Source organism: Bos taurus, chromosome 10 (assembly GCF_002263795.3).
Source record: "Bos taurus isolate L1 Dominette 01449 registration number 42190680 breed Hereford chromosome 10, ARS-UCD2.0, whole genome shotgun sequence".
Taxonomy (NCBI): domain Eukaryota; kingdom Metazoa; phylum Chordata; class Mammalia; order Artiodactyla; family Bovidae; genus Bos; species Bos taurus.
Window position 1 is genome coordinate 52,087,472 of NC_037337.1, and position 72,089 is coordinate 52,159,560.

The following is a 72,089-nucleotide window of genomic DNA, read 5'->3' on the forward strand; positions in this document are numbered from 1 at the left end:
TGGGTATGAATGGGTACTGCAGAGGAGGGCTATCCTGTGTGTGGCAGGAAGTTCAGCAGCATCTCCAACTTCTACCGACTAGATGCCAATAACACTCCTACCCCAGCTGTGACAACCAAAACTGTCCCCAGACATGGCCAAATGTCCCCTTGCATGGGGTGATAGGTGAGAGTGAGAAGGAGTAAACTGTCCCCTTCTGAGAGCCACTTCCCTCTAACCCTTGAGGACCCCAAGTCTGAGAATCCTACCGGGAATTGCTTGGTCACCACCAGACATGTTTCTCAAGGAAACCCATGTACTTTAACCAAGCCAAAGTTCTCAACACTGGCTACACCCATTTAGAATCAACAAGATGTTTACCAAGTTGTTTTTTTAGAAGTTCCCCAGAGATCTTTATTTGTAGATAGGACAGACAACCTCTGAACTAAGTGTACTTAGCAATCTTATTACTCATAAAAACAAACATGTCACTTATTACTCCAAACAAACATGTCACTCCAAATTTATTTCAAATAGGAAATGCCAGTAGTTTCAGAGCAAGAAGAAATGCCATATGTCAGTCTATTACTGTCTATTAAAGGCCCCTGGAGACTTTTCACATGTGCTTTTTGTTGTTCTGTTACCATTACACAACACTTGAGAAACTGGATGGTTTGGGAATTCTGAGCTTTATGACAGTTTGACCAAAGTGTATCACTTGACGTAGACCAATTTCTCATGCTTGTAATTCACAGACACTTTTTTTCACACTTTTAATTTTATATTGGAGTATGGTCGATTGACAGTGCAGTGACAGTTTCATTTCAGGTGGACAGAAAAGGGACTCAGCCATACATACACATGTATCCATTCTCCCCCAAACTCCCCTCTCATCCAGACTGCCTCATAACATTGAGCAGAGTTCCCTAATTCACTGACTCTTGACTAAAGTGACAGGGAGGTACCTGACCAAGAGGAAATTCCCAGAATGTACAATGCTGGGATGGTCAGGAAGATCAAGACTTAGCAAGACTAAGGGTGGCCTAGGAAGGGTCACCCTTAGTCACCTCTGATAATGTGCTTCAGCAGATGAAAAATATGGGCTACCTCTTCCCTTTGCAGTGTTTCTGGGAATAAAATCAGACAATGGCAGTCTTTATAACTTAGGATCCAGAAGAATGTTGCCCAGGCTGTGTGCAAATTCTGGCGGCTGCCAGTCCCGCTTCTGATGAGCCAGGAGGAGCTGGTCAAACTTTTTGTGCAGTTATTAATCTAATATGTATAGGATGCATTCAATGATGTTCAACTTTCCATGGGACCTTAGGCAACTCAACTTCCGTAAGATTTTGTTTTCTTATTTGAAAGATGAGCAGCTTGATATTTACCCCAAATGGTCACTAGGAGGATTCAATTAGATAACGTGTGTGAAGATGCTTTGTGAAAGGTAAAGCCCAGTAGGTAGCCAACTGTAAACCCAGACCTGAGCACGCTATTACATGATTGCATTCAGTTCATATTTCTCTGGTTTGTCCTCTGGTTGTTCTGCCTCCAAGTCTGGGTTCAGATCTGGGTGGTGGATTTCAATGAGAAGAAAATAGACGAAGCCTCCAGCAGCAGCACCAACCAAAGGTCCCACTACAGGAATCCACCAGAAGTTATTCCCAGCTCTGAAAGCAAACAAAGAAATCAGTGATACATCGCTTGGTCTTCCTTCTAGTATCACTGCTAGTTACTCACTAACCAGCTAGTTGTTCTCCTACTCATGGCTCTTTTTAAATCAGCAAGAGCTAAGTAGAATGGCACTCATGGTAGCTTGGTAGCCAGTATCCTTTCATTGGCTGGACCCTCTTGAGTTGGATGTGCTGGGCTTAAAGGGAGGAGTAGGTTCCCTGCATGGCCTTACTGGTAAGCAAGGTCATCTGCATCCTATGATTGAGGGGATGCTGGAAAAATGTCTGTGTTAATTGCTTAAAGGTACTGTTTTGTAGGATACTGATTTCAGTTGACCAATTCCATTGTTCTGTTAATACCTGTGAGAGAAATGTCCCATTTATTTCCCTTTCAGAAAACATAGCCCCTGAACCCATGGCAGCAGTTGAGGGCATCTAGGGCAAGTTCAGGTCAATTATTTAGGAGTTGCCTTTCCCTCATACTGAAGTGGTGAGTCCTGGGGATTGTGAACGGAAGGGAGATGTGGAGAGATTCCTGGACATGATTGGTGGATGAGGGCAATCATGAGATAAACAATCAGGAAGCATTTGTCAATGAATGAATTAAAAACTCAAAGGTAGATATATGAATTAAATACTAAATATAATTTAATCCCATACTTATATTTTGAGGTCACAGCTTACTCAAATGTATTTTCTGATAAGGATTCCCTCTCCCCTCCAGAAGTTCTCAGTGTCAGTACATTATATTGGAGGTCTAGTTCTGGGAGAAATCAGGTGTCTCTGTGAATTGTCACCATTTCTTTTCGGGACAGAAAGTCCATTTAGATAATTCAGTAGAAAGGACCATGAGTGCTCTGAAGCAAGTAAAACTATACAGTATAGTTGTGTAGTTGTTTAAGGATATGTGCATTTGAGATAAAACTTTTTAAAAAAAGGATAATTATGAACAAAAAGTTCAGGGTAATGCAGAGGAGGCAGAGGAAACAAAAGGAACACAACTCTGCATAGGAATTTCACAGTGTTTTATTTGGGGAACATATTCATGGCTGCTATTTACAATTTTATTTTTAATAACTATACATATTTCCATGGAACTGTTTGTATCAAACTTTTATTAGAAAGAATAATAAAGGAAATGTTATATTATTTAATATAATATTTTTAATAAAACTATTTTTAAAATAATAAAAGGGGGCCTATTCTAGAATCCATGAGACCTAGTTCTAATCTCAGGAGTGTCCTGGGTTCAGAGCACTTAGCACATTGCTGTGTGTGTGTGTGCACACGCTCAGTGGTGTCTGACTCTTTATGACTCTACAGACTGTAGTCGCCAGGCTCCTCTGTCCATGGGATTCTCTACTCCAATAGAGTGGGCTGCCATTTCCTCCTCCAGAGGATCTTCCCAACCCAAGCATTGAAACCAAGTCTCCCATGTTTCCCGCATTGGCAGACAGGTTCTTTACCACTGAGCCACCTGGGATCTCAGGACTACAGAAGGTCTTAAATCTCCCCATCTCTGAGCTTCATACTTCCATCTATACCGCGGTCCTTTCCACCTGTATCATGCAAGCACTCTCTTAGATCCTGAATCTTAGATCATAAATGCAGGCTCCAGGGAAGAGCACTGAGATTGAGCACAGTGGCCACCAGATGGCACTCTTACTGTGCAGGAAAGAGGACGTTGCACTCCACTCTTCACACAGAACTTATCCCATGCCTCCAAATTTTCTATGAAAAGAATTTTCTGTGAGAAGCACCTTCTCTTCAGCACATGCTGCTACTGTTTAATCAGTTGTGTCCAACTCTGCGACCCCCCTAGGCTGTAGCCCACCAGCCTCCTCTGTCCATGGGATTTCCCAGGCAAGAATATTGGAGTGGGTTGCAATTACCTTCTCCAAGGGATCTGCCTGACCCAGGGATCGAACTCACATCTCCTGCTTGGCAGGTGAAGTCTTTACCACTGAGCCACTGGGGAAGCTGTCTTCAGCACATGAAGTGAGTCTGACCACCTCATTTGGTCCATCACTTCCTTTTTTTCCAGCGCTGTTTTGTGGTGAGTCTCTCACTGTCATTTAACAGGTTAGGGGCCAAGATACCTGCCAGCATGCATGTCCTGCTTTCACTGTCTGGACCCTCTTGAACAGGATATTTTGTGCTAAGGTCACAAGGCTTAAATGGACGAGATTTGACGTGGCTTCCTGCCTGGCCTTTCAGGTAAACAAGGTCATGGAAAACCCTGAAAGGATGGAACTCTAGGGACCCTTTGGAATCCTGTTACCTCTCAAAGGTTTTCTTTTGAACTTTTGGTAGAGGATTATCAGTCAGCCTAGCTATTTCATAACTGGTATCTGCCCCTTCTACTCCCTTTTAATTTCTTTTATATAATGATGTCAGATGAATTTTTGGTAAATTGAAGTTCTAAACACATCAAACTTTTGCCCTAAATCCTTTGCTACTCCCTATACTCTATAGAAAAGACAGCAACAAAAATCCCAGAGTCTTGTTCTAGAAATCTAGTCCTCTGTGATCTGAAACAATTGCCCTTCCAAGTTTCTTCATACAGCCTTCCAACTAGACTAGATTGTGTATCATTTTAATATGCTGTCTTTAGATACAGATGCCTCTCTGCTTGAAACAGCCTCTCTGTCCCTGATTGAACATGTCCAAATACTATACAATGCCCCTACTTCCACTCCCATAGTTCCTAAATTTGGAGCTGCAAGTCTTCTCTCAACTCCTGGGGTTAGTCATTTGACAGCTTCAACCTATGTTCACGCTCTGAAACAGAACATAAACAAAGCAGTGAAGGGCAGCAATAGTAAAGGGCATCTTTAGCACTAGGCCTTAAACAAGGGATTAGGAAGCCGCATGGATGAATGAATGCGTGCATGAGGGGGAAAATCCTGATCCTGAGGGATGCGGTGCTCAGAGTTTGGCATTAGGTGATTTCAACATCACAGATGTGGGCTCCTGCCATATACTCAACAAAGCAAAGAGAACAGGCAAGACCTGTTTTAGAACCACCATCACACTTAGAGCTTTGGGTGAATCACCAAGCAAGGCTCAAAGCGAGGCCAGCTCACTCTGGCGCGTCTTTGTTTTAGGCGTCTGTGTGAAGCTCACAGAGGTGTCTTGGTGGCGAGGTGAGGACAGTGGTCTCCTGGAGTGAACCTCAGGAAATTGGAATTAAAGGAAACTCATGGGTTCATTCTGGGCTTTGGAAATAAGGAGACCTTTAACATGTTCTCAATGGTCCACTGGAAGAATACACAGGATCTATCCTAGCTGTGAACGTTGTGTTCCACCTTTTCATGGTCTAGTATGGTCATTCTGGAACAGAGCTCCTCAGCTGTGGCACTCTGAGCATTTTTGTTTGTGGGGATCTGTCCTGGGTACTGTAAGATGCTTAGCAGTATCCCCCGTTGGACTCTACCCACTAGATACTGGTGACAGGTTCTGCCCCCACCATGCCCAGCTGTGACAACCCGAAGTGTCAACATGCATTGCCAAACATCCTTGGGGGCAAAATTACCACTGGCTGAGAACCACTGCTCTAGAAGATTCATTGTGGTGTTTGTTCCTTAAAGATAGGGTATGCTGGGGACTTTCCTGGTGGTCCAAATGGTTAAAAATCTGCCTGGTGATGCAGGGGACATGTGTTCAATCCCTGGTCAGGGAACTAAGATCCCAAATGCCACAGAGCAACTAAGCCTGCGTACCACAACTGGAGAGCTTGTGCACTGCAACAAAAGATTCTGCATGACGTGGTGAAAATCCCGTGTGCCACACTAAGACACGACACAACAAAAGAAAGAAACAAAAAAGACAGGGGATGATGCTTGATTCTTTTTGTATCCTTCATCTCCTAGAACATATGCGGCACAGAGCGTTTATCCATTCTTTTGTTCAATAGCTTTCATTGAATAGCTTTCTATGTGCTGGATCCTATTTCAGTCACTGCAGACAAAGCAGTGAAAACGCGGTTAAGGCCCCTGTCCTCACAATGCTTTCTCTGTAGTGGCTCCAGTGCTGCCAGTGGTGGTGATTAGAATAGCGTCGGTGATTGCTCTCTGTCTCTTTGTCTCCCTCCCCCTTCTCTTTCCCTGTCTTACACACACACACCACATCATAAATCACCAGTGATAATGTTTCACACTTCTGACGAGGGTGCTCTTACCCTCACCCTCCCATCTGCGCTCTCTTGGATCTCTAGGTCGAAGCCCAGCCCTCCCCATTGAGGCGCAGCGTGAATCTTCCTCCCTCTTCCCCGATCATTTTGTTACTTACGTGAACACCTCAAAGCCCCAACCTGCCAAAGCAGTGAAAAGTCTGGGACTCAGGTCTCGAGCCGGGTTCATGGCACAGCCACTGTTCATTCCCAGAGAGGAGGCGATGGTAACAATCAGGAAGCCAATGACAACAGGCTCTAGGCCTCTGGGGACTCCCAAGTTTCTCGAGTCAAAAATGGCAAAGATGACAATGAGGAGGAACATGGTGGCCACTACCTGGGTGAGGAGAAAATGTACGAGGGGTTCAGCTTATATTCTTCCCACTGGCCCACCTCAAAATGTACCCCCTATTGTTAAAAACAAACCTAATAATAAGCAACATACACTGGCTGAGCACTGTGTCAGAGCCTTTTCTTCTTCTTAGCAGTCCTAGACATGAGTGCTAATCTCTCTCTCCTTTACAGACGAGTTACCTGACCGAGGTGACGCAGTCAGTGGCAATCAGGTGTGGATACAGAGAGTTTAACTCTAGACACTCTATCTCAACTACTCTGACCTGTTAAGCTGCTACCAGGTAAATCGAGGGCAAGCTGCAGGCTGGAGAAATGAACAAAGGGGCTCATTCAAATTGGTGAGAAAAACGACGTGAGACATCAATAGATACACAGGCAAAGGAAATGAAACGACAGTTCATAAAAGAAAAATAGATTTGAAAAACAAGTAAGTGGGGAAAACTGATTTGTAATGAAAAAAAAATGCAAGCAATACCAAATATTAGGGAAATGATATCAGTTCTCTCAGGCTTTCCTGGTTGAACTAACCAAGTTATTACTTTTGAAAGCCAATTTAACAATGATTTAGCAATATGTATTTTAAAAAGCCCATAAATGTGTGTACTCAGTTGGACCCAGTTGGATATTTGAGAACTACACCTTGGAAATAATCTAAAATATGGAAAAATAATACAATGAATATGCAGATACATAATTAAGCATTATTTATAGTACTGGAAACCTGGATTCCACATCACCAGGGCAAAAGCAATTGTGTAGTGCCCATTCTATAGTCTATTATACAGCCACTAAAAACAATAAATATGAACTCTGTGTGTACAATGTGATGATTGAATATTTACCTCGATTAACATGAAATATTTTTCTAGGTTAACATGAAAATGAACAGGTATGTTTTAAGAAAAAAAATTAGAAAACAAAAACTATGTGGTAACATTTAAAAAAAAATCGGAGGCCTTCCTTGTGGCTCAGTTGGTAAAGAATCTGCCTGCAATGCAGGAGACTCGGGTTTGATTCGTGGGTCATGAAGATCTGCTGGAGAAGGAAATAACAACCCACTCCAGTATCCTTGCCTGGAGAACCCCCATGGACAGAGGAGTCTGTCGGGCTACAGTCTGTGGGGTCACAAAAGTCAGACACGACTGAGCGACTAAGCACACACATGTGGTAAAATTTAAAAATACTTATGACGTTAGGTAAAAAATTATATGTGTATTACATTTTATACTTGAAAATAACATAAAAGACAAGTTGTAAGGGATTATACAAACAATAATAGCAGGTATCTTGAAGTGATGTGGTATAGTGGGTGTTTCCTCCAGTCTCTACTTTCTAAAATTTCTAAACTATTATTTGGAAATTGTATTACTGTTTTACTGTAACAACTAAATGACAGCCACTCTTTACCAGATACTTATTATGTGCCAGGTACTTCATTGTTTTTTCTCATTAGAACCTCACACAGATTACTGTGAGATAAATCCTATTTATTCACAATTTACAGATGAGGAAAGGAGGATTGAAAGAGGTTAAGAAACTTGCCCAAGGGCACAGAGCTCCTAAGCAGAAGAATCAGGATGAGACCCAGACAAGTGATTTAAGACCAGAACAGTTGTGCTATTGGCTACATGACAAATGCTTGGATGCCCCTTGTTTAAATGTCAAAAAGGAGAGACACTTCTAGCTTCCTGGAGAGTCTAGATAAACCTATACATCTGGGGAGACACCGAGGACCCTCAGCTCGCCTACCACACTTCACAGGTCTTGAACTGAGAACAAAACGTCTTTTCTCCAGATCTCTACATTTACATGATGTGAACAAATGAGACAGTTTCTCAAAGCAAACCCCATTTGCCCGTACGGGGTTGAAAGGTCCACTCCTCCACTTTTCTCTGAACTTTCACATCTGAACTGATGTGAAACAAGGGTACTTTTTAAAGAGGAAGCAGGAAACTCAGTGGTTCAACTTTGGCAAGCACAAGAATTTGTCAGCAAAGCTTGGGTTATACTTAGGGACCTCCAACTTTGGAAACACAGACTTTCCTTTCTGATAGACCTGTAATGTTCCTATGCATCCTCCTTATTAGATTATGTCTTCACTGAACTTGGGTCTTTGTTGCATATACACTTACTTGTTCTGCAAATGCATTCACCAGAGACAGATACGGAGCTGGGTATGTTGCGAAAATGTGTGCTGTTGCATTTTCTCCCACGATGAGCAGTTTTCCACCAGCAAAAGACATAAACGCATCTATGGAAGACAGAGCTCTGGCACATTAGTGTCCTCTGGGCAGAAGAGAGGGAGACTTATGCCAGGTCTTGTGCTGAGCAAGTACAGACAAATAGCCAGGTTCAGTTTGGCAGATCCATATCATTTGCCTCTCTTCGTCTCATAGTATGGTAGTTTTAGAGATGCCCAGAGAGCTCCCACGGAGAAAGCAATGGCGCCCCACTCCAGTACTCTTGCCTGGAATATCCCATGGATGGAGGAGCCTTGTAGGCTGCAGTCCTTGAGGTCACTAAGAGTCGGACACGACTGAGCAACTTCACTTTCACTTTTCACTTTCATGCATTGGAGAAGGAAATGGCAACCCACTCCAGTGTTCTTGCCTGGAGAATCCCAGGGACGGGGAAGCCTAGTGGGCTGCCATCTATGGGGTTGCACAGAGTCAAACACGACTGAAGCGACTTAGCAGCAGCAGCAGCAGAGAGCTCCCAGGGTGACGGGTCAGAGAAAGAAAGCCCTGGCTGCCCTGGATGGTTCTCTCCACACTTGAGCCAAATCCTTATTCAGTGGGTCGTGGGAACCAGTTTTCTCTGAGGGGAATTGTTGGAATTTGCAAGATTGACTAAAGGCCAAAGTGAAGCTTAGACCTGCTCTAGGCAGAATCCATGATACCCAGAGGGTTCTCAGTAACCCTTAATACCAGTCCAGCATTTGAGGGCATCAAGTACAGTGAAGATGCCCTTAGAACAAGAGACACAGCAGACCCTGACATACCCAGTGTGGTCTAGGTTGTCCCAGACCCCCAGGCCTCTCCTGACCCAGCCTCTGACTCTCCAGGTTTCTGGTCTGATCTTGAGTTCTCCTTTTGTTTTCTTACACTCCATTTCTTAGGATAGTCTGCGGGAAGAGGTGCCTTTCCACAGGTACCTCTATTAGGCTTGGCTCATAAACTCTAGTTTCCTGAGTGTTCCAGCTTGAGAGTTATAAGGTATTGAGATTTACTTTGGGTTAGATAGAAGGAGATACTTTAACAGTTGATTTTATGGAACCCCAAGATGGGACCCCACTCCAGTGTTCTTGCCTGGAGAATCCCACTGACGGGGGAGCCTGGTGAGCTGCCGTCTATGGGGTCGCACAGAGATGGACACGACTGAAGGGACTTAGCAGCAGCAAGATTTTTTAGTTTGAAAGGGTTCTGAAGTCATCTAGTTCATTCCCTCATTTTCCAGAGGAGGAAACTGAGACCAATAAGGTCAGATGACTTATTGAAGCCACACAGCTACTTACTTAGTTCATATGGAACTAAAGTCTGGGTCTTCCATTGTCAGAACTTTGATTCCCCCAGGACTGCTGCCAAATGGAAGCCCTGGCTATTGGGCAAAAGGGAGATGGGGTTCCCTACCCACCCCATTTCTCTACTGTGTTCCTTCCCTCAAAGGCTTTGCTCCAAATTCCTTCTCTAAATATTTACTCATCATTCCTTTGAGAGAAGTCAATGGTTTCTCTCCCAGCCAATTCAGAGAAAGGTATGGAGAAGCCAGGGCCCTGTTGCTTCTTTGGCATTGTTTACACTGTAGTACTGGTTGGGTCTAAAGATAGAATTCCTTTATGTTCTCCCCTTCATTTAAGTTGTGATCGTTTTCATTAAGAGGCTTCATGAATGCACCCTGAGAATAATGTTGGCCCCATTAACTAGAACTTAGGACCCTTAGAAGGGCTTCCTTGGTAGCTCAGATGGCAGAGAATCCACCTGCAATACAGGAAACCCAGGTTTAATCCCTGGGCTGGGAAGATCCCCTGGAGAAAGGAATGGCAACCCACTCCAGTATTCTTGCCTAGAGAATTCCATGGACAGAGGAGCCTGGCGGGCTGCAGTCCATGGGGTTGCAAAGAGTTAGACACAACTGAGCAGCCAACACTTTCACTTTCATTCAGGACACTTAGAACTGCCTGTCAAGTGTGTGATAGACTGTGTCCTGTTCTTCCTATCTCACCTCTTCCTGCCAAGTAATCCTGAATTTCAGCTTACACTCAGCTGTCCCTAATCTCTGGACTTAGGGCCCTACTCACCATAGTAAATGCCGAAGAGGGTCGCAGCCCCTGCAAAGGCTCCCAAGAACTGGGCCCCCACATAAAAGGGGAATTTGAACCACTTCATCCGTCCAAAAAGACACAATGCAAAAGAAACAGCTGGGTTGATGTGGCCACCTGCAAAGAAGACAAGGTGGTTAAGAAAGCCAGAGGGCAGGCCAGGGAGAACTATTGTGAAGAAAAGCTTATCTAGGGACTGCAGGCAGAACTCAGTCTTCTAGGCAAGGAACCATATGTGAGGACACAGAGGGGTGTGTGTGTGTGAGAGTGGGGAGGAAGAGAGGACTATTAATCCTCATGGCATCATTAGATACTTTTCAGGAAGTTTAGCTTTCTCAAAGTCAAATTTACAAACAAACTTGTACTCAAATGGCTTATTTTCCATCTTTGTCTATTTATGTCTATCATTCTATCATCTCTCTCTACTGGGCTTTCAGTTCAGTTTAGTCGCTCAGTCGTATCCAACTCTTTGCAACCCCATGGACTGCAGCACACCAGGCCTCCCTGTCCATCACTAACTCCCAGAGCTTGCTCAAACTCATGTCCATCGAGTCAGTGATGCCATCCAACCATCTCATCCTCTGTCATCCCCTTCTCCTCCTGCCTTCAATCTTTCCCAGCATCAGTGTCTTTTCAAATGACTCAGTTCTTTGCATCAGGTGGCCAAAGTATTGGAGTTTCAGCTTCAGCATTAGTCCTTCCAATGAATATTCAGGACTGATTTCCTTTAGGATGGACTGGTTGGATCTCCAGGCTGTCACTCTCAAGAGTCTTCTCCAACACCACATCTCAAAAGCATCAATTCTTCAGTGTTCAGCTTTCTTTATAGTCCAACTCTCACATCCATACATGACTACTGGGAAAACCATAGCTTTGACTAGATGGACCTTTGTTGTCAAAGTAATGTCTCTGCTTTTTAATATATGTCTAGGTTAGTCATAGCTTTTCTTCCAAGCGTCTTTTAATTTCATGGCTTCAGTCACCATCTGCAGTGATTTTGGAGCCCAGAAAATGAAGTCTGTCCTTGTTTCCATTGTTTCCCCATCTATTGCCATGAAGTGATGGGACCAGAGGGGCCATGGTCTTTGTTTTTTGAATGTTGAGTTTTAAGCCAACTTTTTTACTCTCCTCTTTCACTTTCATCAAGAGGCTCTTTAGTTCTCCTTTGCTTTCTGCCATAAAGGTGGTGCGTCATCTGCATATCTGAGGTTATTGATATTTCTCCTGGCAATCTTGATTCCAGCTTGTGCTTCTTCCAGCCCAGCGTTTCTCATGATGTACTCTGTATAGAAGTTAAATAAGCAGGGTGACAATATACAGCCTTGACATATTCCTTTCTCAATTTGGAACCAGTCTGCTTTTCCATGTCTGGTTCTAACTGTTGCTTCTTAACCTGCATACAGATTTCTCAGGATGCAGGTAAGGGGGTCTGGTACTCCCATCTCTTTAAGAAGTTTCCACAGTTTGTTCTACTGGGCTTTGCCTATCTATAAATCAATAACCCCAAGATCAGATCAGATCAGTCGCTCAGTTGTGTCTGACTCTTTGCGACCCCATGAATCACAGCATGCCAGGCCTCCCTGTCCATCACCAACTCCCAGAGTTCACCGAGACTCATGTCCATCGAGTCAGTGATGCCATCCAGCCATCTCATCCTCTGTTGTCCCCTTCTTCTCCTGCCCTCAATCCCTCCCAGCATCAGAGTCTTTTCCAATGAGTCAACTCTTCGCATGAGGTAGCCAAAGTACTGGAGTTTCAGCTTTAGCATCAGTCCTTCCAAAGAAATCCCAGGGCTGATCTCCTTTAGAATGGACTGGTTGGATCTCCTTGCAGTCCAAGGGACTCTCAAGAGTCTTCTCCAACACCACAGTTCAAAAGCATCAATTCTTTGGCACTCAGCCTTCTTCACAGTCCAACTCTTACATCCATACCTGACCACAGGAAAAACCATAGCCTTGACTAGACGAACCTTTGTTGGCAAAGTAATGTCTCTGTTTTTGAATATGCTATCTAGGTTGGTCATAACTTTCCTTCCAAGGAGTAAGCGTCTTTTAATTTCATGGCTGCAGTCACCATCTGCGGTGAATAACCCCAAAGAGATTGATATAAACTGTTAGCTTCAGTATATTTTAAAATCAATATATTTATATAATATACTTAGTGGATTTAATTCTATATCTAGTAATTCCTAAGTCCCTGTCCAGAGGATATAGAAATAATATTAGGACTGAAAAAGAAACATGTCTTTAATGTCCCTCCCTTGGTGGGCTGTACCTCTCACTGAGGTAAGGGGCTCAGTTTATTTTGAGGTGGTCACAACATCTGAATGGATTCTCCGTAGTTTCTCTACATAGACAATGTATATCTCACACACAGAAATGGAATAACATTTCCTTCACTCCAACCTAAACTCTGACTCAAGAAATCATCCTCTTTGATTCTTATCCATTCGCAAGTTCAGGCAGAGGGCTTGTTCTGGGGGTAGGCTGATGCTATCCCCAGCTGACTTTCCTGTAGCAGCAACAACCACACATATTGAACACTTGTCAGATGCTATCATATGGATAATTACACGCACTTGATCCTCCTAAGAAACCGGTGAGATGGGTCCTACTCCAGTTAACTGGTGGGGAAACTGAGAAGTCAAGTAACAGTTTATGGTCACATGGTTAATAAGTGGTAGGTCTCAGATTCAAATCCAAGCTTATTTGAACTCTAGGGCCTATGTTCTATGTTTTTACTTTTCTAGGTTTTCTTTACCAAGTTTATAAAGGTTTTCTCTGCCTTAGACAGCAGGTGAAAATATTTCAAAAGTCGTCTTTGAACATATGGGCTTGATTCCTAGGGATGAAGGACACACGTGTGAAGAGTACAGATGACATTTAGTGTGTGTGTTAGGGGGATTAGAGTGACTGTCAGTGTAACCACACTGAAATGTGGACCTCTGGGTTATGGGAATAGCTATAAACAAAGCAGTGATAATGATGATGGTGATGATGACACTTTGCCATTTGACTCCACACACAACCTATTGATAAGCTTTGTTTTTGGAAGCCTCCCTCCTCTCATTGCCTCCAGGAAGAAAGTTGTGCTTTTCCTGAATCTCTAAGCCAAGGTGGGCTTGCAGTGGGGAGGGATTCTGACTGCTGGCTAAACTATGAGGGCCCTGTCTTCACCTGACTCTGCCCCTCAGGGGCTCATATGAACAAGAAAATGTCAATGCATCAAAGCACAGGTGACTTCCTGAAGACTTACACATGCATCACATCTTTTGTTTTGCTTTTAAATCTAAGAGAGTCATAATTCTGGAGACTGGCAAGAGTACCGCTTACTAGGAAGCTGGAAACAGGGCTTAGAAGAGGGGGCCACACAGGGCAGGGGAAAAGGTCCTGGAGCCAGCCCTGTTTCTCTTTTCCAGAGGCTAGTTGGAGGATCACCGCCACCCAGCCAGCCTGGAGGGAGCCAGTGTGAAAGGACCCGGGGACATAAGAAATCACCTCCAATCAAAAATATCTCCCCTCAGATGAGTCCGCCAATGGGAGAGTTATTATTTACCAAGCTCCTCTTCCAAAATAAAACTTGCTGTAGGTTTAAAGCATAAAAGATTTATGCTTTTAGTCTCTCAAAAGCACTCTGAGGCCAGAACTATTATTCACCTTGAGCTTCCCATACCAAAAGGCACTTAGTAGGTGTTCAAGATATGAACGTTGGGGATATAAATAGCCAGAGGTCTTTATTGAGATAGCTCAGGCTACAAAGATCTACAGAGGGAAAGCTGTTTGGGGGTCAGAGAGGGTGTGTCTGGGAGGGCGCTTTGCAAAGCATTGAGGAGAGTTTCTCTTTGCAGAGATGTGTGATCACTCGGCTCACCCCTACCTGAAAGACAAAAAAAACAGAGCAGCACTGCGGAAGAAACAGGAGTGTTACAGTTGGAGAGGGCCACGCTCATATCTTGGCCCTGTCGAAGTGGCTGTGATGATCAGATTATCCACATAAAGACCCGGATGGATGGAGCTGAAGCCCAGGAGGAGGCCTGAGATGAAAACCTTACATGAGCAAGGTGATCAGGTTCAGGGTTCTGTCCTAGACGAGTCCCCTTCTCCCTGCCACCCGCAGACAACTCTATGATGGAGATAATCCTACTATTTTAGCTCTCATTAAGCAATCTTGCTTTTTTCTGGAGATTTTTATTGCCTATAAAATGCTGCATCAGAAACAGCTGCCCTGATCTAGGTACAAGTCAGCAGAGCAAATGCTGAGTGTGGGGTGGTGCATAATCAAGGCATTGCGAGTTCTGATTGGCCAGACTGGATTGCCAGACTCCTGGCAAGCTCACAAGGGAGCAGGGTAGGTGACTCCTGTGCAGAGAAGTAACGCTTTATGTTCCAAAACCAGAGGTCAGCTGACCTTCCCAGTCTGGACCACAAAGTGGGGTCCCATTTATGTTTATGCCTAATATACATTGGTTATTTTGGGAATTCCCAAAGAGGGCCTCACAAGTGTCCACAAATCAGTATGTTGGTTGCAGCCACTATGAGAGAATCACCACCGCACCCCCCCCCCCCCCCATCTTCCTCTCCTATTCCCGGGCTGTTAAAGCCAATACTGAGTCTGCACTGATGTCATCACTGGGCCAGGGTGTTATCTGTGCCTGTTTCCCCCATTTCCCTGGGAGCCTGAATAGTGCTTAGTTCCAAACAGAGATGGGAAATAAGCTCCCTTTCCCCAGCTCAACACTGCCATCCCAGGTGGCTCAATGGCAAAGAATCTGCCTGCCAATGCAGAAGACATGGGTTCAATCCCTGGGTCAGGAAGATCCCCTGGAGAAGGAAAGAGCAACCCACTCAATATTCTTGCCTGGAGAATTCCATGGACAGAGGAGCCTGGCGGGCTATAGTCCATCGAGTTGCAAAGAGTTGGACACGACCTGGTGACTAAACAACAGCAATAGCTGCCTTCTATTAGCCAGGCTCAGAAACTGTTCTTGCATTTGGGGATCTCACAGTCTCTGAAATCTCTGAAATCACAAATCTCTGAAATCTCTGATCTCACAAATCTCTGAAACAATTTGGACAGCTCCCAAGCCTTGCTCAGGAACAGCCCTTCATGAAAACAGTCCGCTTACTCCTCTGAGTGCAGGGGCTTAACCAACCCCAGGCTAAAGGCCAGATGGGAAGACCTCACACCATCTTTCACTCCCTCTTCTCCTTCCTGCTGGTCTCTGCCCCTTTTCCTCCCATGATAACTCCAAATATATCAGTGTATGCAAACAGACATTGACAGCGGTGGTGGTGAAGTGTCAGCTACATTGGTAAGGTCTGGGACCAGTTTATCCTAAGTAAATATTTGATGATATTCAATTCAAGGAGTTATGTAGGTGAAATATGGCAAAACCACATCTCCACCTTTAAAAAGTAGCTGAGAATATGCCTACATTTATATTGCATGGTTTGTGGAAACCACACTTGTCTGAATGCAGTTGGGAGGGTGTGGGGAGAGGCAATGGAGCATTCTGCATGCTTGTTTGAAGGCAAGAAGGTATTCTGTCTCTGGTGTCAAGGCCTGCACTGTCATCTAGCCTTGGCCCATTCAGGGTGGCCCCTTGGTTATTTTTGCATCTTGGGTAGGCAGTAGAGTGTGGGGATCACAGCAAAGGCTCAGCATGAGTTTGAACAGAAACACTGCTCCTACTTAACAAACCACATACATGGGAATCTGTAACCTGGACTGCCTTAGGATCTGAGTGCCCCTATGATACGGAAAGGCTGCCAGCCAGCAAACGACTGTTCCGAGTACCCAGTCCCCGGAGGCTCTGAGGGGGTCTGGGCAGTCATTCTTCAGTGCTACAGTGGCAGTGCTTGTCACCAGTCCAGCCAACTCACCTGCAGGATCCTCCCCTGGACCGTCCTGCCCTGTACTGGACCTGTACAGCCCTGTCTAAACTGCCTTTCCCATGATAGATCATTGGAAGTGTTGTTTAGTAATTGGGACCTATGCTTTGCTGTCTCATGGACCTGGGCCAAATCTTTGATTTGCCTTTTTACCAGCTGTGGGATGTCTGGAAATTAATTTAACCCCTTGGGGGCTTCCCAGATGACACAGTGGTAAAGAATCTGCCTGCCATTGCAGGACACACAAGAGACACAGGTTCAATCCCTGGGTCAAGAAGATCCCCTGGAGTAGGAAATGGCAACCTGTTCCAGTATTCTTGTCTGGGGAATCCCATGAACAGAGGAGCCTGGTGGGCTATATATAGTCCATGGGGTTGCAAAGACATGACTGAGCACAAACCCAAAGCAAAAAGCAAAAATCTTCAGGCCTCCAGTTTTCTCTGTAGAATGGACAGTAATACCTGCCTCAGAGTGCTGCTGCAGAAGAGAGAGGAGGTGTTACAGAAGAGAGAGGAGATAAATAGTATACAGCACCCCATACAGTGCCCAGCACACCGGGGTCCCCATCTTCCCTTATCACCAACAGTCTTACCTTAGTGTTCTGAGTCCCCAAGACAAGGCTGCTAAAGATTCCACAATCTTTGGGAAGTGGATCATTTTCACACTTCCTTCCTAAGGTCCCAGGCTGCATTGAGTATCATTTCATTTTGCTTCTCAGAACCTCAAGAATTGCTTTTAATTAGTCTACCACTCAGGGCAGGTTGGACCAAGACCTCTTAATTAGCCCTGCACCTCCATGAAAGTACCAGCTACTTTGCAAATGGCCCAGGGCTCTCTGTGATTGCTCGGATAAAGGTCTGGGGAACTGCCTCTGTTGGAGTGATCTTCACGGGCCATTCACAGAATATCTGGGAAGTGGTTTTCAAGCGTAAGATGGAGCTTATAAAAGAATGTATTGACAGGCGAAGAATACGATTCAGTGGCTGGATTTAGGAATCAGTCAGTTCTGAGTTCCAGCCCTCATCTCTGTCTCTTGCTGCAGGTTGACAAAGCGGCAGGTCACTTAGCATTTATTTGCTGGCCGTTTAAAATTGGTCATTTATAAAAATAGAATCAAAGATATTCTTGCAGGACTGCTGAGGTCTAAAACAGTTAAGGTATGTAAAGCACCCAGAACAGTGATAGTACACTGGGATGGCTGGGTTAGTAGTGGTTGTCATTGTTTCTGGTACTTACCAGAGACACCTGCACTCACATAAATGGCCATTGCAACTGCCATTGAAAATCCAGTATTGATAGTGATGATTCCTCCAAAGTGTCCTCGACTGAGAACAGCTTGGGCAACAGAACCACATCCAAGGACCTGGAATGAGAGGAAACTCAACAAGTGAGTGAAGATGGCCACCATCAAAGACAATGGGAAGTCACAGTAACAAGAAGCATTTTTCAAGCACATTCACAAACCAGGCTGCCACAGGCCTCATATAAATCAGCTTATAATCTTCCAACTGTGCGCAGGTAGCAAAATGCTGGTCCCGAGGCTGCATCTGGATTATGGATGAGTTTTGTTAGGCCTTCATAGTGTTAAACTTTTTAATGAATCTATAAATTGGGTAATTTGGTAATCATTTCATTATACATAAATATCTAATCATTATAAAACTGAAACTATGGACTTCCCTGGTGGCTCAGATGGTAAAGCATCTGCCTACAATGCGGGATACCTGGGTTCAGTCCCTGGGTCAGGAAGATCTCCTGGAGAAGGAAATGGTAACCCACTCCAGTATTCTTGCCTGGAAAATCCCATGGACCAAGAAGCCTGGTAGGCTACAGGCCATGGGGTCGCAAAGAGTCAGACATGACTGAGCAACTTCACTTTTACTTTCTTTCACTTTTGTATGTCAATTATACTTCAAAAAGAAAGGGCGAGAGGAAGGGAGGGTAGAAGTTGTGGAAAGAAAGGAATGTTTGATGAGGGAGGTTTATTGGGAAAGATGAAACAGTTGCATAAATTTCAACAGGACAACACACAACCATTGGCCATCCTCATGCTGTGGTTTAAAGAGCCAGTGTGGTCCTGAAGGAATGTCTGGGGCTGTAGGATCATTAGATCATTGCTCCTAGATGTCAAATAGACAAATTTTTTTTGGAATACAGATCCCAGTTTGGGTTTCTTAACTAAAGAATAGCACCAACTGGAGGGAGGACTCAGCATCAAGTAATGGATATGATTTGAGGGTATGTGAAGCAAGATGAGAAAACCAGACCACCTGACCTGCCTCTTGAAAAACTTATATGCAGGTCAGGAAGCAACAGTTAGAACTGGACATGGAACAACAGACTGGTTCCAAATAGGAAAAGGAGTACGTCAAGGCTGTATATTGTCACCCTGCTTATTTAACTTATATGCAGAGTATATCATGAGAAACGCTGGACTGGAAGAAACCCAAGCTGGAACCAAGATTGCTGGGAGAAATATCAGTAACCTCAGATATGCAGATGACACCACCCTTATGGCAGAAAGTAAAGAAGAACTAAAAAGCCTCTTGATGAAAGTGAAAGTGGAGAGTGAAAAAGTTGGCCTAAAGCTCAACATTCAGAAAATGAAGATCATGGCATCTGGTCCCATCACTTCATGGGAAATAGATGGGGAAACTGTGGAAACAGTGTCAGACTTTATTTTTGGGGGCTCTAAAATCACTGCAGATGGTGACTGCAGCCATGAAATTAAAAGATGCTTACTCCTTGGAAGGAAAGTTATGACCAACCTAGATAGCATATTCAAAAGCAGCAACATTACTTTGCCAACAAAGGTCTGTCTAGTCAAGGCTATGGTTTTTCCAGTGGTCATCTATGGATGTGAGAGTTGGACTGTGAAGAAAGCTGAGCGCCGAAGAATTGATGCTTTTGAACTGTGGTGTTGGAGAAGACTCTTGAGAGTCCCTTGGACTGCAAGGAGATCCCACCAGTCCATTCTGAAGGAGATCAGCCCTGGGATTTCTTTGGAAGGAATGATGCTAAAGCTGAAACTGCAATACTTTGGCCACCTCATGCGAAGAGTTGACTCATTGGAAAAGACTGATGCTGGGAGGGATTGGGGGCAGGAGGAGAAGGGGACGACAGAGGATGAGATGACTGGATGGCATCACTGACTCGATGGACGTGAGTCTGAGTGGACTCCGGGAGTTGGTGATGGACAGGGAGGCCTGGCGTGCTGTGATTCATGGGGTCCCAAAGAGTCAGACACGACTGAGCGACTGAACTGAAACTGAAGCAAGTTTTCAGAAACAAATGTATTCAAGGAACAAGAGACGAAGAATAGGAAGGCTTCTTATCAGGATGATAATAACCAACTTCGGTGTCTCTTCACAAAAGGATGAGAAGGGAACTCTGAACCTGAAATAAGAGAGGATGCACATCAACCATTTCCTGATAGTGATGAATTAATTCTAAATAGCTCCCTTGGGGCTCATTTGTGAAGTCCTTTAAAGAAATATGATTTACAAACAAGGGATGTTTAACACATATAGAATGGTTTTGTTTTACTCCTCCCTGAAGGCAGAGAAATTACCTAGATGATCTTTTAACATCCCCTCCAGTCCCTGATTCTAAGATATATCAACTTAACTCTAACTGGTGGACAGTAGGGAGAAGGAGGACCTGCCATCTGGAGGGATGCACCAGGGCTGCACATCACAGGCACGGGGCTGTCTCTGATGTTAATCACAGATCTGGCTCCAGACCCTGTACTGAGAGCCAAGTTAAGTTGTAGCAGGAACATGGTTCCCTTTCCCTATTTTAAGAAATGAAATATTCCCCTGAGTCCATCTCACAGCCTACCAATTCCACCTAGACTTGACATTCGTTTTTCTAGAATCCTTATCTGTTATAATAAATGTCAGAATTAAAACCACACTGCTGTCTTTCTTTTTAATTTAAGATCAATTAAATGCCCTAAGTACAACTTCCAAGCTAACTATCATTTAGGCAGCCTTTCCTGAAAAGAGGCAAAAAACAAAACAAAACATTCCTGATAGCTTAGAAGACCTGATTTAGACAACCCGGGTAAGGAGAGACACACTCAAACACGGGCCAGTCCTGAGCTATTAACACTTTCCAAATAAACTTCTTCCTTCTTTTATAGTGTGATATTCATAGACTTGTGATATTCTACAGGGGGTGTAAAAGCTTTAAAAGGTCTGAGTGGACCTGGAGAGGCTTCTGTTCTGTCAAACTTCATTGTGATTAATACTGTCCTCTTCCAACCTAGATGCTGAAATTGCTTTTTTGTTCTTTTCTAGGGAGGATAACTGATGGCATCACCGACTCAATGGACATGAGTTTGAGCAAGCTCCAGGAGTGTGTGATAGACAGGGAAGCCTGGCGTGCTGCAGTCCATGGGGGTCACAAAGAGTCAGACACTACTGAGCACTGAACAAAACTGAACTGATGCTGTGCACTGCAGGAAATGAGCAGGAGGAGAAATAAACAAGGTAAGCACTTCAGTTTGCCTAGTCTGAAATTACTATTCAGAAGATTTCAGCCCATGTTGACATCATTTCTTCCTAATTTTTAAATACTCTTACTATAGCCTGAAAATTAATAAGGCAGACCAGTAATTGCCTGCTAGGATCTTTTCTTGCCTGCTTCCTCTCTCCTGCATTCACAGCACCAGGGAAGTAGACCTTGGATATCCTGATGTTATCATACTCTGATCACTAGGGAATTGGTCACTCACCCTTGTTTCCTTCTTCTGTGTGCCCACTGTAATTTTCTTCTTTAAAAAAATGAGAGCACTGTCATTTATAGTATTACTGATAGAACTTCCAACATGATTCCATGCTCTAACCATTAAGAACTGCCTTATTGTTCCCCTTCTTAGACACAGAAAGAGACATGCTGTCTCAATTTCTTTGGTCTTCGCTATCAAGAAATCTTTTTTGGACTCATCACTCTTTCGTAGTCTTCTCACTAAACCTAATCTTTTCTCTGTGTAATTCATTTGTACTGTCCCTACTGAACAATTTGTGTTTAGCTGTTTTCCAAGTGCCTGATCCTGATTTCCTTATCTAGAAAACAATCTCTTAGATTCCTTTGCATACCAACAGGCGATAGTATGCTCAGTTCAGTTCAGTCGCTCCGTTGTGTCCGACTCTTTGTGACCCCATGAATCGCAGCATGCCAGGCCTCCCTGTCCATCACCAACTCCCGGAATTTACTCAAACTCACATCCATCGAGTCCGTGATGCCATCCAGCCATCTCATCCTCTGTCTTCCCCTTCTCCTCCTGCCCCCAATCCCTCCCAGCATCAGCATCTTTTCCAATGAGTCAACTCTTTGCATGAGGTGGCCAAAGTACTGGAGTTTTAGATTCAGCATCAGTCGTTCTAATGAACACCCAGGACTGATCTCCTTTAGAATGGACAAGTTGGATCTCCTTGCAGTCCAAGGGACTCTCAAGAGTCTTCTCCAACACCACAGTTCAAAAGCATCAATTCTTCGGCCCTCAGCTTTCTTCACAGTCCAACTCTCACATTCATACATGACCACTGGAAAAACCATAGCGTTGACTAGATGGACCTTTGTTGGAAAGTAATGTCTCTGGTTTTTAGTATGCTATCTAGGTTGGTCATAACTTTCCTTCCAAGGAGTAAGCATCCTTTAATTTCATGGGTGTGAATGAAGCCTGCAAATCACTGCACCATCTGTAGTGGTTTTGGAGCCCCAAAAAATAAAGTCTGACACTGTTTCTACTGTTTCCCCATCTATTTCCCGTGAAGTGATGGGACCAGATGCCATAATCTTAGTTTTCTGAATGTTGAGCTTTAGGCCAACTTTTTCACTCTCCTCTTTCACTTTCATCAGGAGGCTCTTTAGTTCCTCTTCACTTTCTGCCATAAGGGTGGTGTCATCTGCATATCTGAGGTTATTGATATTTCTCCCAGATATCTTGATTCCAGCTTGTGCTTCTTCCAGCCCAGTGTTTCTCATGATGTACTCTGCATAGAAGTTAAATAAGCAGGGTGGCGATATACAGCCTTGAAGTACTCCTTTTCCTATTTGGAACCAGTCTGTTGGTCCATGTCGAGTTCTAACTGTTGCTTCCTGACCTGCATACAGGTTTCTCAAGAGGCAGGTCAGGTGGTCTGGTATTCCCATCTTGTTAAGAATTTTCCACAGTTGATTGTGACCCACACAGTCAAAGGCTTTGGCATAGTCAATAAAGCAGAAATAGATGTTTTTCTGGAACTCTCTTGCTTTTTCCATGATCCAGCAGATGTTGGCAATTTGGTCTCTGGTTCCTCTGCCTTTTCTAAAACCAGCTTGAACATCTGGAAGTTTATGGTTCACGTATTGCTGAAGCCTGGCTTGGAGAATTTTGAGCATTACTTTACTAGTGTGTGAGATGAGTGCAATTGTGTGGTAGTTTGAGCATTCTTTGGCATTGCCTTTCTTTGGGATTGGAATGAAAACTGACCTTTTCTAGTCCTGTGGCCACTGCTGAGTTTTCCAAATTTTCTGGCATATTGAGTGCAGCACTTTCACAGCATCATCTTTCAGGATTTGAAATAGCTCAACTGGAATTCCATCACCTCCACTAGCTTTGTTTGTAGTGATGCTTTCTAAGGCCTGCTTGACTTCACATTCCAGGATGTCTGGCTCTAGTTGAGTGATCACACCATCGTGATTATCTGGGTCATGAAGCTCTTTTTTGTACAGTTCTTCTGTGTATTCTTTCCACCTCTTCTTAATATCTTCTGCTTCTGTTAGGTCCATACCATTTCTGACCCTTATCGAGCCCATCTTTGCATGAAATGTTCCCTTGGTATCTCTAATTTTCTTGAAGACATCTGTAGTCTTTCCCATTCTGTTGTTTTCCTCTATTTCTTTGCATTGATTGCTGAGGAAGGCTTTCTTATCTCTTCTTGCTATTCTTTGGAACTCTGCATTCAGATGCTTATATCTTTCTTTTTCTCCCTTGCTTTTCACTTCTCTTCTTTTCACAGCTATTTGTAAGGCCTCCTCAGGCAGCCATTTTGCTTTTTTGCATTTCTTTTTCTTGGGGATGGTCTTGATCCCTGTCTCCTGTACAATGTCATGAACCTCAGTCCATAGTTCATCAGGCACTCTGTCTATCAGATCTAGTCCCTTAAATCTATTTCTCACTTCCACTGTATAATCGTAAGTGATTTGATTCAGGTTATACCTGAATGGTCTAGTGGTTTTCCCTACTTTCTTCAATTTAAGTCTAAATTTGGCAATAAGGAGTTCATGATCTGAGCCACAGTCAGCTCCTGGTCTTGTTTTTGCTGACTGTATACAGCTCTCCATCTTTGGCTGCAAAGAATATAATCAATCTGATTTTTGTGTTGACCATCTGGTGATGTCCATGTGTAGAGTCTTCTCTTGTGTTGTTGGAAGAGGGTGTTTGCTATGACCAGTGCGTTCTCTTGGCCAAACTCTATTAGCCTTTGCCCTGCTTCATTCTGTACTCCAAGGCCAAATTTGCCTGTTACCCCAGGTGTTTCTTGACTTCCTACTTTTGCATTCCAGTCCCCTATAATGAAAAGGACATCTTTTTGGGGTGTTAGTTCTAAAAGGTCTTGTAGGTCTTCATAGAACAGTTTAACTTCAGCTTCTTCAGCATCACTGGCTGGGGCATAGGCTTGGATCACTGTGATATTGAATGGTTTGCCTTGGAGACGAACAGGGATCATTCTGTCGTTTTTGAGATTGCATCCAAGTACTGCATTTTGGACTCTCTTGTTGACTGTGATGGCTACTCCATTTCTTCTAAGGGATTCCTACCCACAGTAGTAGATATAATGGTCATCTGAGTTAAACTCACCCATTCCAGTCCATTTTAGTTCGCTGATTCCTAGAATGTCGATGTTCACTCTTGTCATCTCCTGTTTGACCACTTCCAATTTGCCTTGATTCATGGACCTGACATTCCAGGTTCCTATGCAAAATTGCTCTTTACAGCATCGGACCTTGTTTCTATCACCAGTCACATCCACAACTGGGTATTGTTTTTGCTTTGGCTCCATCCCTTCATTCTTTCTGGAGTTATTTCTCCACTGATCTCCAGTAGTGTATTGGGCACTTACCGACCTGGGGAGTTCCTCTTTCAGTATCCTATCATTTTGCCTTTTCATACTGTTCATGGGGTTCTCAAGGCAAGACTACTGAAGTGGTTTGCCATTCCCTTCTCCAGTGGACCACATTCTGTCAGTATGCTAATCTGTTCTGTTTCCTTGGTTGGTGTGTTTCCTAAGTCTACCACCACTCCTTCTGTGCCTGCCATCCACAGACCTCCACTGTCTCTTCTATCTTCATGCCAGGATCCAGCACCTACTTTCTCCAGAAGACTTAGAAAATCACAAAACCATGTAGGGGAGGGAGGGTATTACAAAGCCATGGATCTAGTCTTCACTGTGCTGCCCAAAATCCTCTTTCATATTCTCCCAATTCTTTCACCAAACCTTCTCTTCTCTCATTAGCCCAAGGTACCCAATTCCCTTTCTGAAAATAATACCTCCTTTTACTTGACTCAGAACCTGTTAAGTGGTCTTGAAGATCAATGGAAATTCAGAACATCACATAAACATTGCATTCCAGTTATTCAGTGATATGTAACTATTCCCAAACTTAGTGGTTTAAAATGGCAATGTTTATTTTGCTTGTGAATCTGTCATTTGGGCAAAGTTTGGTAGAGCATCTTATTTCTGCTCCAGTTGGTATCAGATGTGATGATTCAAAACTTGAAGGACTGGAATTATCTGAAAGCTCACTTAGTCACATGCCTAGAGGTTGATGTCAGCAGGCAACTGATGCCTCACCTGGGATGGTGGCCAATACACCTACACGCGGCCTCTGTGTGGCTTAGCCAGGTTCCAGGGGGTGAGCACGGTATAGCCTCCAGAGCCTGCATTCTTAATCCCTGCATTATGCCACCTCTCAGCCATGATTGTGTTGCTTCTGAATTCGATAGCACACAAACTACAACATCTTAAATAACCATTGACCTGGCCCATGTTGGTTGCCTTTAGTGACAGGGAGCTTATTACCACATCGGGTAGCTTGTTCTATGTATTTTTGGTGTTCCAGTGGCTGGGGAGCCCTTCCTTCCAGGAAGTTGTAGTCTTTTATCTGGTAACTTCTGTTCATTAGCTCCTGGCTTAGTCTTGGGACCTCAGAGAAGAAGCATCTTTTACACACCAGGCATTCCCCTAAGTGGAGAGAACGAAAAGTCCTCCATGAATTTTTTTCTGCTGAATATTTTTCCCTTCATCTTGGATCCTTAGGGCTCCTCAGATCCCAATGAGTCTCACCTGGGATAAGCTCAAGGTTGTTAGCACCTCTCTTAAAACACAGAGCCCACGAATGGGCACAATTCTCCCTTATTTTTTTGAAGCCTTTAAAAATGTTTTTTATTTAAGACTGAAATCCTGTACAGATTCTCTTAGAGAATTCTCTAATTCTCTAAATTCTCTCTTAGAAAGAATATGAAGAATATATAAAAATATAAAGAAAAAAATCACAATGCCTTTATCTATGAACAGACATTATAAAACTTTGGCTTATTTCTCCCCAGTAATTTAAAAAATATTTATTTATTTAAGTATAATTGACCATTGACTGTCAACAACAACAACTGACCTACAATGTCAGTTCCAGGTATACAACACAATGATTCATCGTTTTCATACATTACAATGATCTCTGCAAGTCTGATTGCCATCTGTCACTATACAAATTTATTATAATATTACTGACTATGTAATGTGAACTTTGTACCTCTTTAATTTCCCTCACCTATTTCACTCATCCCTCCACTGCCCTCCCCTTTGGCAACCACTTGTTTGCTCTCTATATCCTTGAGTCTGTTTCTATTTGTTATGTTTGTTCATTTATTTTTATTTTATATTCTCTATTTGACTTATTTTACCTAGCATAATACTCTTGCTGCTGCTGCTGCTAAGCCGCTTCAGTTGCGTCCAACTCTGTGCGACCCCATAGACAGCAGCCCATCAGGCTCCCCCGTCCCTGGGATTCTCCAGGCAAGAACACTGGAGTGGGTTGCCATTTCCTTCTCCAATGTATGAAAGTGAAACGTGAAAGTGAAGTCACTCAGTCGTGTCTGACTCTTAGCGACCCCATGGACTGCAGCCTACCAGGCTCCTCTGTAATGAACATAGGGGTGCATATAACTTTTCAAATTAGTGTTTATTTTCTTTGGATAAATACCCAGGAATGGAATTGCTGGATCATGTGGTAGTTCTATTTTTAATTTTTTGGGAAACCCCCATCCTGTTTTGTGGCTGTACCAATTTGCATTCCCATGAATAGTGCGTGAAGGTTCCCTTTTCTCCATATCCTTGCCAACACTTGTTATTTGCTGTCTTTTTGATGATAGCCTCTCCCAGGTGTGAGGTGACACCTCACTGTGGTTTTTTTTTTTTTTTTTTGGTTATGCCATCATAGTTTTCTTTTTTTTTTTTTTAAATTTAATTGAATTTTTTAACTTTACAATATTGTATTGGTTTTGCCAAATATCAACATGAATCCACCACAGGTATACACGTGTTCCCCATCCTGAACCCTCCTCCCTCCTCCCTCCCTGTACCATCCCTCTGGGTCGTCTCACTGTGGTTTTGACTTTCATCTCCCTGATGATTAGTGATGTTGAATATCTTTTCAGGTGTCTGCTGACCATGTCTTCTTTGGAAAAATGTCTCTTCAGGTCCTATACACATTTTAAAATTTTGATTTATTTTTTATTGAAGGATAATTGCTTTACAGAATTTTTTTGTTTTCTGTCAAACCTCAATGCACATTTGTTTTTTGATGTTGAGTTGTATGAGTTCTTTGCCTATTTGGGATATTAACCCCCTATCAGATATAGGGTTTGCAAATATTTTCTATTTTGTAGGCAATCCTCCCTTGTTTGTACATCATAGCATATTATGCCATCATATTATGCCATGGTAATTAATTACATACCTTCTGTTCATTGCTTCTGTTGCCATCTAGTGGGTCACTTAACCACAGGATGTAATTCAGCTATTCACATATTAATGCCTGGTTTTCCCAGTTTGTAAGACTCAGGATCATGTAATGAACTTCTTTGACTTTGCAATAGCATCTAGTATGTTGAAGGTAATTAAATACCCAGATCCTAGGTGTTATTTCCAATTATGACACTTGGTGTCTGTGTAAATGCACGTTACTTCTCAGTCTCAGCTTGCTGATCTATTAAAAAATAATACCTGTTTGCCTTGTTTCATAAGAATTTTCAGCAAAGGTTCAAATGGGGCAACCTTAATGAAGGCACTATTTAAACAAAAAGGACAATAATAGGTGAAGGATATTATTGCCTTTAGTATAGACTCAAAAGCAAAACCCCAATTCAAGGTGAATACATTCAGGCAAAGGGACTCATGGACTTAACCCCTAACTCACTGCCTGGCAATAAAAATGGGAGAGAAAAAACATCTATGACCGAAATTATAAATAGCTGTTATTTCATTCCAAACATGAGATTAAAATTTGTGGAAAGAAGAGAAGTGGGAAAATGACAAGAACTTGAAGGTGTTCTGCGTATTTGTGATTACTTTCCAAAGTGAGGTCATTTCATAGCTGGCAAGATTTTAGTGCTTTTGGTAGTAATGCAAGACTAGAAAAGAGGAGGGGGGTAAATACCATAGCTATCAGGATCTGTGCACGCAGGAGTGGGAGAAAGCATTTCATTGGAAAAGGAAGAAAGACATTTGAAAGGCAGAATTGCTACAAAAGATTGACTGGTGAGTGAGGTACCCTCAGTCATTCTCAGTCACCAAAGCCACATGTTCTGGAAATTTTTTTGGTACTCTTTCCTCGTCTCTCTCTTCACCCATGGTCAATTATTTCCATATCTCTTCTGTGGGCTTCTGTGGGGCCTTCTGTGTGTTCTGGCCTGTGTCCCCAGTTCCAGTATCTCCCCACTCAGCTGTCATGCTAGATGAAGTCCAACTTGCACACTGTCCCACACCCACTGCTCAGGAAGTACCAGCACCAGCCCCTCAGCCTGGCTCTCAGGGCTCTCCGGTGCCATGCCTCATGATTCTCAGCCCAGTGTTCTCCCAAGAATAAATCTCCCCATCAGTCAGGCTGGCAACCCATTCACTTTGAGTCCTTCGAACTTGACGCTCATTTCCACCTTTGCACACCTGCTCACGCCATCCCTTCCAGCCCAATATCTTTTCTGCATTTTCCCCAGCCCATATCAGTCTATTCTTCACACTGAGCTAAAATGCTACCTTTTCTGTAGGGCTTTTCTCTGGCAACTGAAGCCCCCAAAGACCTCTCCTGCTTATTTCATCATGTCTTTACAATGTCATTTTATGTTATCCCCACCTTGCCTTATGGCACTCCACCAAGACCATAATGCCCACCAGGTCACTTGTGCTTCTTTATATTCTGTGCTCAAACAGTATTTATAAAAGATATTAAAATATCTAAGCAGAAATGGGAAAAAGTCCTGCCTGAAATATCTTTTCTTTCTTTTTTAACGTAGGGTTGGGTCTTGGTTGCAGCGCGTGGGGTCTTCATTCTGTCATGTAAGATCTTCTGCTGCGGCACAAGGACTCTGGTCGCAGTGCGTGGGCACTGCAGCATGCAGGCTCTGGTCGCAGCACGTGGGCACTGCAGTGTGCAGCCTCGGCAGGTGCAGGTACACGAGCTTAGTCACTCTGCAGCACGTGGGGTCTTAGTTCCCTGACCAGGGATCAAACCCGAGTCCCCTGCATCGCAAGGTATATTCTTAACTACTGGACCACCGGAGAAGCTCCAAAATGCCTTTTCAAGAGAAAAAGTTAGTTTGGGGGCACGATGTAAAAAGTGGGAGGTGTAATTTCTGAGACATACCTCTTGAGACTGTTGGAAAGTTCCCAGCTGAGCCATGAATCCTGTGACAGGCCGACTACTGGACACAGTGTGAAACCTCCCATGATTAAGTGATTACCAGAAACTGAAACGCTGGAGGTGAGGACAAAGACTCATGAGTCCACAGATTTTGTTTCATGTGACCCTTCTCAAATCTCCTTTGTATCTACTGTTTCCTTCAAAGTGCTAACCAAGATATTCCTAGCACAGAAGACACAGTGCCTAAAAGACACCCAAAAGATTTGCTTGATATATAAAAGCTGAGCCCTTTTAGAAAAACGGTTCGTGAAGGTTGATGGTTCCTTGGTAAAATGTTGGCAAATGCGTGTACTCTGGGGCCAGGGATTACTGGGGAATTTTGTAGTTGTCACAAGTGATCTGTGATTTCCTGTGCACATCAACATTGTCCAAAGAAGGAAAAAATTAACATGTCTTATATCTTCAAGGTGTTTTGCCTATTTGTGATTACTCTCCAAAGATGGGTCATTTCACAGTTGGCAAGGCTTTAGTGTTTGGATGTCTGGTGGTTAGGACTTGGTGCTTTCTCTGCTGGGGCTCAGGTTTAATCCCTGGTCAGGGAACTAAGATCCTGCAAGCTGCATGACATGGCCAAAAGAACAAAAACAACAAAGAAAAAAAAGAAGAAGAAAAGAGAAGGGGTGAATACTATTGTTATCAGGGTCTTTGCAGGGCAGGAGTAGAAGAAAGGATCTCAGTGGAAAAGGAAGAAAGACACTTGAAAGGCAGAATTCCTACAAAAGATAGATTGGTGAGTGAAGTAACCCCAGTCATTCCCAGTCACCCAGGTCATACCTTCTAGAATCTTGTGTTTCAGTATTTTCAGAATTAATGGATACTAAAAAACAGTTTCTAGCCTATAGAGTTCCTGAAAATATTCAAAGTTGAAAGAAACTCCTTGGGAAACATTGTCATGGAATTTGTAGTAAAGGCTGAATGAGACATTGACTATCTTTGCTCATCTGGTTAGGGTTTGTGAGTAAAAGAATACAAATACTAGCTACCATCTATTTGATGTTGCTTTGTGCCAATTCTATGCTAAGTGCTGTAATACAGGTACAGTATTATTTCATCATCATCCCATTAACTTAGGATCCCTCTGAAAGGGAAGTATTATTATCTCCATTTTATTGATGAGGAAATTGAGATTGGGAAAGGCCAAGCAATTTTCCCAATGTTACATCATAGAAAGAAGGGAGACAGAAGCAGGGTTTGATGGCAGGCCTGTCTTAGTCACAGGGCTGTGCTCCTAACCATTACATACTGGACAGAGCAAAAGTCATCAGAAGCAAGCAAGGTCCCCAAGAATTCACAGAAAGCTTCAGGGAGGACACTGGGTTTTCCACAGGAGGTAAGATGGGGATACTAGTTCTCCTATCTGCATACTAAGAATAAAGACTGTTTGGGAATGTGGAAGGGTTTGGAGGCAGCAGTCATCTATTACCAAACCACCCAGTATTAAAGGCCTCCCTGTAGACCAGATACAGTCTGAGGAGAAAGTACTGAGGTTGAAGCTCATTTGGAAGCCTCCTCATAGATTCTTCTCTTTGTGACAGGACAGGTGGCTTTTCTGGTGACAACATATGTGGTCACTGTGGTTCAGAAAAACACCAACACTTGTACTTTATTGCTGAAGCTTCCCATGACCTAGAGAAAAATCCTATTCAGCCCCATTTTCCTTCCTTTCTCAGAGATCAATGAGACATGTTGGTGATTAAGTGCAGCTTTTTCAGTTCGTGCACAACCTATTTTTTTGATTCCTGTGTGCTTGATTTTTAACTCCCCATGCAGAGAGAGCTTCCACTAGATGACCAAATGCTCACCAGGGGAAATTAGACCTGAAGGCAGAGTGAAACCTTTCCTCCTCTTGTTTTCTTTTGCTTGTTTCTTTCCTCACAGCGTCTCCCTGTCTTGTAGTCATCAGCTAAAGACACACTCCTCCCCCTGATGCTGACCAAGCCTGTCCACTCCTGGCTGAGAGAACGGTGGAGTGAGCCTTTTCCACACTTACAAGCCACACTCATGAGCCACGTGGATTTCTTGTGGAGCTGGCCAACATTTAGGGCACTTATGTAGCATTCAAACCTATCGCAACGACTAGACTCAAGAAGTCAAACAATTCCACCTCTCTGTCCAGGCCCCACGTGCCCCTTTAATACTTTTTACTGAATCAGAGCCAAAGAACTAAGCCAGGTGGCCATTCCAAAGTGCTCTAGTACCTTCAAAGCATACCTGGCTAGTGCTTTAAAATACTTGTCTAGGAAGCCAATATCCTCCTTTAACCCAGTGGTGCCAGTTTGTGCCCACTGTGGGCAGCAGCAGTGTGATACAAGAACAGGAATCATGTGTGACTGTTCCCCTTATATTGCTGCAGGTCTTCCTGGAAATAGGTAAGGGATATATTTTGAATGAAAATATTCTTCCATAGGTAATTTGTCATAAAATGATATAAATATTCATAGAACAGAAGTCTGTGTTAAAAGAACATATCTGTGGCAACACATATTTTAAGTAAAGTGTTTTGTGTGTAGGTGGGTGAGTGTATGTGTTTTTATCAGATATGTATACATACACTCCTCATATATATATATATATATATATATATGACATAAATAATCTCATTTAATCCCAATAAAAACCTAAGGGGGAAAAAAACTGAAACGTGAGGCCAAAGAAATTAAGTAATTTACCCAAGGACTTACAGCGAGTGAAAATATCTTTTTGAATCCCAAATTAACATTTCCATCCAAAATTGATGTTCCTTCACTTCCATGAACAGCCCTCGACTGTGCCTGAGCCAAATAAGTCATTTGTCCAGATTTGTATTTCACAAGTCTGTCTTTCCAAAAACCAAATTGCTGTGCAGCACGGGGAGCCCAGCCTGGTGCTCTGTGATGACCTGGAGGGATGGGAGTGGGGAGGCAGGCGAGGGAGGGAGGGGTGTATGTATAATTATGGCTGATTTGCACTGCTGTATGGCAGAAATCAACACAACATTGTAAAAATTTTAAATAAATATATATATATTTAAATTAAAAAATAGAAAAAAAGAAATGCAAAAAAAAATAAATAAAATAAAACTGTAGGAAACAAAGATCTCCAAATCTACAAATACCTCTCATTGAGATTTGGTATTCACTTTTCTTCATCCATTCCTCTCTGTTCATGTACATTTAAAAATTCTAAGTGCCATGCATGCTGCCTGGTGTAGGAGGGATGCAAAAAACCAGACGCAGGGCCTCTTAAAGCTCACAGAGCAGTAGGAGATTTAGGAGCTGGGAACTGCTAAGAATCATGAAAACTGTATGAAGTTTTATGTTACAAGCTTGTTACTCATGAATGGTGTAAGTGTTTATGCCTAGGGAAAGTGCACATGGGGATGTAGTTTTGTAAACCTTACTAACAATAGAAATTTTGACATTGAAGTCTCCTCAGATTTTTGAATTACTTGATTAATACCCCCAATTATTGAGCCGCCTGACATTAAATCTGAGATATATTAATATATCATATGAGCGTATAACAGATTGATCTCATGCAGAACCTGACTGTGATAATATAAGATCAAAATTTATCTTCTGATATTGCCAGAAATAAAATGATTTTTACACTATTGCCTCAACCAATTTTGCCAGGGGGTAGGATGTGGAAGAGAAAAGGAACACAGTCTTGCATGTAGGACTTAGATTTCTATTAGCCAATCCTCTTGTAAACAAGTAATATCAGACAGCAGGCTTAGACCCTCAACAATCTCTCCATCTGTGCTTTCCTGGTGAGAATATTTTGTCTTTGTAGAATGTGGTTCAGGACACCTTCGGAGCAGAGTCACAAACTAGTGGGCCATGGTTGAAGACTGCCTTTAAATAGGATTGACTCAAAGATGTGCTTTGTTTGGCCCACATGGTGATTTTTAGAAATTGCTGCCAGTATTTAAAAATAGAAAAATTACACATAGAAATCTGGATTTCTGATCATTCTTGCAAAACTGTAATATTTGCTGAAGCTTTACCTCATTCCTGCTTAGACACAGTGGAGATGGTCTGAGTGGCAAACGAGATGCCCCCTAAGACATGGTGTACACTGCCCACTTCCTTCCTAACTCCACCAGGCCCATTTCACTCAGATATCTTACCTGTCTGGTTTCAATAAGCTCTGGGGATATTGAGTACCATCTTAAATCCTAGGAAGATAAACCCACTTAGATTTTGGGGCTTGTAACTTTCTGGCCCCACAGACACTATGGTGTTAGCAAACCTGGCCTGAGACGCAAGACAGCCTCCCATTTCCTGGAGGAATCATCTGTGGCCATCTTCAAATGAAGGACTAACTATGGGTAAAACTTTATCTAAGTAGGTTAAGTAATAGGAAGACCAAAAAACACAGTCCTGTTCTTGAGAAGAAAGGCATTTTGGGGGCTTGTCAGAGTGTCTCCTCTCCCTGTAAGCATTCTGTCTTTTGTCCCTGGAGAGGAAGAAGAATAAATCCCCACCTGTCAGGACTCTGGTCTCGGCAAACCTTGGTGCTCCAGCCTGTGCTGTAGGTGTCTGTTACCAGAAGAAGTCCCACATCCTACTCCATCTGTCTATATATTAATATACCTATTTATTTTATGTGACTTTGTCTATTGGAACATGCAATAATAATAGTAAAACAACAGAAACAAATACTGCTTATTGAGTATAATAGCATATATTAGCCCATTAATTCTCGCGAGGACCCAATGAGTCCAGCTCCTCTTATTGTCTCCGCTTTACATATAAGGAAACAAAGATTAGAGAGGTTAAGAGGTCAAGAGAATTTCTCACATTCACAGAGGCAGCAAGCAATAAGGTCCAGGTTTGATTGTACTTAATTTTGGCCACTGGATGGGTGAATGAGCAAGCATTTACAGCATGTAGACAATGGACAAAGTGTCTCAGTTCTATTACTTTCGTAATAGAAGCACCAATACTTTGGCCACCTGATGCGAAGAACTGACTCATTGGAAAAGACCCTGATGCTGGGAAAGATTGAAGGTCAAAGGAGAAGGAGGGCAGCAGAGGATGAGATGGTTAGATAGCGTCACTGACTCAATGGACATGAGTTTGAGCAAACTCTGGGAGATAATGAAGGACAGGGAAGCCTGGCATGCTACAGTCCATGGGGTTGCAAAGAGTTGGACATAACTTAGTGACTGAACAACATTCCTCCCAATATTAAATCCCCATTTAAAAAGTGAAAAACTGGATGACTTAACAAAAAATCCTATTGCTAACAAGTGACGGAATCTGAATCTGGAGACAACTTCTCTGCTTCCCAGTCCTGTGTTTCTCCTGTGACAACTGCTGCTATCTCGTTGGGGTTACTTGGTTTCTTTATTAGGACAGAATGCCTCTTTATGCACGGCTTTCCAGTTGGTTAGATTTCCAATTGGAAAATAAAACTTTCTCACTCATAACAAAAATAGTCACAAAGAACTTACACTGAAATCTGGACATTCTGGTTAAAAATAAAGTATTGGGTGGCGTGTAACCTGAGATAATATCAGAACACAATCAATCACCTCTAAGAACCAGTTGTACTTCAAAAGAGATGATATTAAGACAGGCTCATAAAAAGAGAGGAATCTGAGATTTGAGAACCAAGTGAATGGGCAAATGGCCAATCTTACAGCTCTCTAAGTAGAAGAGTACCCAGAACCAACACAGATCTCAGAAATGAGAGGTGGCTAAACTCCACTATTTCCACTAAGCTGAAAAGAATAGTGACGTCCTTTTCTGATCTGCACCCAGTCGCTCATTCCCTCAGCTCACCCTAAATAATGCCAGAATAGAAACTAATGGATAATTTGTTAAGGTGTGTGTGTGTTCATATCAGGATAAGGGGCTGAGTGTGATGGGCATGGATGGGAGGTTGCTGAAGACAATTCTCACTTCATTCAGAGTCAAGTATATTTCAGGTCACTCTCAATCTGGAAGATCCTTGAAGATGGAAGGGTTTAGAGCCCTGATTTGTTTCTTAGTTTCATTCCAGAGCTTGCAGTTCCTAACGTATGTTCCATGGATCATCAGTTCCATGAGACGCTCCTCACAAAATGGGGGTTCTCACCAAGTTAGTCTGGGGACAGCTGTATATTCTAGTCCCCTCTTAGAGATTTACAGTGAAGGTTAAAGGCTCCAATAATTCCTACAGTTGCAAAAACTGCTTAGCTTGGTTTCCAAAGTGTATTTGGGAAGGACAGCATTTTCTTTCACGTAGTTCTTGCGTGCATTTTACAGAACTGGTGTTCTTCAGAACAGTTTGAGCAACTCCCTAAATCACTTGGAAGAGATAAATTCCGCTGAGTGAGCTCTTTTATGGGGAGCAGAGAAATGAAGAAAGTATTCATGAACATGTAGAAAATTTTCAGTTATAAAGGGCATATGATAAAATATGAGAATTAGTGTCCTTCTCACTCCAGATTTCATATTTTATTCTCTACAGGTAACTAACAACAATATTTTCTGGTGTATCCTGTTAAACGTGTGTACATTTTATATAAATGGGAATATTTTCTACCTGCTTTTTCATTTTAAAAGCTTAGTGAGTCTTTCTATATCAGCATATGAATATTGGCCTCATTATCTTTAACAGCTGCTTAAGAGTCCGTTACAGCAGTACACTCCAATTTCTTTAAACTACCTGTTGATAGAGGCATAGGATTTAGGGGGAGGTTTCCTGGAAAGAAAGAGATTAAGCCATGTAGACTTATTCTAGGATGAGGACTAAGCCCTCAGGTCCTTTTTGGTCTTGATTGACTGTCCTGGTTGTGTAGCTTAGAGTGTATCAGCTATCAAGATGGCTAGGGGGTGGGGTGCACATTCTGGCATATTTACTTTTAAAGCATTTGCTTTGCTTTGCAGGGTCAGTGAACATAGCAGTCCTAACTTAGACATGAAATAAACTGCCCACTAGATGCATAAAGTGACTACTGGGTGCTTTTACATCCTGATTGATTCTATGGATTGTGATCTCATTTCTATGAGGCTTCCCTCCCTCATAGTCCTCATATTATGAGTCCTCTGCATCACAAGGCTGATAAATAAGGAGGAGCCAGCTTCTGCTCTCATCCCACATTCTCCTTTCTTGTCAAGTAATGAGAACATGTTGCAACAAACTTTGTCACTAAAAACTAAGCAGCTATACTTCTGGAGAGTAAAAAACGAAAATACTTCCCTTTCAAAAGTAATGAAAATAGCAAGTTTTCTGGGACAAAATTAAAACTCAGGGATCACAGAGTTTATTTTTTGAAAGAATCAAATGTGGTTTTATGAGTCTGCAGCCCTTAGATCAGTGACTCAGAACAGACTTTTCTCCCCAGGTCCTTTGGAACTCTGGAATTTCCCAAGTTAGTCTGGCCCTTCATGTTCACTGCTAATAAGGGGAAGACTGCAGGGAAGTCCTTCTTCAGCTGATACTGACTCAGAGTCTAAGGATTTGAAGAGATTCAGCCTCATTTGGAGAAAGCAAAGGGTTTCCCCCTGACCTGCCTCTTGAGATATATGTATGCAGGTCAGGAAGCAACAGTTAAAACTGGACATGGAACAACAGACTGGTTCCAAATAGGAAAAGGAGTATGTCAAGGCTGTATATTGTCACCCTGCTTATTTAACTTATATGCAGAGTACATCATGAGAAACGTTGGGCTGGATGAAGCACAAGCTGTAATCAAGATTGCCAGGGGAAATAATAATAATCTCAGATATGCAGATGATACCACCCTTATGGCAGAAAGCAAAGAACTAAAGAGCCTCTTGATGAAAGTCAAAGAGGAGAATGAAAAAGTTGGCTTCAAACTCAACATTCAGAAAACTAAGATCATGGTATCTGGTCCCATCATTCATGGCAAATAGATGGGGAAACAATGGAAACAGTGACAGACTTTATTTTGGGGGGCTTCAAAATCACTGCAGATGGTGACTGCAGCCATGAAATTAAAAGACGCTTACTACTTGGAAGAAAAGCTATGACCAACCTAGACAGCATATTAAAAAGCAGAGACATTACTTTGTCAACAAAGGTCCATCTATTCAAAGCTATGGTTTTTCCAGTGGTCATGTATGGATGTGAGAGTTGGACTAGAAAGAAAGCTGAGCACTGAAGAATTGATGCTTTTGAACTGTGGTGTTGGAGAAGACTTTTGAGAGTCCCTTGGACTGCAAGGAGATCCAATCAGTCCATCCTAAAGGAAATTAGTCCTGAATATTCATTGGAAGGACTGATGATGAAGCTGAAACTCCAATACTTTGGCCACATAATGTGAAGAACTGACTTATTTGAAAAGACCCTGATTCTGGGCAAGATTGAAGACAGGAGGAAAAGGGGACAACAGAGAATGAGGTGGTTGGATGGCATCACCGACTCAATGGACATGAATTTGAGTAAACTCTGGGAGTTGGTGATGGACAGGGAGGCCTGGTGTGCTGCAGTCCATGGGGTTGCAAAGAGTCGGACACGACTGAGCGACTGAACTGAACTGAACTGAACTGATAGGGTTTCCTAGTCACTCAAGGTCACATATTCCAGGTGGGAGAAAGGGAGTGGAGAGCTCTTCACCACTGCACCCACCCATCAGCCTTCTCCTTTTCAGTTTTCCACCTTATGGTAATCATTTCTGGTTGGTGATATACCTGGGCAACCTAGCAGAAGCAAATGCACACCTGTCCTGGAAGAGCAACGCCATAATTTGGGCCCTAAAGATTTCCCACACTGAAGAATAAACCTTCCTAAAGAGCTTACAATACAAATTCACAAAACACTAAAGGAAATGATCCTTTGTGAATGAAGCAGTGGATAAAATAAGCAGGAGGATTACCAACTCCAAAACTTGAGATGATGGGAATAAAATACCATAAAATACTGTAAATATGTTAGACTTCAGTTAAACAGATTAAAAAAAAAAACACATAAGGAGAGAAAATAAAAGCAATTAAGTACAAGAACCAAATGGAATTTCTAGAAATGAAAACATATTAAGGAAACAGAAGACTTAATAAACATATTAAACAGAAGCCTAGATATAACTGAATAGGGAATTAGTGAATCAGCAGATTTGAGAGCACTACACAAAATTCATCATGGAGAGGTTTAGATGGATTTGTCAAAGTGGTTGGGAGAGGTAATGAAAAAAGTGAGAGCATCAAGCATATATACAAGTATAATAGGAATTCTGAAAGAAAAAAATAGAGTCTGGAGGAGAGAAAAGATGATAAAGCTGAGAATTTTCCAGAATTGGTGAAAATTGCAAATCTTAAAATTGAAGATGAACAATGAATCCTGGGCACTACAAAAAAAAAAAAAATAAATTCATTCCTAGTCATATTATAGTAAAGTTTCAGGAGAAAAGGGGAAATTTGTAATAGTAGTCAGAGAAATGCAGATTATTAAGGACAAAAATTAGACCAATAATAGACTTGTCAATAGCAATAATAAAGATACTGAGATGATACCTGCAAATTGCTAAAGAAAACCAATCATCAACCTAAAACTTATCAGCGAATTTATCATTGAAGCTTGAGAGTGAAATAAAGACATAGTCAGACAAACAAAGACTACCTTCCTGAAAAATTTCCTTAAGAAAGCTTTTTTTTTTTTTACTGCACAAAGAAGCCAGCATCTGAAAGAAAATAAAGGGTGAATGCAGTAATGATTAACAAATAAATTGGTAATTGATAGTAAATTCAAATAAGTATTCACTATTCAAAACACTAATATTAAGCACAATGAGTAGTATAATATTAGATAATAATGCCATAAGATGGAGTAGTTGATTACAATTAGGCTTTTATAACATTTTTGTGTTGTTCAGAAGGAAAGAGATGTTAATTCATTTTAAAGTTTGTTAGTGCAATAATACATTTTTTAAAATGTAAGGATAAGTACTTAAAGAATAGAAAGAGTAAGCAGAGGAGAAAAGGGAGAAATAAAACTGGTGGGAGAATCAACTCAATGGGAGGATGTAAGAAATGTCAAAGCAGAAGCTAAGTGGAAAACATAGAAACCACATTAAAAATTAAAGAACAAAATGCATATATGTGTATAATTGAGTCATTTTGCTGTATAGCAGAGATTAGCGCATTATAAATCAAAATATTTCATTAAAAAATAAATGAAGATTAAAGAGCATCACAGGTACAGCAGAGATTTTTAAAAGCTGGAAGCCAATACTATGAAAAATCATTTCAAAATTACTACTTTCACTATATTAATTTTGAAAATATTAAAAAAAATTTAAAAACTACATTTGCAAACAGAAATGAAGCACAGTTCTCTGGAAAAAATGAATTGCCAAAATAGAATTAATAACAGAAAATCTAAATGAAACATAGCTTTAGAGAAATCTACTTTCAAACATTTCTCTTTCTTTTTCATTTCACATGCTAAGTAACCTTTAATGAACGATAATCCTCATTTTATACAAAGGGTTCCATAAAACAAAAAGTGGGAAAAAATTCCAATATATTTCATGAAGTTAATATGCTGCTGGTAATAAAAGCAGACAGGACAATATAACAATTGAAATTATAGTCCAGATCCTTAGTAAAACATTGCAAACTAAATGCTGTGATTAGGTGAGAATTAATCTCAGGAATGTAAGGATGATTTAACACTAAAAATATTTATCAATGTAATTTTCTTTATCAACAGATAAGAACAGAAACCCATATGGTTATCTCAATAGATGCAGAAATGTATTTTTTTTTAAATTCAACAATTGTTCCTAATCAGAGTTTTAGTAAATGAGAAAGAGATAGGAATTTCCTTTCTCACATCAAGAATGTCTACCCAAAACCAACAGCAACTATTGTTTAATGGTAAAATATACGAAGCAGATTTTTAAAAGTTGAGGATAGAACAAGAATGACACAATTATAACTTCTAGTAACATTGAACAAGAGGTTCTGATTATAATAATAAGAAGAAATTAAATATTTAAGGACTAAAAAGAAAGAAAATTAAAAACTCCCATATTCTCAGAGAAAAAGGTATTATCTATGTCAGTACAGTCCAATAGAATATTTTTCAATGAGTGAAAAGTTCTATTATTGTATCTCTGCTGTCCAATATGGTAGTCAATAGTCATATATGGTTCTTGAGCACATAAAATAGAACTAGGAAGGGTGGAAACTAAATTTCTTATTTTATTTAAGATTAATTTTAATTTAAGTAGCCACATATGGGTAGTGGCACTCAAATTTGACAGCCTTGAACTATATGGAATATCTAAGACAATCTTAGACTTATTTGAATTAATAAGAGAATGACCAAGTTTGCTGAATGCAAAATCAATATATAACACTCAGTATTGCTTCTAAACACTAGTAATAACCAATTAGAAAATATCATTTAAAAGGTACTGTTCACAGCAGTGATCATAACCAGAAGATAGCTAGAACTATATCAAACAAAAATAAATGAATGACTAATACCAAGTAAATTATAAAACTTTGGAAAGAAATATGAAAGCAGACCTATGAATGAAGAATTATTTATGGGTGAGCAGATTCACCATTTCAAAATGTCAATCCTGTCCAGAATACTGTAAATTCCATGCAATTCCAGTCAAAATCTCTACAGGGTATGTATGTAACTTGATAAACAGATCCTAAAATTCATGTGGAAGACTAAAAGGCTAAAAATAGCTAAGACAGTATTAAAAAAAATAACAAGGAAGAAAAACACCAGATAACAAAAATTATTTAGAAAGCAATTATAACAAAAATATGTGGCAGTGGTATGGGTTTGGACAGAGAGATCAATGGAACTGAATAAAGTCTAGATATACACCACATTTATATGGGAACTGGTATATAATACAGATGGCATTACAACCAGTAGAGATAAGACAGACTAGTCAAAATGGTGCTGGAACAACTTGCGATCCTTCCAAATAAAGAGACACCTACTCTACATTCTACCCCAAAATAAATTCTACACAGGGAACTATACTCAGTATTTTATAAAAATCTATAATGGAAAAGAACCTGAAAAATATATATACCTATATATGTATATGTATGTAACTGAATCACTGTGCTGAAACTAGCACAACTTTGTAAATCAACTATACTTCAATAATTTTTTTTAATTCTAATAATTTAAGCATCTAAATGTGAAAAGCAAAATATTAAGCTGTAATTAAAACACAAAATATTTTTCATGTCTGGTTTTAATTATCAGTATCCTATAACCAATAAGAAAAAGTAGAAAAACAAAACAAAGAAAAAATATGCAGAGGATCTGAAGAAGCAATTTCCAGAGGCAAAAAATCTCAAAGTTCAGTAAACATGAGAAGATCAACTGCACTAGAAATTCATTAAAATTTCTAGTGAACTTTCATTTCCTGTATATCAAATGGACAAAAATAGAAAGTTGAAGCATATCAAGAGTTGACGAGTATATGGAAATGGGAATTCTTATATTACTGCCTATAGTATAAATTTGAAACCATTTTGGAGAGCAATGTTAAAATACACATACAGATGAAGATCGACACACCCAAGGCCAAAAAACCCCACTTTTAAAAGAGGAACTCATGTACCCGGAGGCCTGAACAGGATGTCCTTAACAGCAGAGTTGGTAACAGTGACGTGCTGCAAACGTTAACAGTTCATGACGCGAATGGATATACACACTCGCTGTCCGGCACAACAGTTAAAATGAATCACCCACGTCAACATGGCCCCAAATAGATAAATCTCAAAAAATGTCTTCAAGGGAAAAAAATCTCAAATGGTAGAAGGTATAAAAACTATGAAGCCACACATATAAGTTTATGAAACATCCAAAATAGTAACATAGATTGTCATGAGAGGCGATGCTGCTGCTGCTAAGTCGCTTCAGTCGTGTCCGACTCTGTGCGACCCCATAGACGGCAGCCCATCAGGCGCCACGGTCCCTGGGATTCTCCAGGCAAGAACACTGGAGAGGTTTGCCATGTCCTTCTCCAATGCATGAAAGTGAAAAGTGAAAGTGAAGTCGCTCAGTCGTGTCCGACACTTAGCGACCCCATGGACTGCAGCCTACCAGGTTTCTCCGTCCATGGGATTTTCCAGGCAAGAGTACTGTAAAGTGCAAAAGCACGTGCAAGAATGAAGAGAACCCAGAGAGGTCTGATTCTAAATCCAGTTCCACCACACATTTGCCTGTAAGCAAGGTGTTCCATATACTAAGCCTTCATTTCCCCACCTGTAAAATAAGAACAGTTTCCTTATCTCACTAGATTTTTCCAGGATTAGAGTGAGTGTCAATGCCCTTCAGCATCCTTTGACTTCATTACATAACTGTATCTGGAGTGAGAGAATCTTCCACCTCAGGCCCCTCTGCATCGGTGTGAAGGCACAGGGCAAGAACCCACATAAGAGCTCATGGTTGGCTCTTCCACACTTCAGATTTAGAACCTTGGGCTTTCTTAAAGTGACAGAGCACCCACATGCAGAAGTACAGATGCAGGAAAGGCAGAGTACTAGACATACACTGTAAATAAATAAAATAAGCAGATAGTGTTGGCGATGGATCTTCTTTCCCATGTTCTGCTATGGTAGAAAGAGCATTTGATGGAATTCTGTGAGCGAGCCTATGGGTCTCTGTTTCCTCATTGGAAAGACACAGGGATCAGACAACAGAGACAACTTCATCCCAGTGCAAGGGCCTATGGATGAGGATCCTTCCACGGCTCTGGGAAACAAGCCATCCAAGATCAACAGAGGCTCCCGGCCTATTATTGGCCAGCACATTGACAACTCTAGCTCTGTGGGATCCACAGTCCTGGAGGTTGTAGGGCGCAGCTTTGCAAAGCTACAAGGTTGAACCAAGCAGAGAGAAGACAGGACAGGGGCATTTCCAGCCAGAGAGGAAGACAGAAGATTTATAAAGTCTCTTAAGGGCCCCTTCCTCTTAGTTCCTTTGTTCTAAGCCACAGATCGGTCTCACAGAGGAGGATCTAGAAAATAGAAATATTAGGGGAAGAACAGAGTGCCATGCATGGCCAACATGTTTATTAGAGCCATGAAGAGATGGTTGAACCACCTTAGAGTTCTGATGTTACAGGGGGTTTGAACGTGTTTGTAGGTGGTCATGCCTGGGTGCTCAGTTGCTAAGTCATATCTGACTCTTTGTGACTTCATGGACTGTAGCCCACCAGGCTCCTCTGTCTATCGCATTCTCCAGGCAAGAATACCAGAGTGGACTGCCATTTAAGAAGTCGAAAAACTTCATGCTAATAGATCCTCTATGAAATGTTCATGTCATGGTCATGTCTGTCCTATATAATAATCTTTTGACACAATACTGTCTAATGTATTTTAGGCTATAAAATTAACAAAGTTCTCTTGGACTTCCACATGGAAGGTGTTAATTCTCATTGAATACTGGTATTGGGTTGGCCAAAAATTTTCATTTAAGTTTTTGTGAGATGTAATAGAAAAACCCAGATGAAATTTTTGGCCAACCAAATAGATTAGGAATGACTGAAGTCAAGATATTAAGCCTAGCTCTTATGTTCATGGGCTGGGTGACCTTGGGTGAACCTCTTGATTGTGTTACATCTGTTTTCCCATCTGGCAAAATGGAGTTCATCATGTTTCTCTTTCCCTCCCTTCTTCCCTCCCTCTCCCCCTCCTCTCCATGGAGAGTTATAAAAAATAAGCAACAGCCCAGATAAAAAAACACTCCATGCCTCTTAGAGGAAAAGCAGAGTGGAAACCCAAGGCACAATATGTGTATAAGACAGGACTACTGGGCTCCATGCTGATTCCTAGGACCTATAATTGCATCAGCCTGTGCCTTAGCTTCCCACCAACAAGAAGGGCAAAGGACATCCACCCTTACTCTTACCTCATAGTTGTCCTACCAGTCTCTAGGAACTCCAGATAATGTAGTAGGCCAGGGTTGCCCTAAATTACACCCTGCAAAGTGGCCTTAGTTTAAGAACTGGCTAATTTTAAGAACTTTCCTATTTCACACTGAATGCTAACCCTATATTCTCTAGTTTCAACAGCTTCCTAATATGGACCAGACCTATTCCAAGATCTGAGCACACTTTGTAATAATCATTTGAGAGCCCTATAATTTCTGTAACCAGCCTCTGCACTTTCTATTTCCCTTCAGGGCACAGATCAAAGGTATTACTTTTAGCAAAAGTACTTGCATTATTTCATTTTTAGATAGGCCAAAAGGTAGATGTCTAATGTACAGGCTTGACAGGGTGAGGGAAAAAATGTAAGGTCTTTTCCAATATACAAGTAGATGCCATCCACTCCTAAGTCCAGCCCTGGAAGGATGTCCTTCCACCATAAGGGGAGATATGGCCACTGGCTGGGTTGTTCACCTTAGCATCTTCAATAGGATGGTCTCTGTATCAAAGAATCCTGGAATGTTTGGAGAGAGAGGAGGGTATACAGAATAGTGAGGAGTGAACATAGATCCTGTGAGAAATGATGAGAGATCTTGGGAAGTTCAGCCTCCTAAAGGAATTATTAATTCCACACACATTGATGGGTTTCTTTTATGTATGGGCAGAGTTCTGTAGTCAATTCTAGGGAAAGGTATGGGCACGATGCCCAGGAGGGGACAAAGCAGCTATTTTTAAATACTACAAAGACTCTCAAGTAAAAGAGCAGAAGGATCAAGGGGAAAGGGAGCTAACATGTAATGAGCTTCATGTGTCAGGAATTTTACATGTAGTATATATTTAATGCGCAACCTGAAACCCACACGTCATGGGCCCACATGCAGGGGGCTGAGAAGATTGTTCTCTGCCTTTACCTTTACACCAGTCCACCTGAATTGAGTAGTTTTTTTCTTCTTGGTGGCCCAACTAACGATCTGGTCTCATCAGGTGCTCATTAATTAAACACATATGCACACAGTGTTAACTCAAGGCTCCAGTCTATGGAAATATTAAAGCAGAGTCTGATTTACTATCTATCAGGGACACTACCAAAGGAATTCCAGCAATGGGTGGAAGTATGCGGAAAGCGTAGGGGCTATAATTAGAAAGAACCCCAGTTCACTGCAAAACCCACTGGTTTTGGGCAGTTACTTCATCTCTTTGAGCCCTCATTTCTCCAACTGTTTATGAGTGATAAATGTAGGTAAAGAAGCTAACAAACAGTAGATACTTATTACTTACTCCCCATATTTGCAGCTCAGTGCTTCTAAACCTCTTTTCTGTGATAGGAAAGATGCACTGCAACCTGTCTTCCTCACACCAGTAAAGGCAGAAAGGCCTGCCTATCCCAATGTCTGGACTTCCCTGGTGACTCAGCAGTAAAGAATCCTCCTGTAATGTAGACAATGCGGGTTTGATCCCTGGGTTGGGAAGATCCCCTGGAGAAGGAAATGGCAACCTACTCCAGTATTCTTTCTGGGAAAATCCCATGGACAGAGGAGCTTGGTGGGATACAGTCCATGGGTTCACAAGAGTCGGACACTACTTAGCGACTAAACCACCACCACCATCCATCCCAATGTCTAAAAGGCCAAATTAGAGCTAATTTTTTAGCTTATGACTTAATTATTTTAATATACAGAGAATTTTTCATGGAACTTCTCTTCCCTTAAAGCTACCAGTAGCCCTTATCAGTCATTTATACCACAGTGTGAATGAGCTTGAGATGCTTCCCTTAAGAGCACTTTTCAAGATTGGGTTGAAGATGGCATCAGACTCCCAGTGTCTGGGTGAAAATTATCTTTACAAATAAAGTGAGTCCTTCATATACACGCTGCCATTTTTTAGTGCTCCCTTTGCTCCATGCCTTATCAACATGCAAACTTTTTACTAGAGAAAGTAAGGCAAAATGTACATTTTCTAATAAAGCAGAAATAATTACTTTGGATAAGCTTTGAGCAAGACCATGTAGATTTATTAAAAACCAAAATTTTAATTTACATGTATATTTAAAAAACATATTTTTGCAGAATTTTCTTGTTTATACATCCCCACAAGCCTCAACAAAATTGAATATTATGATCAGAAAGATTTCATCAGGGTTCATTTTAGAACAGTATAAATAGAAATCGAACATTTCAGGAAATGATTGGCTTTAGCTGGAAGATACAAAATTTAATTTTTCAGCATACAGTGTCAAGATATTATTTCTGTAGTTCCCACCTTGAATTGTAGGGGAAGACACATTACTATTTGCATAAGCAGAATAGTGAATGGCTAAAAGCCGCTTTCATTTACTCAATTAGACAGGATGAGATTATGAAATAGATTCTTATGAAGAAATAAAGAGGGTTTTAACTTTTTCTGGTTACAAAATACACAGATGTTTAGCTCACTTCCTCCTCTATTTTATTTGCAGAGCACTTAGAATTGTAACTGAATTTACTTCACTTCTCTGTTTCACAGGTCACCCTGAGGATAAAGTTAGGCTGGGATAACCACCACTCTTCCCTTTGGGACCAAATTGTCAAGGAACATGACCACAGGATTTCTGACTCCCTGAGGGCAATTTTTCAGTAAAGAGTGACTAGAATCAGAAGAATCTTGGACTTTTATTTTCTCTCTCTTTTCCTTCCAACGCCCTTCTCCCCAACACTGCCCCCATCTAACTAAGTCACGTAGATGAGAGGGGAGGATGGTCAAGAGGGAGTGTAAGAAATTGTCCTAATACCTTGAAGATACTTGAATGAATCATGTACAAAGAGGTTTTCAGAAACCAGAAAACATATTGCTCTGTCTCATTTTACACTAATTCAATTTTTTGAGTCCATATTTATTTCTTAGTCTTGGATTAGTCTCCTGAAATGTTATGTATTTACACAAATCAAAGGACTTTAAAAAATGAGGTATAATTAGCATATAGCAATATGATAGTTCAGGTGTACAATATACTAATTCAATATTTGTTTATATAGTAAAATGAGCATCACAATAAATCTAACTAATGACTATCTGCATACATAGTTATACATTTTTTTCTTGTGATGAGAACTTTTAAAATATAATCTTAGCAATTTTCATATATGTAATATAATACTATTAACTATAGTCACCATGATGCATATCACCCAAGAACTTTTAATGTACAAAGTTTATGGATAATCCTCTATAATCTTAAAAATGAAATTATTCATAAATGGAGTAGGGAATCTTTGAGCAGATTTTTGTTGTTTTAAAGCAAGTTAAAATCAGTAGCAGCTACTCACGAAAATAATCACACATTTAACTTTTTCTCACTAATGGTTTGAGGCCAGCTAAAAATTCAAGATACAGAGAAAGATGGAACATGCAACAGGATGAAAACCTAGAGCCCATGTCACTTAAGTAAACTTTCCAGACTTTTATTAATAGCTATGCAAATCTTCAGGCAAAATCCTCTAAATTTTCTTAGAATACATCCTTCCTTTATATCTGACAATTTTTTATAACTGTCTAATTGAAACTCTTTAGAGATTAGTTTGAGTTAAATAGAGGTGGAGAATAATATAAAACTACAGCTGGACCATTGCACAGTACACGATTTCTACCTAATAAATTACTGCATATTTTAATTTAGTAAAAATCAAGTGATCTGACAACACAATCTTTGCCAGCACTTGTGATAACAAGCTGTCTCTTGGCGTCCATATTTATTGATTATTGATAAATCAGCTTAACATTTTTGGGGAAATAAGCAGGGTATAAATCAGTTAAGCAAAGGGAAAAATTTTCTAACAGCTAACTTTAGTCACAAAGTCATTTTAGAGCCTGAGTAAATCTGTAAAATGAAGAAAGTACTTCATGCCCCTCTTCCTCTCTCATCCACTTTCGTGGCTAAATGGAGTGAATAAGCAGAAACCTAAAATGTTGGCCACTGAGTAGCCAAACAGCCTGGAAGTAACTTGCTGATTGCTGAAAGAAGTGAGTCTAATGATGAACTCAAAACAAAGATAATTTTTATCATCAGCTAGGTTACAAGTGAGGCATCCTTGGTTCAAAATTCAGGGAATCAGAAAATACTCACAATCATTATAAATGTACCCAAGAACTCGGAGAGCGTTTCCTTGGCTAAAGTGTTCTTCAAGACCAATCTCTGCTTCAAGCTTTTTTTCTTTTGTTCCATCTCAGGCTGCATCTTGGGGCTTCTTCAAAGACCACTCGTTTCACCAACACCTGCTTCTGCTGATCCCTACTTCACTGGCACATAAAAGTTTTTAACAACTGCTCACAGGTTCCTGGTGATGTCTGATTCAGTTATCCAGTCCCAATTAGAACCCGTGGTTTACTCCTCTGGTGGTGAAGTTGTCATTCCGTGGTTGCTGCTGTTTATTTGAAATGGCGAGGTAGAACCTGAAATCCTGAAAACAACCCTTTTTGTGCCTGATGGATTAATCATTACCTTTCTTTTCATGGTACTTTTTTTCTCTGTTGTTTTTTTTTTTTCTTCAAGAGATGAGAAAAGAGATGTATTGGTTGCGTCGTTGCCAAACCACAGCGATGGGCTGCAGTCCAGGAGAGATTTACATGTTGCACAATTGCAAGCTTCTGACTTTTTTTTTTCTATTTAGAAATGGTTGGTTGAAGTGTAGCTTGGAATTGTCAAATCAGGCACATATACATCCAGTGTAAACATTCTTCTCTGAAGGCACTTTCATGCACATTATAGAACATGAATAAAATATAGATGTGTCGTTCTGCAAAATTAATCATGCTTTTTTTCTTCCAATAACATTTCAGTGATTTAATTACAGCTCCCTGATGATGTTGAGACCACTGCATTTGTTCCAGAGAAGAAGAAATTACCATGTCTGTGCTCAGTGTCTCAGTCACTCTTTGTGACCCCATGGACTGTAACCCACCAGGCTCCTCTGTCCATGGGATTATCCCAGGAAGAACACCAGAGCGGGTTGCCATTTCCTTCTCCAGGGCCTCTTCTTGACCCAGGGATCCAACCTGCATCTCCTAGCAGGCAGATTCTTTACCACTGAGCCACCTGGGAAGACCTGAAGAAATTAACATACAGAGAGACAATTGCAAGTTTCACATGGCAAGTCTGTAGAACAGAATGGGATCTCCCGTTTGGATCCTATAGCTGGGATTCATTTACCCAAGATAGCTTGGAATCAAGAATCAGGATGATGGATAAACGAACTTCTTAAGACGCATTCTAGTTCGAAAACCAAGTTGCTCTCTTTCATTTACCATGAAATACTTAGGCAAAATCTATAGTAAGTAAACAACAATAGCTTGAAAGTCTATACTGCTTAGAGATCACTGAGTTAGAAAGAGCTCAACCTGAGTATATGTCACCCCAATTAAACAAGAAAGGGAGTAAAGATACCTAAACAAGGCTCCTGGGTTATATTTTTTAAGTTTGATGAATAACATCCCGGCAGACAGCAAACTGTGTTCGAGACGAGCTTCTCATCACATCAAACGTTCAAGTCTTGTTTTTCAAAACTAGTTTGAAGAAGTAGAATCCAGTGGTTGTTTCTGAATCCCAAAACAGTCCCATGGAATTTGTACCCAGGCTGTGTGCTTCTTCCCAACTCTCCCACAGAGAAGCCAGCTCTGTTTCAGGCCCTCCCCTATCTTTGCAGGAGGCCCACAGTTATTCCCAGTTAAGGAGGCAGATTGGAAGAGAAGGAAGGGCCTGGAGAAAAGAGCTGCAGATATTTCAAGGACAGAAGACATACCTAGTGTATAATTGAAATCAAGAGTTTGGGTCTAAAGAGATTATAACTTGCCTGAGAATATGCCATTGCCAAAACAGTAATCAAGTATTTGACTAACTCCTGGTTAAATTATGGATACTATTGTCTAGAAGAGTTATTTATGACTGCACTAAGTACCCAAGTACCAGTGGATGGACCAGAGAAACAGGACTTTATTGTTGTGTTTACAACTGATACCACACAAGGGTGTTCTCTGCTTTCCACTCCCTCACCTAACAAACATTTATGGCACACTCATTGTGTGCTGTGCCAAGCACTGTACTTAACACAAGCACGTGGGGTTCTTGCCCCTTAAAGAGCTCAGAGTCTCATGAGGGAAGCAAGCATGAGTGAAATAATCATATACACAGAAATGTGAAATCACAGCAGAGATGTATGCTATGGAGGTAGAGGATATATTTCTATGAGCAAATATAAGCAGGGAATTTCACCTTGCTGGAGATCTCTGATAGCTTCTCTAAGGATATCATGTCTGAGCTGAGATCAGAAGGAAGGAAAGAGGTTAATCACATGAAGTGGGGAATGTCTTGGGGGGTGAGGATGGGAACGGTATAATGTGTAGCCAAGAATGAGAGAAATGACTGGCTCCCAGAGGCAGCAAAGGAGTACAGAGCAAAATGAGCCTAATTCAGGGGACAGACCATACTGAGCCTTGTAAATCATGTTCAAGATAAGAGCAATAATAAGTCACTGAAGTGGTTTAAGCAGAAACAGGACACCATTAGATTTGAGTATTAAAAAAAAATTATTTGTTATTTTTGGCGGCACTCGGTTTTCAGTGCTACGTTTGGGCTTTCTCTAGTTGTGGCGAGTGGGGACTCTGTTGAGGTGTGGGGTCTTCTCTTTCTGTGGAGCACGGGCTCTAGGCACGAAGGCTCAGTAGTTGCAGCTTGCGGGCTCTAGAATGCAGGCTTAATAGTTGTGGTGCCTGGGCTTAGTTGCTTCGCGGCATGTGGAATCTTCCTGGGCCAGGGATCAAACCCATGTCTCCTTCACTGGTAGGCAGATTCTTAACCAGTGAACCACCAGGGAAGCCCCCGGATTTGAGTTTTAAAAAGATCATCTTAGCTGTGAGGTGGAGAGGGTATTGGAGAGGGCCTAAAAGTGGATATATGTAGACATTGGGGGATATTACAGAATGCCAGGACTAGGTGGTAGCTTTCACAATGGACAGAAATAGAAGAGTTCTATATATCTTAAAATTGGAAGGGCTTTATGGATTGGATATGAAGGATGAGGAAAAGGAACTCAAGTTTAATGGCTATATTCCTGGCTTGTTGGGGAAAGAGGGGCTAAGCACCCAGAGAGGAAATGTTGGAAGAGGACCAGGGCTGCAAGGGAAGGTCGTGAATTCTGCTTGTGCAGGTTGAGCCTCAGGGACTCTCTAGTGCTTCTGAGAGGAGATGTCAAGTAGGAAATGGTCTGTATTCTGAAGAAAGGTCTATGTGCTGATCGAGGTGATAACTGAAGCCTTGAATAAAGATGAGGTTACAGGCTTCCCAGGTGTCACAGTGGTAAAGAATCCCCTGCTAATGCAGGTTTGATCTCTGAATGGGAAAGATTCTCTGCAGAAGGAAATGTCTATTCACTCCAGTACTCTTGCCTGGAGAATCCCATGGACAGAGGAGGCTGGCAGGTAGGCTATAGTCCACAGGGCCACAAACAGCCAGACACAACTGAGCATGCATGCCATACCTAAAATAAAATAAAATTGAATCAATTTTTTAAAAAAAGATAACCTTAGGGGAGCATTTATAGAAAGCAGAAGTTGAGCTTGTGGTACTAAACATTTCAAATCTTTTCTTTCATTCTACCTTCAGAGGACAGTTACCCTTTTCACCTCCATCACCATGAATTCATCCTCAAACCTAATTCACTCACACTCCCCTTTGCAAAGCACCCTCATACCAAAGGTCCTCTTGGGTAATGAGGCTGCTTAATTTCTTTCATTTACTCATCCAGAAAAACCTTTTATTATTTACCATACATCACGCACAGCATTAAGCAGTAGGGATTCAAAAATAAGGTAGACAGATCTCTACTTTTAAGAATTTATGCAGTCTAAGTGACAAATATCTCCAAATGAATACATCGTATGGTAAAGCAGAAGCATGTGCAAAATACTAAACCAAAACTCCACTTATCACCACATAGACATCCTAGAAGCTGCTGTGCAGTGCCAATGCAATGACTCATTCTGCCACCAATAGTCCTAAAATTGTGCATACCTAGACACAGTGCCAGGCTAAATCTTTGGAGCTAGCCTACCTAGCTCTTTTATTTATTTATTTATCTCAGTTTCCTCATCTTTTATTTTTTAAACATTTTAATTAGAGTATAGTTGATTTACAATTTTGTACCCAGCTCTTCTATTTCCACCCCCCACCCTTCCTTCTCTGTCCCTCCCTAACCTCAGCATTGTCTTCTCTGCTTTTTACTGAAGAAGAGAAACCATCTTTTCCACCAGCATGGGATTCAACAAGTTTGTTGTTCTTAAGGAGAACCATCTCTTACTCCGACCTGACTTCCCCAACCTCTTCTACTTTGGCCAACTTAATCCCCACTCTAGTTCAAAAGCCCCTTTGATGGCCACTGTTGGGATTGTGTCACTATCTCCTCTCTCAAAATCTTTCATACCAGACTACCTCCCACTGACTAAAACTTCCAGTTCCCACCTTTCACCCACTCTCTTCCATCAGTCTGCTTCACATCCTCTTCATAGATTACAGTCTGTCAACTCCTCCCTCTCCACCCAGCTCTTACCTCACTATCACCCAGGTTAATGATGCACTTACCAGTGTCTCTGGTTCCACTGACCCCTTGACTTTCTTCCACACCCACATTGCCAAAGCCCAACTCTTAAGTAAATTCAACCATTGGCGTCTCTCAAATTCTATCCTCCCACAATGCTGAATAATGCTGAAAAATTATATAAAGGTACTGATTGACCCTAAAGATAGCTGTAATCTATCAGCAATGGCCCCAAATATTTAGTTAACCTTTTATTTCAAAGGTTCCAGACTTTAGGATGCTTTCATATCACCCATCTTCAGAAATTATGATTTGGTAGATCTGGGATGGAGCCCAGGAATCTTGCATGTATTCCTGGTAGTTCAGATCCCATGCACTATTTCATTCTGCTGCTGCTGCTGCTAAGCTGCTTCAGTTGTGTCCGACTCTGTGCGACCCCATAGACGGCAGCCCACCAGGCTCCCCTGCCCCTGGGATTCTCCAGGCAAGAACACTGGAGTGGGTTGCCATTTCCTTCTCCAATGCATGACAGTGAAAAGTGAAAGTGAAGTCACTCAGTCGTGCCGACTCTTAGCGACCCCATGGACTGCAGCCTACCAGGCTCCTCCATCCATGGGATTTTCCAGGCAAGAGATTTCATTCTCTGCAGCAGCAATATATCTCTTCCATGCTCCTCCAGTTTCCTGTTCCAATCCTCCTACTCAGCTGATGATCTTTTATCCCAATCCACTGAGAAAACAGACAAGTTCATTAGCTATAATACTTTTGTACCTCTTCTCTTCAAAAAGTTGCCCTAATTTTATTTATAATGTCCTCCTTCCCTTTCCTTTCTTTCTAAAGTTAGCTCTGATGCTGGTGTACTGTTCCAGCCCCTCTGAGACCTTCCAATTAACATCTTCCTCACTCTCTCAATCTCTTTCCCCCACTGGCTTCTTTCCTGGGTCTTAAAAAGAGGTTCAGGTCTTAATTCTCCTGCAAAATGTTCCTTCAGAAGTATTTCACCTTAAATTTCAGTCTTAATCCATTTGGGCTACTATAACAAGATCCCATAGACAGGGTGTTTTACGCAGCAATCATTTATTTCTCACAGTTCTGGAGGCTATAAGTCTGGGATTAGGATGCCAGTAAAGTTGGGAGAGGGTGAGGGTTTCTTTCCTGGTGTAGACAGTGACCTTCTTGTTGCGTTCTCACATGGCTGAAAGAAAGCTCTAGTCTTGATCCTCTTTTAAAGCTACCAGTCCCACCATGGAGATTCCACTCCCTTAACTTCATTCAAAACCAATTTCCTCTCAAAGTTCCCCCAATCAAAACACCACATTTGGGAATTAGGGCCTCAACCTAGGAATTTGGGGATGACACAAACATTCAATTCATGGCAACCATTTCATCTGTCTCCTCTGCCTTTTTTCATTTCTAGTGGGAAAAAATAAGCACTTTACCTTGAGCAAAATAAATCATACTAAATTGAAAAAAATTCAGAAGTATTTAAATTAAAATAAAAATCTCTTATAATCCCAGCTCTTGTAGTTTATCGCTATTAACAGGTTGAAATATACCCCCCTAGACTTTTTCAGTAGATCTACATAAATATTTCTCCCTTTTTCCCTAAAAGTGGGATTATATTATACATACTAGATTAATGTGTTTTAAATTTTTGTCATTTTCTATGCCAGTGTATAACTCATCTTTTTAATGACTGTATAATATTCAATTATATAAATGCCATAAATTAAACAGCTTCCCTTCAATAGACAATTAGTTGTTGCCACCTCCACCCACACACATTAAATGAATATCTATCCTTATTATATATACTTATCTCTCTGTCTCTTAGAAGAACTGTCTAGAAGTTGAATTACTAGTCAAAGAATATGCATATATTAAGTTTTATAAAAGTTCCTGCTTCTGCAGGATTCACCTCGTGGTCCAGTGGTTAAGACTCTGCACTTGCTGTGCAGGGGCATGGGTTCAGTCTCTGGTCAGGTAGGATCCTACATGCCTCACAGTGAAGCCAAGGGGGAAAATGTATCTATTTCTCTCATTCTCTTTAATATTGGTTAATGTAAATTCTTTCTAATTCTCCCACTATAGCAGTTAAAAAATAAAATTGTTTTCATATGCATTTATTTGGTTAACTGTGAGGTTGGATAGAACTAACACTCAAAAACTGTTAGAACTAACACCCAAAAAAGATGTCTTTTTCATTATAGGGGACTGGAATGCAAAAGTACAAAGTCAAGAAACACCTGGAATAACAGGCAAATTTGGCATTGGAGTACAGAATGAAGCAGGGCAAAGGCTAATAGAGTTTTCCAAGAGAATACACTGGTCATAGCAAACACCCTCTTCCAACAACACAAGAGAAGACTCTGTACATGGACATCACCAGATGGTCAACCAAAATTAGATTGATTATATTCTTTGCAGCCAATGATGGAAAAGCTCTATACAGTCAGCAAAAACAAGACTGGGAGTTGACTGTGGCTCAGATCATGAACACCTTATTGCCAAATTCAGACTTAAATTGAAGAAAGTAGGGAAAACCACTAGACCATTCAGGTAGGACCAAATCAAATCCCTTATGATTATACAGTGGAAGTGAGAAATAGATTCAAGGGATTAGATCTGATAGAAAGAGTGCCTGAAGAACTATGGACAGAGGTTCATGAGACATTGTACCTGAGGCAGGAATCAAGACCATCCCCAAGAAAAAGAAATGAAAAAAGCAAAATGGCTGACTGAGGAGGCCTTACAAATAGCTGTGAAAAGAAAAGAAGCAAAAAGCAAAGGAAAAAAGGAAAGATATAAGCATCTGAATGCAGAGTTCCAAAGAATAGCAAAAAGAGATAGATAAGAAAGCCTTCTTCAGTGATCAATGCAAAAAAATAGAGGGAAACACAGAATGGGAAAGACTACCTTCAAGAAAATTAGAGATACCAAGGGAACATTTCATGCAAAGATGAGCACAATAAAGGACAGAAATGATATGGACCTAACAGAAGCAGAAGATATTAATAAGAGGTGGCAAGAATACACAGAAGAACTATACAAAAACCATCTTCATGACCCAGATAATCACAATGGTATGATCACTCACCTAGAGCCAGACATCCTGGAATGTGAAGCCTAGTGGGCCTTAGGAAGCATAACTACTAACACAGCTAGTGGAGGTGATGGACTTCCAGTTGAGCTATTTCAAGTCCTGAAAGATGATGCTGTGAAAGTGCTGCACTCAACATGCCAGCAAATTTGGAAAACCCAGAAGTGGCCACAGGACTGGAAAAGGTCACTTTTCATTCCAACAGAAAAGAAGGGCAATGTCAAAGAATGCTCAGACTACAGCCAATTGTACTCATCTCACATGCTAGTAAAGTATTCTCAAAATTCTCCAAGCCAGGCTTCAGCAATACGTGAACTGTGAACTTCCAGATGTTCAAGCTAGATTTAGAAAAGGTAGAGGTGCCAGAGATCAAATTGCCAACATCCGTTAGATCATTGAAAAAGCAAGAGAGCTCCAGAAAAACATGTACTTCTGTTTTATTGACTATGCCAAAGCCTTTGACTGTGGATCACAACAAACTGTGGAAAATTCTTCAAGAGATGGGAATACCAGACCACCTGACCTGTCTTTAAGAAACCTGTATGCAGGTCAGAAAACAACAGTTAGAACTGGACATGGAAGAACAGACTGTTTCCAAATTGGGAAAGGAGTATGTCAAGGCTGTATAATGTCACGCTGCTTATTTAACTTATATGCAGAGTACATCTTGAGAAATGCTGGGCTGGATGAAGCACAAGCTGGAATCTAGATTGCCAGGAGAAATAGCAATAACCTCAGATATACAGATGACATCACCCTTATGGCAGAAAGCGAAGAACTAAAGAGCCTCTTGATGAAAGCGAAAGAGGAAAGTGAAAAAGTTAGCAAAACTCAACATTCAGAAAACTAAGATCATGACATCTGGTCCCATCACTTCATGGCAAATAGATGAGGAAACAGTGGAAACAATGGCAGACTTTATTTTCTTGGGCTCCCAAATCACTGCAGATAGTGACTGCAGCCATGAAATTAAAAGACGCTCCTTGGAAGAAAAGCTATGACAAACCTAGACAGCATATTAAAAAGCAGAGACATTACTTTACCAACAAAGGTCTGTCTATTCAAGGCTATGGTTTTTCCAGTAGTCATGTATGGATGTAAGAGTTGGGCTATAAATAAAGCTGAGCACCAAAGAATTGATGCTTTTGAACTGTGGTGTTGGAGAAGACTCTCAAGAGTCCCTTGGACTGCAAGGAGATTCAATTAGTCCATCCTAAAGGAAATCAGTCCTGAATATTCATTGGAATGACTGATGCTGAAGCTGAAACTCCAATACTTTGGCCACCTGATGCGAAGAACTGACTCATTTGAAAAGACCCTGATGCTGGGAAAGATTGAAGGTGGGAGGAGAAGGGGAAGAAAGAGGATGAAATGGTTGGATGTCATCACCGACTCAATGGGCATGAGTTTGAGTAAACTCTGGTAGTTGGTGATGGACAGGGAGGCCTGGTGTGCTACAGTCCATGGGGTCGCAAAGAGTCAGATACGACTGAGTGACTGAACTGACTGATTGAGATTGGGTATCTTTCATGTGCTAACTATTTGTGTCCTTTTATATGTTCGAATTTATGTCCTCTACCCCCTTTCATCAGGTTCATTTTTAATAACTTTTGTCACTCTTTACAATATAAAAATATAAATCTTTTATCTATTATATATGGCAAATAATTTTCTGTTTAATCCTTTATGTTTTATTTATAATGATGATGTGTGGCTGCCATATAGAAATTTATAAAATTTGTAAACTTAAGTCTATAAATATTTTTCTGTATGGTTACTAAATTTGATATTTATGGTAAAAGATATGGCTAAAATTTATTTAATTTATTTAAATTTGCTTAATTTGGCTAAAATTATGCCAAATTACAAACATATTAAGCTTTGTTTTATATTTTATTCCATGATTTTACTTTACACACTTAATTTTTAATTTTTTTAGGATATATTATGATATATAGTGTAAGGCAGAACTCTAACATTATTCCAAAATATTTTGGCAAGTTTTTCAACACTATTTGGTTTGGAATTCCATCTTTCCTGTATAAAAAAAATCCTGGAAGTAAAATAGTGATTTTAGTTACTGTAGTCTTGCAAGACATTTTGATGTCTTTCTGGTAGAATAGATCCCTCCTTATTACTATTTTCAAATATTTATTAGGTAAGTGAACTTTAAAATCATTTAAAAAGTTTCATATCCTCCCAATTCTAATTAATGAAAGAGCATTAACTTTATGGATAAAGTTATAATATTGAATATTCCCTTCAGAAATATGCTTCTTATCTCTCCATTTATTCAAGTCTTTTTTATGTCCTTAAGTAAGTTTACATTATTTTCTCCACTGGGTCTTGCAAATTCTTAAATTCTTATTTCTAGGCATTTGATATTTAGTTGTCTCTATTTGGGGAATTAGAATGAGATCTTCTTTATAAATCTGACTGATCATTACAAGCAAATTTCTGCATGTATGTCTTTAATATTCACATCCTAATGAGCTTTATTACAGTTTTAAATAGTTATCTAGTTGACATTGTAGTGAACAGCATTAGTGTCCTACTTGGCATCTTTTAAGCCCTCTTTCAAATAGTACTAGATTTTTATTTGGATATCCACTACTTTTTCTGAGCAACTATAGGCTTTAGGTAGAACACTGATTAAGGGTAAACACTAGTCTAAGGTTTAAGGGTAAAAATAGACTAGTTTAACCTATGAGAATCATTTTCCCACCCTTGAAACCATGCCTGGTTCAGAAATAATAATGTGGTTTAATTGGGGCCAATGAAATTTGAGAAGAAACTTTCTGAGGCTTTGGAAAGAAATTCCTCAACTCTCTGAAGCTGTAAGAAACCGGTTCTCTGTCATTCCCTGGACATGAACAAGGAAGCTTGTAGCTCCAACTATTGTAGACACCCATCCCATAACTTTGAGGGGAGCTAGCCTTCCAATTCGACTGAGTGACTTCCCTTTCACTTTTCATTTTCATGCATTGGAGAAGGAAATGGCAATCCACTCCAGTGTTCTTGCCTGAAGAATCCCAGGGACCGGGGAGCCTGGTGGGCTGCCATCTATGGGGTCGCACAGAGTCGGGCACGACTGAAGCGACTTAGCAGCAGCAGCAGCCTTCCAATTACGCTGACACAGGGACCAGAATGCAGCTGAGTCCTTAGTGATATCACTGAATTACTGGATCAACCAACACTGAGGCCCATGCCATTTCTGGACTTGCAGTTATGTAAACCAATAATGTTTAATATTTTCAAAACCAGTTTGAATGAGATTTCCGTTCATTTCAATATTAAAAAACCTAAATTTTTTCATTATCTTAAAATTTTAAGATAGAATATAATGAACTATAAATGATCATCCTTTGCTCTCTCTTTTTTCTTTTTAATCTTTATATTTATTTTTCTTGCCTCAGTATATGGGTAGAAATCATTACAAAAATATTGAATCATAATTATAAAAATAAGCATCCTTGTTCTGTTCATTAATTTAGAGACAATGCCTTTAGTGAACTGTTAAGTTTCATGTTTCTTGTTTAATCATGAGATTTTTTTTAAAAATGTAAGCAATTTTAAAAACAGGGATGAATGTTGGAATCTATTAAAATGTCTGTTGAATAGTTACTGAGGCTATAACATTTCAAAAAATTCTTCTATTTCTTATGTTATTACTTAATTATACTATATTTTAAATGTTCTTATATTCCTGAAAAGATCCCTATTTAGTCATGATACACATACACAAATACTGCTAGGTTTAATTTTTGAATATATAGTTTTTTATTTTCTTTTGGCTTGGAAATTATAAGTAGGTGATTTGTGTTTTATTTGTCCAGTTTGATATCAGACATACTATTTATGAGCAAAAAAGCTGGAAAGTTTTCCATATTTCTCTATCCTGTAGAACAATTTAAATAACCTAAGAATGATTTGTTCCTTAAAAATAATGGGTTCCGTTTATACACAAATGTGGACTAATCTGGGCTTCCCAGCTGGTGCTGGTGGTAAAGAACCTGCCTGCCAATGCAGTTGACATAAGAGACATGGGTTTGATCCCTGGGTTGGGAAGATCCTCTGGAGGAGGGCGTGGCAACCCATTCTAGTCTTCTTGCCTGGAGAATCCCATGGACAGAGGAGCCTGGAGGGCTACAGTCCATAGGGTTGAAAACAGACACAACTGAGGTAACTTACCATGCATGCACGCAACCATGAGCCAATCTCCTCTTTGACTAGCATATCTTTGAGAAGATTTTGCTGCTGCTGCTGCTGCTGCTGCTGCTGCTGCTAAGTCGCTTCAGTTGTGTCTGACTCTGTGCGACCCCATAGAGGGCAGCCCACTAGGCTCCTCTGTCCCTGGGATTCTCCAGGCAAGAATACTGGAGTGGGTTGCCATTTCCTTCTCCAATGCATGAAAGTGAAAGTGAAGTCACTCAGTCGTGCCTGACTCTTAGCAACCCCATGGACTGGAACCTACGAGGCTCCTCTATCCATGGGATTTTCCAGGCAAGAGTACTGGAGTAGGGTGCCATTCCTTCTCCGGTTAGTTGCTCAGTCATGTCCAATTCTTTCTGATCCTATGGACTGTAGTCCCCCAGTCTCCTTTGTCCATGGAATTTTCCAGGCAAGAATACTGGAGTGGATTGCCATTCCAGTACCTACTAAATAGTTACTGTTATTTATGTGTCTTAAGTGATTTTTCGGCTTCCCTTGTAGTTCAGATGGTAAAGAATCTGCCAGCAGTGCAGAAGACCTGGGTTTGATCCCTGTGTTGAGAATATCCCCTGGAGAAGAGAATGGCAATCCACTCCAGTATTCTTGCCTAGAGAATTCCATGGACAGACCATGGGGTCGTAAACAGTTGAACACGACTGAGTAACTAACACACATAAGTGATTTTTGGTCAGTTACTCTTTTCTAAAAATTATTTTATTTGCCATAGATTTTTAAAATTAGTAATCCTGATGTGCCAAACAATTTTAAAGCATCCTTTTTCATTTCAAAACTTATTTACTTATGTTTTCCTCTCTTTTTGCCTTGATCCCTACCAGACAGATATCTCTTTCATAGTTATTTCTGAAGAACAATGTACTGATTTTATTTGTAAGTTTATATTTCTCCTGATTTAGTTTAATTTCTTTCATTGTTCTTATGTCTTTAAGTTTACTGATTAATTCATTTATATTCTTTCTTGTAGAAGTAATTAAGGTTATGAATTTTCCTCTGAGAACTGCTTGTGTTCAACTATTGTTAATTCTTAGAAAAATCTGTTATTTCTGTTTGATTTCCCTTTTACCAAATAGATATTTGTTGGTGTGATTTTTTTAAACGTACTATCCAAGGAAGTTTTATTATTGGTATCTAACTTGATTGTAGAATATTCAGAGAATGTCTCATAAGGTTTCAAATTTGTGGGCTATATTGTAAAAGTTCTTGTGGCCTAATATATAATCTAAGTTTTCTAATACTCTTCCATGTTCGGTTCTTACTGTTGCTTCTTGACCTGCATACAGCTTTCTCAGGAGACAAGTAAGGTGGTCTGATACTCCCATTTCTTTAAGAATTTTCCACAGTTTGTTGTGATCCACACAGTTAAATACTATAGCTTAGTCAGTGAAGCAGAGGTAGATGTTTTTCTGGAATTCCCTTGCTTTCTCTTTGATCCAATGGATGTAGGCAATTTGATCTCTGGTTCCTCTACCTTTTCTAAATCCAACTTGTATATCTGGAAGTTCTCAGTTCACATACTGCTGAAGCCTAATTTGAGAGATTTTGAGCATAATCTTGCTAGCATGTGAAATTACATGATAATTTGAACATTGTTTGGCGTTACACTTCTTCAGGATTGGAACGAAAACCGATCTCTTCTAGTCCTGTAGCCACTGCTGAGTTTTCCAGGTTTACTGACTGACATATTGAATGCAGCGCTTTAACATCATCATGTCTTGGGATTTGAAATAGCTCAGCTGGAATTCTGTCACCTCCACTAGTTTTGTTCATAGTAATGCTTCCTAAAGCCCACCTGAGCTCACACTCCAGGATTTCTGGCTCTAGGTGAGTGACCACACCATCGTGGTTATCTGGGCCATTAAGATCTTTTTTGTACAGTTCTTCTGTGTATTCTTGCCACCCCTTCTTAATCTCTCCTGCTTCTGTTAGGTCCTTACCGTTTCTGTCCTTTATGTTACACAAAGTTATATATTCATATAATCAAGATGAATGATTGTTATATTATTATATTTATTATTTTTGTTTTTTATTATTGCATAACAAATTACCACAAACCTAGCATCTTAACACAACACAGATTTGTTATCTGACAGAATTTTGTAGGCCAAGGTGGTGTGGATGGTTCCTCTGCTCAAATCTCACAAGGCTGAAATCAAGCTGTTAGCCAGCCATTAGCCAGTGTCCTTATCTGAAGGCTCATCTAGAAATTTCTTCATTTGGGAATGGCCTAGACCACATTTTAAGGGTTCCCCTAATTAAATCCATCTCAACCAGGATAACCTTTCTTTTGTTTAACTCAAAGTCAATTGATTAGTGTTGCCAACTGATATAAATTATAGTTGCAAAACCCTTCAGCCGTGTAACCACACAATCACAAGAATGATGTCCCATTGTATTCAAGCCTGGCCCATACACAAGGGAAGTGCACGATAGTGTATACACCAATGGTGGGAAACAGGGACCAACTTGGAATTTTGTCTAACACATTTAACCTATCAAATCCTGAAAAAACTATGTTCATATCTTTCATCCTGATAATAATTTTAGGAAATTCCTGTGTTATTGGAAGATCTTCTTTAATATATGTCTGTACTAGGCAAAGAATAGCAAGGAGAGATTAGAAAGTCTTCCTCAGTGATCAATGCAAAGAAAGAGAGGAAGACAATAGAATGGGAAAGACTAGACATCTTGTCAAGAAATTTAGAGATACCAAGGGAACATTTCATGCACAATAAAGCACAGAAATGGTGTGGACCTAACAGAAGCAGAAGGTATTAAGAAGAGGTGGCAAGAATACACAGAAGAACTATATAATAAAGATCCTAATGGCCCAGATAACCACAATGGTGTGATCACTCACCTAGAGCCAGACATCCTGGAATGTGAAGTCAAGTGGGCCTTAGGAAGCATCATTATTAACAAAGCTAGTGCAGGTGATAGAATTTCAGAGCTATTTCAAGTCCTAAAAGATGATGCTATGAAAGTGCTGCACTCAATATGCCAGCAAATTTTGAAAATTCAGCAGTGGCCACAGGACTGGAAAAGGTCAGTTTTTATTCCAACCCCAAAAAAAGGCAATGCCAAAGAATGCTCAAACTACTGCACAATTGAACTCATCTCACATTCTAGCAAAGTAATGCTCAAAATTCTTCAAGCCAGGCTTCAACAGTATGTGAACTGTGAAATTTCAGATGTTCAAGCTAGATTTAGAAAAGGCAGAGGTACCAGAGATCAAATTGCCAATATCTACTGGATCACTGAAAAAGCAAGAGAGCTCCAGAAAAACATCTACTTTTGCTTTATTGACTACTCCAGAATCTTTGACTGTGTGGATCACAACAAACTGTGGAAAATTCTTCAAGAGATGGGAATACCAGACCATCTGACCTGCCTCCTGAGAAATCTGTATGCAGGTCAGGAAGCAACAGTTAGAACTGGACATGGAACAACAGACTGGTTCCAAATAGGGAAAGGAATACATCAAGGCTGTATAATGTCACCCTGCTTATTTAACTTATAAGCTGAGTACATCATGAGAAATGCTGGGCTGGATGAAACACAAGCTGGAATCAAGATTGCTGGGAGGAATATCAATAATCTCAGATATGCAGATGACACCACCCTTATGGCAGAAAGTGAAGAAGAACTAAAGAGCCTCTTGATGAATATGAAAGAGGAGAGTGAAAAAGTTAGCTTAAAACTCAACATTCAGAAAAGTAAGATCATGGCATCTGGTCCCATCACTTCATGGCAAATAGATGGGGAAACAGTGGAAACAGTGAGAGACATTTGTTTTTTTTGGGGGGGGGAGGGCGTTCCAAAATCACTGCAGATGGTGACTGTAGCCATGAAATTAAAAGACGCTTGCTCCTTGGAAGAAAAGCTATGACCAACCTAGACTGCATATTAAAAAGCAGAGACATTACTTTGTCAACAAAGTTCTGTCTAGTCAAAGCTATGGTTTTTCTAGTAGTCATGTATGGTTGTGAGAGTTGGACTATAAAGAAAGCTGAGCACCGAAGAATTGATGCTTTTGAACTGTGGTGTTGGAGAAGACTCTTGAGAGTCCCTTGGACTGCAAGGAGATCCAACCAGTCCATCCTAAAGGAAATCAGTCCTGAATATTCACTGGAAGGACCGATGCTGAAGCTGAAGCTCCAATACTTTGGCCACTTGATGCAAAGAGCTGTTTCATTTAAAAAGACCCTGATGCTGGGAAAGATTGAAGGCAGGAGGAGAAGGGGACGACAGAGGATGAGATGGTTGGATAGCATCACCAATGCAATGGACATGAGTTTGAGCAAGCTCTGGGAATTTGAGATAGAAGGGAGGCCTGGTATGCTGCAGTCCATGGGGTTGCAAAGAGTCTGAACTGAGCGACTAAACTGAACTGATACTAAGCAATATTGTTTGTGGGGTGGCTCTGCACTGTGTCCACATGGCTAGGCTCAATGCATCTCCCAGAACTCCCCTTTCTGTATATTTCTCTTGGGGTGGGGCCACCAAAAAGCTTCTCACTGGATGTGGACAGCAGAATTACAAGAGTAGCCATTCTGTAGCTAACACGGGTTACTGCTTGTCTACTGGCTCACCTTGCTGGTGTGAGGCAGCAACCAGGTTGTACTGACTCCGTCTTCCCCTGGTTCCTACTTCAGTTTCTCTGTTCCTGCATTAGCGGTGTGTGTGTGTGTGTGTGTGTGTGTGTGTGTGTGTGTGTGTGTGCGTGTGCATGCGCAGGCATGCATGCCTGTATAAGTGTGTGTGTCACCAAAGTATCCTAGCTTCTGTAGGATGTTCAGACCTTCAAGGTCAGGGCCAATAAGAGCTGACAGCTTTCAGCAGTTGTCAGTCTGTGCTTGTGGACTCCTGACTGCTGGTAGTTTCCAGCTTGTTCTTCTTCTCCCTCACTTTTCATCTATGTTCTCTTCCTCACTGCCTGCCATGTGGACCTCACATATGCTCTCCTGTGCTAGTAATTGAACAAACACAAATTAAAACCCCAATGAGATCACAATTCATACCGATCAGATTAGCAAAAACAAAAGATATTATAGTATCTAGTGTAGGCCAGGATTTAGAACCACTGCAATACCAGTACATTGCTCGTGGCAGTATAAATTAATATAATCCATTTTGTGACCACACCCATTTTGGCATTATCTAATAAATTTGAAGGTGTGGATACCCAATGACCCAGCAATTACACATGAACAAATACACCCTGGGAAAATAATTGCATAAATATACCTACAGGAATGTACAAGACGATTCCTAGCAGCACTGTTTCTAATAGTAAAATAACTGGAAACAAAACAGATGCTCAAGCGATAGTTAAATGGATAAATAAACTGAGTAAAGTTTTACAAGGGGATGGGCTCCCCTTGTGGCTCCGCTGGTAAAGAATCCACTGCAATGCGGGAGACTTGGGTTTGATCCCTGGGTTGGGAAGATCCCCTGGAGAAGGGAAAGGCTATCCCCTCCAGTTTTCTGGCCTGGAGAATTTCAAGGACTGTATAGCCCATGGGGTCACAAAGAGTCAGACATGACTGAGCAACTTTCACTTTCTTTCACTTTCACCATAAAGAAGTTGAAATTAATGAATTACAGTTAACAAAAAAACAACATAAATGAAACTCAGAAATATAATGTTGACCCAAAAAAGCTGTTGCAGAAGAATTTATAAAGAATGATTCCTTTTACATTAATGAAAAAACTTACAAAATTGTTAAACAATTTTTAGGACCCAAGCCGAGGTGGTAAATCTATGAAGAAATGCAAACAGATGCAGAATTATTAGGGTCTATGTCCCCGGAGAGCAGAAGAAAGGGATTTGATGGCTCAGGCAGGGGACAGTAAGGTAATGGTCCTATTGCTCATCATAAATTGGGAGATGTGTTCACAGGTGTTCATTATATCATGAATTTTTATACCTTGCATGTGTTTTATTAATGAAAAGGAAAAATGAATAAAACATGGAAAAAATAATAGAAGAAATGAGCTCTCTGCTCACTGATTCACCTTGTATGTCTTTGGGAGAGAAATCTTTTTTTGAGTTTTTTAAAAAAAATTTGACCATGCTGCATGGCTTGCGCAATTTCATCCCTGACCAGGGATGAAACCTGGGGCCACGGCAGTGACAGCCCCAAACCCTAACCACAAGGCCATCAGGGAACTCCAAGAGAAATCTTTCTGAAACATGATACAGTTACAATTTCCCCTTTTCTAAAGCTCAGTGATTCCCTGTTCTCCAAAGAGTGAAGTCCAGTCTTCCTAGGCTGATATTAAAGGTCTTCCACAAATCTGGCTCCTCCTGACCTGCCCAAATAGGTATATCAATATCCCTCAAATGAAGCCCTCCATTTCTTCTGGAAGGGCCCTTGTAGGTGGCACAAAGTGACTTGCTCATTTCTGCCTGCAAGTTCTTCCTTACGCTCTCTTCATTCACCTCAAATGCCCTTCCTCTGCCTCTCTTCCTGTCCAAACCTTGCTTACCTCATCTTCCTAAGGCCATGACTACTTTCTAACTCATTCATGAAGCCTTCACTCCCAATTCCACTAAGCGGTGAAATGTCTTACAATCCAATGCCCCATTTATGGTGTGTATCACTCACTTAACCCTTAATTATATACAGCTCCTTATCTTTTTTTTGTCTGAGTGTGCACATGTGGCTTTTTGTCCCTCCCCAAATAGATGATAAACTCATCAAAAATAAGGACTATGCTTTATAATTCTTGGCATAGCCTAAAGGGCTTAGCACAGTAAACATTTGTCATAACAAAAGATCCTGTCTCAAAAATTTTTAATGGCATGAGATACTTTGAAAATGCCTTAAACTCGAATCAAATATGGAAACAGTTTTCAAAATTAGTTCTAATTTTGAAATAATATGTGCTATGACTTTCAAATTTTCCAGTTGTACTTCCTCTTCAGAAATATCCTCCCTTACTTGACATTCAGATGTAGCCATTTTTACCCATGTTTTTACATGACCCAAGGTACAAATTTTAACTGTTCAGCTTAAACAAAATTTGCCAGTAATGTGAAAAACAGACCCTACATCCTATCCACTCCCCTGTGTCCTAAAAGACTCAACCTATCTATGACCCTTGACCAAGGGGCTTCAGGAGAGAGGTAAGGAATAGTGTGTCTTAGGGGTTGATAAGAGGTAGATAAGTTTTCAGGAAAGGATAAGAGAGAGAGTACAGAGCCACTTCATGGTGGTCCTGTCAAATAGTCCGCCCTGGAAATATCACCTTCTTTTAATGTACTCCACTTTCATGAATGAAGAAAATCTTTATATCTGTCTTTATCAAACATACAAATCATCTCACAATAAAATTATCATCAAAGAAGTACAACTTAATATTTATAAAAAATCGACTATGGGCAGAATGCTATTGTTTTCTTGTTTTAAATAACTCTTTACAGTGTATCAAGTATTTGCATAAATTATTTGCATCTCAAAACAATCGTATAAAGTAAAAGGAACAGATATAAACTGCAATTGTTCCTTATCTCTTATACTATACTGTGAGTGTTTAGAGGATTAGAAACCATGTTGACTATTAGACACCCAGTACGTGGTATGTCCATGGCACAAAATCTTTGAATAAACATATGTTGAAGTAGGGAGTAAGGAGAGCCCTCCCTTTGCAGTTGAGAGAACTGAAGCCTAAGACAAAGAAGCAACCTGTCTAAAACCATGCAGTTAGAGAGTGAGGATTCAAATCTGAAACTTTGGACTCTGGATCCAGTGTACCTTCTACCATTGCTCAGACACAGTGAAGAAATCTCATTTTGTCATAAAGTGAAGGAGATTTTGGCTTATGGGTAGATTTCTATTCAACCTTCCTCAGTTTCTTTTTGAGTAGACTATTTTGTCAGAGAAGGCAATGGCACCCCACTCCAGTACTCTTGCCTGGAAAATCCCATGGATGGAGGAGCCTGGTAGGCTGCAGTCCATGGGGTCTCGAAGAGTCAGACACGACTGAGCGACTTCACTTTCACTTTCCACTTTCATGCATTGGAGAAGGCAATGGCAACCCACTCCAGTGTTCTTGCCTGGAGAATCCCAGGGGTGGGGGAGCCTGGTGGGCTGCTGTCTATGGGGTCACACAGAGTCGGAAACGACTGAAGTGACTTAGCAGCAACAGGCTATTTTGTAGAGTGAATACACTATAGATGGGGAAAGATTCCTTTGATAGAATTGCAGCTCTCTGTGAGTGAGGCTGAGGCCAAGGGATTGATCTTGCTAGTGCTACTTGGCCTGGATGACTCCATAGCCCCAGCCATGTGCATCTCCAAATTACACACAGCTGATCATATAGGCCAGGGTGATCTTGTGCAAATTCATCTCCAGAACTACCAAAAAAAAAAAAAAAAACACCACACAAAAGCTTGTGCCTTGTGGATAGTACATTAGCAACAACAACTGTGTGTAGGGAAGCTAGTATTATAACTGCAACTTTAGTATTTCAAGAGCCTAAATAATTCATCAGGTTTGGGGTCAGGGTGAGGGATCACAAATTCCACAAGGACGCCCATTCCCCTGGAAGTTCATACACTCCCTCCACCAGGAAGATGCTGGACCCAACATCTCAAGAGAGGCACTAAACACATTCCTACGCTGCCCCCTCCCTCTCAACAGTTGGGATAGCAGTCCAGTGCCTACTTTTTGAGCTCTGCTGATTATTGTTGTTCAGTCACTAAGCCATGTCCTACCGTTTGCCACCCCATGGACTTTGTGACCCTATGGACCCTCCTCTGTCCTCTGCTATCTCCCAGAGTTTGCTCAGATTTATGTCCATTGAGTTGGTGATGCTATCCAACCATCTCATCATCTGCCACCCACTTCTCTTTTTGCCTTCAATCTTTCCCAGAATCAGGGTCTTTTCCAATGAGTCTGTTCTTCGCATCAGGTGGCCAAAGTATTGGAGCTTCAGCATCAGTCCTTCCATTGAATATTCAGGGTTGATTTCCTTTAGGATTGACTGGTTTGATCTTGAGCTGTCCAAAGGCCTACTGGTTCTATATAGTAACCCACCATGCTGTCCATATAGTCCCAAGACTCTGGGAATTCCTTCTCATTCTAGCAAGTAGCTATCACTCTTTTGGTTGGTCATATTGTCAGTTGTGTCTGTAAAAGTGCTAAGTCAGGCTTTTCTTCCAGAAGTTACTTCACTAATTACAACTCTAACTGTTTCATTAAGTATAGAGGGAACAGAAATCTCCTTTTTAAAGCTGTTTCCAAGGTAGCCCTCTTCTAACTTCACATTCATTGTAGCACAATGGGGAGAATCAGCACTGGTCACTGATCCATTTCTCAGGAAAGGGCAAAGCAAAGGGTGACCTTTACCTTGCTTTTAGAGAAAACATGGCATCCTAACCTAAAGAATACCCTGGAAATCTCCATAGACTTCTGGGAGACTCCCGTGAGAAAATGAGGCATGCACGCAAGGTAAACTTCCTTCACCTCCTGAATCCACCAAGGGTTTTATTATTATTTCAATTTTTAAAAAATTTGACTTGTTAGGCAGTGGAAAATATATTACAGTGACCTCAAGAAATTTTAAAACAAAACCATATAGTTCAAACAGACCATTATCTAGAAATCCACTGCAGACTATAACACTGGCAGTGAAAACTTTGTCCTTGATGGTGAGTTAGCGGTGTGTTTTGAAGTGCCATATTCTCAATGGAAGTGTGCTCTCAAAACACCTCTAAACATCTGGATTAATACAAGGAATATGGAGACTATGATAGTGGTTGCTCATATAGACGTTTTGCAGATTAATCTCTGAACAGTTGATTGAATCTCCACCTAGCTGAGGTACATTGTAATAGTTGAATTGATAAAAGTAACCAATCAATTAATGATCCCATAAACAGTAGAGAAAAAATTTAAAGTCGACTCCACTTGATCTGAATCGAATGTAGTAATAGCTAATGTGAGCTTGCCCGGGGAATCTTTGATTCCTTGTCTGTCATGTCCTCTATGATCTCAGTTTATTGATCTTCTGAGTACAAAGATAAAGAACATCTATTTACCCAAATGTTTGCTCAGAGAGCGTTTAAGGGAAAGTGTGTTGACTAAATGAAGGAAGGTCACTTTTGTTTTTGCTATTTCTGTGATATCAAAGGATTTGACTGATGAAATTTGGTGTGCTATTAAGGACATGAAGGAAACCTTGAAATAAAGGTTTAGTTTGAAACAAAAGATTAGTTGACTTGAAACAAAAGGGCAGTCAATTACACTTATCAAATGATCATTTGATCTTTAATTTTAAAATAATGTATTTGGTACATGGAGAGAGGCAAAGTGATATCTTGAAAGTGGGTTAATTTACTCTCTGAAAACATATTGGGCATGTTGCTTGTATTGGCTGTAGTTATGATATAATGCTCCTATCCACATTGATTCAGTTCAGTTTAACAAACATTTCTTGAATATTCGAGTGCTTGGGACTGTGCTAGGTCCTGGGCACATGAAGATAAATAAAAAGCAGACTGGGTCTTCAAGATGATCTCAATTTAATTAAGAAACCACATAGATAGTTGGTAAATTTGATACATGTATAAATGGTTGAAACAAGTGAACTCATAGTCCATGGAATTCCCAGAACTTTTGCCCCAAAAGGATATCAAAGAGAGAGGCTGATTGACTCTCTTATGAAAGGAGATTGTCCTTTGAATGGAATCTACTGAGACCCAGGAGGTTGTCTGCAGCCCCACAGGTCTAAAACTTAATTTCATAGTGTCACTCAAATGTGACTAAGCCCTGGAGGACTGACTCAAGTTACCAAATTCATCAGGCTCTGACTAACAAATGGGATGTCTGTTTGTTAATTTACAATGAGAAAAACAACCATGTTACTCCTGTTGGCTGATGAACAAACGTGTCTTTAGCAATAGTCCTCGCAGAAGCCAAATCGTTCTTGAAAGCTTGGAAACGTGGATCAGAACAGAGAACTGGCTGCCCTAGCACCTGCTCCATCCACCCACAGGCTGGCACCCTTCAGGAAGGCTTTGCTTCCCATTCCAACTCAGGGATTCTCTCTCCAGGCTGCAGGTCCTCCTGGTCCTCATTTTCTTGGCTCCTTTTCATATTCTCTCTTTATCAACCTTTTCAGTTTTCACCTTTCAGTCCATCTGCTCTGGGGTTGGTGTTTCCTTAGATGGTCCCTGGATCTTGACCTGACTTTGACTCCTCAATGCTGTTCTTTAGTTAACTCTTGACCCTGCTCAAGTCCCACATCTAGCTCAGCAACCAGAATCTGTCTCCATCCAAAAGCCTAGTATCCCCATCCCCATCACTTTGTCCTGGAGGGGATTCAGAAAGTAACGTGATGAGTGATGTACCTATTTCTACTACATAAATCTGCCCACAGAAGAAACGAGACCATTGTGTCCAGTGGACGTGACCCCATCAGTAGTACTAGAGACCATTTCTTCTTTTGAGAGAGTTCAGTGTGGGGTTGAATTTGCAGTCCCTAGAGTCAGAGAGCTTGCCTTCTATTTTCTCTTCACCACTAATAGTTATGGTGCCTTGGTCAAGTTATTAATTGCTTTGCACCTCAGTTTCCTCATTTGTAGAAAGGGGATTATAATAGTTCATACCTCAGAGGTTCTGAGGTGTGAATGAATTATTTTATATAACACAGTCTATATGTCACATAGTAGGCACACAATACTGTTTCTGTTGCTGCTCTTGGTCTATACTTTTTCTGGATTCCAAGTGGCTCATTTCCTTTATGAGAGCACAGTGACCTCAGATATTTCACAATGCAATTGAGTGGGTTATAGTTTCAGAGTAACACCCTCTTGATTTGATGCAGGACAGGATTAGTTAGCACGTGCATACTTGCATACCATCTCCAGGATACACAGCTTAGCACTTGCTTAATCACAGTGACAACAGCCACCACTTATTTAGCACTTTTAATGTGTCAGGCACCATATGAATAACTTTATGAATATTACCACATGTAACATTGGCAGCAT

General features: G+C 40.9%; 1 protein-coding gene across 2 annotated transcripts; it reads right to left on the reverse strand.

The window, feature by feature from the left end:
• Positions 1-487: 487 nt before the first annotated feature.
• AQP9 (aquaporin 9) lies at positions 488-48,628 on the reverse strand. Of its 2 annotated transcripts, none has more exons than NM_001205833.3 (6): positions 48,300-48,410; positions 17,620-17,746; positions 10,472-10,609; positions 8,307-8,425; positions 5,940-6,157; positions 488-1,646 (listed from the first exon to the last, which is right to left on the reverse strand). In NM_001205833.3, the coding sequence occupies exons 1-6, from the start codon at positions 48,408-48,410 to the stop codon at positions 1,472-1,474; spliced, it is 888 nt and encodes a 295-aa protein (NP_001192762.2). In that variant the 3' UTR covers positions 488-1,471. The 2 variants fall into 2 exon arrangements, with proteins under 2 accessions (NP_001192762.2, XP_015328630.1); XM_015473144.3 differs by lacking the exon at positions 488-1,646 and adding an exon at positions 3,886-4,430 and having other exon boundaries at positions 48,300-48,628.
• Between the last annotated feature and the right edge of the window lie 23,461 nt (positions 48,629-72,089).

Excerpts from the sequence above, each read along its gene's own strand:
- AQP9 (NM_001205833.3), bottom strand. The coding sequence starts at position 48,410 with ATGCAGCCTGAGATGGAACAAAAGAAAAAAAGCTTGAAGCAGAGATTG. Across the intron at positions 8,426-10,471 it reads CCTCTTCGGCATTTACTATG|ATGCGTTTATGTCTTTTGCT; the intron begins GTGAGTAGGGCC and ends TGTCTTCCATAG. Across the intron at positions 6,158-8,306 it reads TGAATGCATTTGCAGAACAA|GTAGTGGCCACCATGTTCCT; the intron begins GTAAGTGTATAT and ends CTCCTCACCCAG.